Source organism: Ambystoma mexicanum, chromosome 4p, assembly GCF_040938575.1.
Source record: "Ambystoma mexicanum isolate Mex_15411 chromosome 4p, UKY_AmexF1_1, whole genome shotgun sequence".
Lineage (NCBI taxonomy): Eukaryota > Metazoa > Chordata > Amphibia > Caudata > Ambystomatidae > Ambystoma > Ambystoma mexicanum.
The window spans coordinates 1081394989-1081467077 of record NC_090927.1 but is presented as its reverse complement, the minus strand read 5'-3'; positions in this window follow the sequence as shown (position 1 = coordinate 1081467077).

Genomic DNA, 72089 nt, shown 5'->3' with positions numbered 1-72089 from the left:
GCCATAACAATAACGAGAAAGTAATGTAAACTGAACCAAGCCTAAATGAAGAAAAGAAACATAACTAAATCTGTTCCTTGTTTTTTTTTTTTTCACAAAGAAAAGGAAATTCAGTCCAAATATATGCATTTTTTAAAAACGTTTGTTTACGTATTCATTTACTAGTACAAGGGTTGACCACCCCAACACACGCATCTGCTGTCATGAACCGTCGTCGTACATGCCCCTTTTGGACCTCCTGGTCCTTGACACATCGGGGCTTACACTCTGCTGTACTTCCAACATGGCCATTAAACACAGAACGCTGCCTACCAGCTTTCACGTACGACGTAGCACGCTCTATAAAGAAGCCACACCCCCGCAGCCCCGCGCGTCTCAGCGCTACTGATTGCTGTGGCTAGACGTGAGCTCCGTAGTTCGCCTTCACTGAACACTGTTGTTTACTGGTTCCCGGACCCCCCGCTTCCTCCTACTATCCTCCTTCCTCCTTATCCTGTCTTGTTTCCCGGACTCCGTGTACCCGCCTCCGAGTACACCTTCGAATCCTGGACTTCCTGGAGTTTCCAAATGACCCTTGATGTAGAAGCTGAACGAACGCTGGAACCCGAAGGCGGTCGTACGGGGTTGTACAAAACCCGAACCGTACGGAAGAAGACTCCTCCCAAGAACTCAAGCAAGCAGCGAACTCAGGTGAGAAAGTGGGAAACATGTGACATCTGCTCAATGCGGCACCCCCTCACTTGCACTCACCTATTTCCATCCATGAAGGTGCCTCTTCATCAGCCCTATATGCAAGCATCTTTCCCCACTCTCCCCAACCTTTTTTTTACTGCTCTGCACCTCATTGCCCACCATCAAAAGGTATTTTTTTTGTACTTTGTTCTGTTTTATGATTGCTGTTAAATCATAAAGTCGGGTCATTTCTGATTACCCATTTTAGCTCAGTTATTTACAGTAAAAATAAGAAGGGATGTAAGGAGAAAAACAATTATTCAACTGTCAAAAACACGCCATCTTTGTATTCCATCGAATTTTGAATCCGTCTAAAAACTATGGAAGGCTTTCCAGTAGTGTTTTGCAAGCCTTCAGCCAGTGATCAACACGAACAAGCCTACGACCAATGACCACTTTGGTATATGTGAAATAGGCGGTTATTGCCAATGTGACCGACAGGTGAGCTGAAGTGCCCGTCAAGAGGCACATACAGTATTCAAGGATGCACGCGCATGCGCACAGTGCTTTGGCCATGTTACCTTCCTCTCCAACCTCAAAGTCACAACGCGACACGGGCGGCCTTGACCTTGGGCCCTACAGGCTGGCATTCAGCATCTCACATTGTGTCCCTGGGGAGAGCCCAGAAAACTACTCTTGTGATAGAGCAGACGATGACATCCAGAAACGTCTGGAAAACCTGAAGGCCATGCACGATTATAATTGTTCTGCAGAGCTTCAATAAAAGGTCTCTTAAAGCTGTACGTAAATGGATGGATTTCCTAATTAAGAAAGCCCCCCTATTCACTGACTCCCTATCTAGTGGTGAATGCTGAATGCCTTGACTCCTTGCATAGCCACTCGCTTGCCTGCGCCAGCCGCCCCAGTGATCCCTGGCGTATGACTGCCCGCTGGCTCAGTACTTCGTTCTACAAAAATTAAGGTGGCCTGTGTGTCCCAGTCTGCGCCACCATTTTCAAACAGGCTGGACTTCTGCATGGTGCTTTGCGAGTTGGCCACTTTGGAAGGGGTGTGCAGCGCTCGTAATGAATAATAATCACCGCTGAGAAAAAGAAGTCCTGTAGCAATGAATAACATGCCCCATCGTGGGATTTATGCTCATGCTTTAATTTGGGCCTTGATGGGAGTGCACAGCCTGGCTTACCTTAAGCCTCCACTCTGTTGCACCGGCTCTTGCTTGCAGCTCACAAGGCGGCGTATCTTCTCTCATCTGCCTGAACCCCATCATATACAATACAATCATATCTGCATATTCACAGCATGCACACATTAACGCTGATATTGCAGTACTTACACATTGGTACACTGCACATGGTGACGATTCACCTACTCTTGTCACTTCTCGCCAGAGGGGAGTCCCTTTCTATAAGGCTAGGGAGGTGAGGCCACTACCCAATAGTCCTCCTTAGGGTGGTAACATGAGGCAGGTCCTCATAGGAAGGATATCCTCTGGGGAGAAGGACATTGATCTGGAGAAAGGCATCTCTAAAACCCAAACCAGCAGGGTATCGATAACATCAAATGCCTCTGGGGTTAAGGGCTTTTTCCCATGTGTGAACTCCCTCACCTTCTCATCATTGAGGCCCTGAAACCTTTAAGATCAATGGAGAGTTATGCTAAAAATGCCATTGTATGCTATTGTGACCTCCAGTTCTCTTATGTAGCAATTCCTAACAACAGGGCTTACGCAGACCTAGTAACTGATGCTGACACTCCTTTCAACACGTCTAGGAAGAGAAAGATTAGAGGACTCACACCAACCACTCCTCGATTAAATGGAGAAGATACCAGGATGAAGAACATCACCAGAGACAAGACGATTTCATACTCTTCAAGCACTGGTACGAGTTGGCCTCAAAGAGGTGGGAAGATTGTACCATTAACAAAGACAAAGGACTTCTACAAATGCATGGGAGGAACTGGATAAAATTCATAAAAAGGAACTAATGTGTCAACCCTGGCCGTCAGAGGAAGCAGGTGTAGCAGATCTCTGATGCAGGAAATTCAAATCCTGTTGGCGGACCAGCAAGAGGATGACATGGAGAACACTGGCAATCAGCTGAGGGAGTTATCCATTGGGTCTGGCGGTGCAGATCCTGCCACACGACTGAGGGAAGAGACGCTGTGTTGAATATCCTGATGAGGAGGGGAGCCTGAAGAGCCAACAAAGCCGCTCCTGCTACCCGGAAGCACTGATGACGTTCGAAAACCCCTGAGAAGGTATGGGGAGGCACGGGAGACCCAGAGGAGATGCAAGAGCAGGCAGGAAAGATGCTCAAACAATTTACCCTCAGCCCAGTGGGAGTGGACATACTATTGAGCTTAGCCGGTGTCAGTTGTACATCCTGCTTAATCTTCCTCATGTCAGCCTGTTCAGTTCCGTGTGATAATGACACTGCAAGAAAGTCACCAGGTATGCAACTTTTTTTTCCTGACCCCTAAAATTCTTTCCTCAAATATTCTTGCATGGGTATAATTGTAAATTATTACCTCCAATCAGAGAATATTTGAGGAAAGTGTTTGATTGTATGGAGGGTGCATATTTAGGGAAATGTCACCACCCGACGGCCATTTCCCAGTGACATTATCACTGGACACCCCGCTCACCACCTTATCATGCGTCACCCTCATGCATGAATTGTCTCACAGCAAGTGATAATTTCCATGGAAATCAACACCCTCTCTATGATTAACAAGTGAACATCATTCTTTTAAAGCAATGGCTATTAGAAAAAGTTGTGTTGCAATATCGCTGATTGCAAACAAGTTTATTTTCGACTTTCTCTATTCTGTGTTATAATATCGCAGGAATAATATCCCGATCCGAACATGAAGTGATAATAACGAAGAGGTAAAAAGAGCTGAAAGCAAAGTAAGCAGCAAAAATAAAGACATTTTAAATGAAGAAAGTAAAAATAACAATGTATTATTTTACATTTTATTTCCTAAAAAAACAAATTCTCTGTGATATGTATTAGTTTTAAAAACGTGTTTTTGATTTCTTAAGTATCCGCCATTCCAACCCAGCTAAACCCATCACCCCCTTATTTGCACGTAGACATTTCCAGCTTCAAAGGTACATTTCAGAAGGGGGCGGGTGGACCCCGGACACCATTTTAAACCTTCTCTGCTCTCCTCACCTGACCTTAACCATACAGATCCCAGCCAGATGTAATTTCCTTTTCGTTTTGATATATGTTATGATTTTATTAAAATAAATATTCAAGTTGAGATATTTGTTCTTTCTTCATTTTTACCTTAGTTGGTTTCAGTAAATGTTGTTTATACCTCTTCATTTTGAGAAAGCTTCTTTTTTCCATGGTTACTGTGTGCTGCTTTCTCTGGATGCAGCTTTCCTATGATCCCCTTGTAATTGTTCTTTTCATGGTTGCTCTTCTCTCCCTGTATGAATGTGAATAAACTACCTGGCATCTCCTGCTGTTGGCGCAGCTTCTGCGGGGCAGTGTGCAAGGGATACCTCTATACATTGAAACCTTTACGAACGCCCAGGTGCACACCATTAAGCTTCCTCTCATTTGGAGTATGCCACCCAACAAGGACTCTTGTTTGCCCCATCTTAGCAAGCCCAAATCGTCGAGGGCACTTGACTAGGCCCAGCCTTGCAGCAGGCCTCCCTCTTTCCATCCAACATTACCCATTCCTAATTTGAAACTCAACAAGATCAGAGGCCTGTAAAACGGCGAATGTTTACAGGTTGACTTGCATTGGGGTAAGTATATTTTGAGAGGAGAAAGTAAAAAAACATAAAAAGATCAAGTTATTGTTGAAAAACAGAGGTGTGCAGTCAAAACTCCAACTTTATACATAAATGTAAGCATACAACCACACTTATCTAATTCATCAAACTCAAAACACTAATGTTGACACACAAACACACATTGCAACTACACAGCTCTCCACTAACACATCCAAATATGCACTATTTTATGCATATACACATGGAATTAAAACATTTTAGACCTTTCGTTTTTACTGAAGGCTGTTTTTGTTGCCACAGCGCATCAACTCTGGCTGTGCATTGCACAGTCCACATGCCTACGTTCTTTCTATTTCTTGGTAGTGGCGTGGATTGATATGTACGAATAGGTTTGCACCAGAAAAGAGTACTATTTGAAAATATGCATTTAACTGAGGGCTGTTTTTAAGAGGGCTGCAAGGAGGAGTTTATAACCCTGTCATCCAACGAACACCGTTTAAAAAAGTCAGCATACTGACATACACAGTCTCTATGGCTGGCATTCAAACACACGATGGAAGCAGTATACATGCTTGTTAACTTAACACAACGAAACATAGCATAACAGTGTTTGACAATGAGAAGAACTGTGAGCTATTTAGCTCCTGCTTGTAGCCTAGAAGAGCCTGGTTAGCTTGATACAAACAGCTACCAGGAGCTACTCTGGGCTCCCCAGGCTAACTGATGCTGAACAAACACACCTACGTGAATTTAACTCTGTGCACAATTTAAAGCAACAAGGGCCATAAATAATGGACAACATGATAAGTTTGCATCTTATGAGGAATCTGGATTTGTGCAACACTATGTACTATACCCGTTCCCCACTGATAGCTCCTGGTCACTGGTCAACCAATTCCAATATTGATCCCTGCATGACATAACTCATCATTGCCTGATTCAGCTAAAACGGCTATCAGCACCCTATGTGAAGGTTTCCGTGCCAGCCTCCATTCATTTTCTTTGGAGTCAGCAGCTGCTTTTGTTCCCACGTGATTCCTGACCTCAATCAAAGGACGGGATTACCATGCTAATCAATTAACGCTGCCTTTCATCACGTTAATTAGTGTTCGTTATCACCTTCCAGAAACAATCCAAACGATGCACACAGAAGACGGGTAAAGGCCCAGAATCATCTACTTAGCCCATAAATGACATGCACCTCGTCACAAAGTGTGATATAATGTGATGCTAATTGGACTCCATTTGTCAACTGATGAAATTAAACAATCACCTCGCCCTGCAGTGTCTATGAGCACGAGGGAACCAGTCCTAGCTGGTGTGTGGCTGCATGTCACGTGTGTATCGTGGAGCCAGTTTCTGTATTTTACATAACAGTAGTATACCAGAGCTCTCAAGTTCTCGTGGCCATGCTTAAGAAGGCAATCACTCAATCAATCAATCAATCAATCAAAGTTTATTTCGGAAATTAATTCCATAAAACCAAAAAACATACAATAAAGTGGCAAAATACGCCAACGTATGAGAATAAAAAACATTGTACAGCCATAAAATAAGTGAATCATCAGCTCCAGTGAGCAAATCAAGCACATTGTGTCCTCATTTAGTGGAAAATGGGCCATGAAGTAAAAATATTACATCAAATTACTGCTAATAAAAACGACAATGCCTTCATTGACGTGCCATCCAATAATACAATATTAAATAATAAAGTTAGGAGGCACAATTTCAAGTTGCAAGCTACTAGCCAGCTACAAATAATTCACTAGCCAATGGCTAGTGGCAAGTGCACATTTTTCAACCTAATAAAGTGCAGGTTTATATTGATTAAAATGTAATGGCTTTAGTACAGGCACTAAGTATACGCAGGGGGAAAAACATAGATGCAACAGGTCTTCCGTCGAAGTGCCACAAAGTAAGTAGTTACAACTGTGCACATTTGCGGGTGAGTGTGTTTCCCCTTGGATTCTGAGACATGGTTTTTTTCTTTCTGATTTGAAAGTTAGGAAAAGTGCAAGTCCCAAAATTCCAAGCATGACGAGGACTGGGCGGCATTCAGACGTATTTACACGCTGGGATTTGAAGGCCCATGCGTACAGCAGGGAGCCAAAACTGCATGCAAAGAGCAGCTGGCTAAAGGTTCACTCTTAGGGCCACTTGTCAGCTAAGACTATGAGTGGGGGCTGGGAGGTTCATCAAATTATTGTCCTGGAGGATAGCTCAGGGGCAATGTGCTCACCTTGGAAACAAGACAACACGAAGCAATACAGGCTCGATCCCCGTGTCCGCGCTTAGAAACCTCTGGGTATTAAGAGCGTTAGAAATACGCAACTAAGACATATTCCTGTAACAGCGCCTCGATGCCCCCGGGCTGTGTGAGTGCTTTAAAAATGCAAATAAATAAATAAATAGCGTAATTTTCTTGGAAAAATGCACCTTGATATTACACTATGCACATGTGATGGCGGAAAATTTGAAAAAACGAACAGAATTGAAAGAGATTTATAGAATTGCGCTGTGTCAGTTAAGCCTAGGTTAAAGTAGAAACATTTTTTAACCCAACTTTATTTTATGTAAACTATCTCGCTATGCAGCCATCTCAACATATTATAACACCAAAAAAAATATATAGACAAACGCCAGCCTTATAAAATGTGTTAAACGTCTTGGGTAATGAGAGATAAAAACACTTTTCTCGTGGGTGATGGTAAAATGGTGTGATGTTTTTCTACGTATGGCGGTGGCCCAGGCATAGACAGTCACTGTTAATGTGCTGTCCATGCGATAGGCCGACGAACTCCCTTGCCATTTATTTGCCAGGTTCGTGTTATCACAGGCCTGACAATGTGGGTTTGATTGTTGGGCACAAAAAACGGTATAACTGTATAGAAATGTGAGAGTCGGCCCGCAGTTGACACTGATCTTTTTAACTATGTATTGGCATGTGAGGCTTCATTGAAGAGGAGGGAGAAGAATGCATGATGGGTATCTGTGCTACTGTGAACTCAGCCTGTTTGGCTTTTTCTTACGTTATCCTTGGGGCCTCTCCGCAGCATTTTTCAGTGTAAACCAAACCACCCGGCTCAAGCCGCTTGCAGAATCTATTTCCAAGTCCATGCTTTGAAATGGCCACATCAATCCTTCAAAACAGAGAATCGCATCTAAAATGTGGGACTTTTCTTTTGCAACCCTGATGTTCCCCAAGGCTCTGTCCTTTCACCTTCGTTAACAATAAGAAGCAGTCACTGCCAGACCTCATTGCCTCTTTAACCTTCTTATTTTTCACACATGCCAATGACCCCCAGTTAGAATACAGACTGGGGGATTCAAATACATCTCAACCTGCCCCTCACACAACCAGGACACATCAACAGACTTTGGCACATTGCTTCCAAAACGAAGGTCATCTTTAAAGGCTCTTTGATCTTATGTGGATTCTGCACAGTTGCCTTTTGAAGATACAAGAATTTTATGAACTTCATCTTTTCTCCCCTTACCTTTCCCAAAGCACTTTCAGTCTGTAACCCTTGGCTCTTCAGATGACTTTCACTACAACTCCCATGAATCTTCACCATTGACTATGCTGGGAAGTGCTGATGGGAGTTTTAGTCCAAAACAACTGGACAGCCAAAGGTTGCCTGCCCCTAACGTAACTGATCTAGAACTAGAATGCACCAACGACTGTGATTAAGCAGATGATTCTGTTCCCATCCCCAACCTCTCCTGTCCCTTCCCCATGGTTCCTCTTCTTCTGCCAATTTCTCTGGGTGTGGCACCACAAAGCCAATGTCTAAAAGTGGACACCTTATAAGTTAACGATAATAAATAAAAAAAATCATCTTTGATTCACAGAGAAGAGCACTTTCAGCTATGACAGCTCAGCTGTGAGGAACCTGAGGGTATCCTTCCCTCTACTCCCCATGAGTCTTCCACTCAGGTGGCCAGGCAAGGGCCATCACTTTTGTATCCCAACACTGGGGGTGGATATATGAGGGAGGATCACCTGGGTGGAGGGCCCTTGGGGAGAGAAAGGAGAATGTTATCAGGTTAGAAACGGTATCCCCAATTTCCATTCCATGATAAACCATCAATTCCAGCAGCATTTATGGGATCTTGCTACCCTTTTCCCTCTTCCATGGATAATTCCAGAAGAACTCTTCGATACAGAAATACTAAGAAGAGAGCAAAGAGGAAGAGGTCCACATATGAAACATAGTATCCCCCCTTTTCTAGTGAGAACCAAATTCTCCCTCCCACTAACTTCACAGGCTGTGGTAGATCATCTCCCATCATTTATCCCCATTTAAACCACGATAGTACTGGGACGAGTAAGAGACAACTAAAAGGAGTGAACACTAACAACTCATTTCACCACTCCAGTACTGAAACAATGAAGAGGCCTGAGAAGTATTGTGAGGGTCAAGAATCTCCCAATAACTATGGTCAGGCAAGTGAAACTGAGTGTTCAAACCTGTGACCTAGTAAATGGTTGCAGGTGTATAAATGGAGGCAGAAACAGCAGAGAGGGAGAGCAACTAAGGTGCAGAGCGTGGCCATTCAAGGCAGAGCAGGCAACACATGGTCCAATTAAAGGGACCCAGAAAGAAGGAAATCCAGGAAGATGCTGAGGCCACTGTGGGCCCCAAGATGGTCTGGAGCTGAGTGAAGCCCATTGCCGTGTGTTCCCGATTGGGAGTGGGGAACAATGAGAAGCCGTCGAGTGCCACAGGAGAGATGGGAGAGAGCACACACTGTTTGTCTGAGCCCTTTGAATTAAAGGAGGAGCAAGGGAGAACCCACAAAAGAGACCAGAGGAATGGCCACACACCGATGAGTGATGGCTAAGGTTCACTCGGGCCTGGGTGCTCCAGGGGCATGGTGTGGGTGACGGCAAAGGCCGAACAAACCAGAATGCAAGCTAAATGGGTCTGCATACCAAAAAAGTAAACTATTGAGTACCAAACAATTTGCAAAGCACAAAGTGAGTTTGAAAAATAATGAATGGATCTGAAGACCAAAGATGAACTGTTGAATATCAAACAAGGAGACAAGCATGAATACATTTGAATGCTAAATTATAGAAAAGATATAAGAATATTGGATGAATGAAACAGAATGTGAAGAGCATTTGTAAACGAAACAAAGTTAAGGAAACAGCATTTACAAATCAAGTGAAAAGTACACAAAGTAAAACAATTTTGGTTAGTGTGAAAGCAATGTGGTAACCAGAAGAAATACCACGAAGGAAAGTGTGTGAGAGTCACATGTTGATAAAGGCAAGAGGTCATTAAAGTGCATCAGAAGAAGAAGTGGATTTATAACACAGATGCAGAAAGGAACCCTGTGTTCTTAAGGAAGTCCTATGAGAAAGTAGTACTGTTGTAAAGTGCCATGGGTTATTGGTTGCGCAACCTTTGATGGGTGGACTGTGTGGTCTAACAACTGCGCCTAGGCCGAGGAACCCTTCCTTGGAGTGAACCGAGCGGAGTCAAGAAACTGAGGCTGGGCGTCCTAAGAGTTGTGCAAGCAATGGAAATAAAAGGCAAACCAAACAAGTGGATTTAGCTGTGAATTTGAAGCCTTGTAGAATTGTGTTGAACTTGGGTAAGAGAACCCTGAGACCATCTTGTGGAACTGTGTTTAACTTTGGGAAGGGAACCTCGAGACCATCTTGTGGAACTGTGTTGAACTTTGGGAAGGGAACCCCGAGACCATCTTGTGGAACTGTTTTGAACTTTGGGAAGGGAACCCCGAGACCATCTTGTGGAACTGTGTTGAACTTCGGGGAAGGTAACCCCAATACCATTTTGCTGGACCTGTTTGAACTTGGGGAAGGGAGCTAAGAACACGCCTTGAGTTGGAAGAAGCTCAGAACTTTAATTTGAACACTGTTATGTTGGTTGCTGACATTTCAACACATTGTTTAGCTTTAGTTGTGAGGGCAAGGTTAGGTTTTGGACACAGACAGACTTTTAAGTTGAACTTACTGGCTCAGACTATCCTTAGATTATTTAGGTAGAGAAATCAGACCTTGGTATAGGACAAGTTAGGCATTACATCATCCTGACATTTGAGTTAATAAAGACTTTTTGTTTGAATGTTGAATCTGTTGTCTGTGTCTTGCGTCCTGATGCCTTCACACAGCCCAGGCACTCATTCCACTGCACCTGTTCTCACCGGTCAGGAGGTCGGGAACCAGATACATGAGAATGTGCGATTATTCGACGGGTCCTTTATAGACCCCTGGCAGCATGAACCTGCCCCAAATAGAAATGCTCATGCTTATGTTATTCTGCGCTATAAGGCACTTATATAAGAGGGTGGGGGCACAGAGCAATGTTTTTGTAATAAAATCCTAGTGCAAAATGTCCACATTAGAAATCCTTTTGACAGCTTATTTTGCAAGAGATTATTTTTATTTTATTTCTGAATAGACTTTGATATAATTTGATACCGTTATTACTTATGCACTCTCTTAATGAAGACCTGGGTCACATAAAAATAAAAATGCTCCAGACCTGAACTGGGAGCGGGTCAAGTGGTAGTGAGCCAGCTCCAAAATTCTGCTTTTTTTTCATGGCATCTGGGAACCTCAAGTGGCACATTAATATTCACGGGTACACCTGAATTTTATGGGATGCCTGTGACTATTCAGAGGTTGAATTTAGATAATTTTTCCCAGGACTACATACTGTGAAGAAAGAAACATGCTATTGTACTGCCACTATGGGCATCTCAGAGGCACCTATTTTCTCCTGCAACAAGGACCGATCAGCCAGTGTGGGAAATACACTTATTCCACATTAAGGGCCCCATTAATGGAATTTTTTGCACGGTGCAAAGTTACTTTGCCCAGTGTAAAGTCACTTTGCACTGCCAACACAAACCCTGATTCATGGAACTGTGCAAAGTGCATTTTTGCAGGGCAAAATGAACTTTGCACTGACTTTGCCCTTAAAAAATACACGTTGCACAGTTCCATGAATCAGGGTTTGTGTTGGCAGTGCAAAGTGACTTTGCAGCGGGCAAAGTAACTTTGCACCGGGCATAAAATTCCATGAATCGGGCCCTAAGTATGTTCACCCTCTGTATGGTTTAGGGCTCCACAGTATTTATGTTCTCAGCTAACAATGTGCTCCACAAGTGCCTTTAATTACACAAATGCACTCTGCCCCAGGGGCTGCTGGGGAGAAAGCTACAATCCCATTAACGAGTCAATCACAGCTTCCATGATTAATTAAAAAAGACAACAACAGTATGTGTAACAGAGTATAATCCACCTCCGCTGTGCACAGAGAGGCTCAAATCCAGGCCTTCAAACCCAATCCTTGGTGTGTAATTATGCTACCCACGCGGCCCACATCCACACATTGCTAATTAAACAGTTCCCTTTGGTTGGTTTGTCGACGCTAAGTAAAGCTGTCATCCAATCAGCTTGAAAATCCTTCTGGTTCGAGCTCAGCTTAAAACAGGAATTCCAAGAACAACATTTTCGTCAGAGGTGGGTGAGATTTCCTGCTTTTCTTCCAAATGCTTTTACGGTGATGGCGGCAACTGCTATGCAATCATTATGGGTGAGACAGCAGATGCTCTCAGGTTCAAGACCATAAAAGACCCGCGATAACTAGGCTACTGCTTCAGCTGAAGAGCAATAGGACTCAACACATATGCACACAACTCAGCAAACGTGTTCATGTGGCATCCGTGCTGTGGCTGTGCATTGCGCATGCCTGAGCTAGGGTCACAGGGGCTTACATGTATTCCCTTTGTTTCCTGCACCAAAGCGCAGAAGTACCTAGAGAGATTTTAAGTAAGTAACCCATTATTTATCTGGTTCCATCCTGTTACTGACGTGTCTTATTTTTATATCCCAAATCGATTTTGAGCATAACGGGACATTTATTCCAAGGAAGCATGCATGAAAGGCTTGGCTAGAAGGATCAAAGACACGAGCCTGGTGGGCCTGAAATAAGGGTGGCGGTAGCAACGTACCAGCACCCTTTCCAGACCACCAGAATACGAGTATGCCTGCATGATCCGTTGCTCCCGGCAGGTCTGACCTGCCGGGGGCAACGACCCCTGCTGTCACTGTGTTCACGGAAAGCACCGGCACCGTTCTGTGTCCCCATTCTCATACAGTGGGTACCAACAGTTTCTGCCGCCTGATATCCCGCGCAGCCGGGACACAATGTCCCGGTCGCGCTGGGATATCAGGCAGCAGAACGCTGTTACAAGTTTGGCGGCAAACTCACAATGAGGCCTACAGGCTTTTTACGAAAGCAGGTGGCAACAGATATTCTGCTATCTCACTAGGAATGGTACTAGTGTAACATTGCACTCTTTGGCTTAAATTATTTTTTGCCCTTCTAATTATTAGTATTGTTTATTCTGGACATTGCGTTTCGAAAAGAAACATACACAAAGTAACATAGTGTCGCCATGACAATCACGCAAGCAGGTGCCTTACAACAGATCTTGTGCACTTCAAAAAGAACACGGGGGGAGTCAGTGGTGAACATGACCTGGGACTAAGCAGGGAATATTTACAGGGTGGCCCCACTGAAATTGCAGTGATGGTACGGAAAGTGAGTTAAAGGAATGCCTAAAAGGGCAGATAGTATGCTGGGATATGGTGAGGGCCTTTTCAATGTGAAGGAGATGGCGCTTGAGGACCATTTGGAATGCAAATTGTTAGTAGTATTTATGATTTTGAGGGTTGTGGGTACCAGTGGTACGGTGCACGGAAGGAGAAAGAGGATAATTGAGATGATGGGCATGAGACAGTATGATTGGTAAGGGTGCTACAAGTGGGCAATATTGCATCTTAGAAGCAGTCAGTTAGAATGAGCATCGCCTATGAATAGAGTAGAAGATAAGTAGCAGGAATATGAAGAGGGCTCTGCTGTTCATAAAGCGCCTGCCAGCGTGGTGGCAGTGTCAGAGATGTGGGTGAAGATTGAGGTAGCATGTGGATGGTGCGAGTTACAACATGTCGAATTTTTGGTGGGGTGAAAAAGAAATGAGGTGCCTGGGCTCTAGACAAGTTCACTGTGTACCAGAGTGTAGATGATAGCTTTTGTGGAATGCTAAGTGAGAAGAGTGCAGCTTTCATTTTAAGGATAAGGACGCAAGCTTTGAAACTACTGCAGCAGTGATTTGGGATGATATAAAAGCATATTAACATAACAGGACATATTCAACAAGTTGATGCTATCAAGGGGTGGGTGGGAGAAGTAAAGGCGATGAGTTAATTGAATTTCACGTTGCTGTTGAAGAAGGCCCAAAGACTGTGAGCCTGGTGCATGGTGGCGAGAAAGGCTGGGAGAAAAGGTATATGTTAGAGAATGGAGGTCTGGGCTGCCTGGGTTGAGAGACAGATAACTTGAGTCTTAGAGGAGTACAACATAAAGCAACAAAGTGGCATCACAGGATGGATGGATGAAGGTCATTCAGAGATCTTCTATGAGAGGTCCAGGGTGAAAACAAGAACGGAAATGGTGATCTGGGTATAATCTTCAAAGATGTGCTGAGAAAACCCAAGCGAAGTTGTGGTGTATCAAAGTGGGGCGGTGTAGATCTTGAAGTGTAGTGGCATGAGGATAGGTCCTTGATGAAAAGTAGAGAGTAAAGCCATTATTAAAGAGAGGAGAAACTATACAAGGTAGTGAGCATCATGACTTGGAGGGCAGAGGTGAATGTGCCGCCATGGGAGCAGATGGAGCAAATGAGGTTGGTGAATTTACAAGCACTCAGAGTCTTAATGGGTGTTGAATTGGCATTTTTGTTTGCCAGTAGGAGTGAAAGGGAGCGAGATTTGGGGAAATGGACCAAGTAAAGGGGCATGTTGGCCTTTAGCTGGTGAATCAGTGGGAGAGTGGGGGCTGCAGCGAGTAGAAGTGTAGTCTTTGCAGTGTTTCTCAAATAGGGAGCTGAGAGTCAGGTTATAGTCATTAAAGACATGTTCAGTGAAGGAGACCTCAGATCGAGATAGAGGAGGCAAATTTGACCTCGGGCAGCTAGGGAGCCAGCATGTCCTGTGTACATTTTCATTTGGAAATAGAAAAGGTGGAGGGCGAGGAGGAGAAGGATCCAAGACATTGGTGTGTATAATGGAGCAGTCGGAGGGGCAAGGATCAATAGTAAGGTTAGTTGTGGTAATTGTGGATTATAGGAAGAGGAGACAAAGAAAGTTTCCTTGTGCATGGAAAGGAAGGTTGTGGAGAAAGTTCAGGGAGTGGTCAGTGTAATGGTTTATTCAGAGGGAACCCTCAATACAGGGAGTTCCTTCCTTTCCCAAAACAGGTGTCATATAATAAATGGTTTAGTTGCAGTTCTTTATTCAGCCCTATTTCTGATGCATCTCATACCCCTTGGTTCTCTCCCCTTGAGCTACCAATGAGCCAAGAACTAGGCCGGTGGACAGGATATATATATGTATTTATTTGGATAATAGGTATAAGAAAATCACACTAAAATGCCACACACCACTTTATCCATGGCACAACACAATAGACTTCGCTCAATATAAATAACACACACAGTTTGGTTGGGGGAACTTAAATCACAATATTTTACTTTATACAAATTTCAAAATAAATGATCATCAACACTGGACCCTGAATAACATTTCTTTACATTTGCAATGCTGGATAATTTTGGTTTTCCTGCATGCTTAAAGGGCAACCAGTTTAGTTTTCATAAAGGTGTGCACATGGATATGGCAAGTATTATTTCACCAACAATTTTCTTTAAAATATACACAGGGTGATTTAGCAGTTTGTTTTTCAGGCCCCCACGCCTCCAACTTTGCTCGGTGTTGGGGAAGCTGCACTGAATACATTGGGATGATTTGAGAATTGTGGATTTTAGACCGCCTCCACTTAATGGCCTGTGTTAGGGGAAGTTGGACACATAGGATTACCCAATTAAATTACAGTCTATTGTTTTCAACACACACTGGGAATGAGTTTTGTTAATTTCAAATGTTAACAAAAATCACCCTGTGGTGTTCTGCTAAGAGGAATTAATTAAATTAATATGTTTAGTTATATAGGCTAAGGATATGCACAGTTTTGCCCCCTCCCACCCACTGAAAAGGAAAAGGTGTTAATGCAATGAGACTCCCCCACGTAATTGCATTGAAAGTCTCTGTTTAAAGTTTAGGAAAGACAACTGCATATCAGGACCCTCTTGGAGAACAGGCCAGGAGTCTGGTCACTCCACTCTCAAGGATGGCCCCAGCTCTTCAGCATAGCACTCATGCAGCTTGTTTTAGGCTTCCCCTGCAATAGACAGCTTCGCCCAGATATAATAATCAGCAATCTCCTCTGGTATTTCCTTATGGCTGTCAAATGGTAAATTTCAGCAGCTCTGTTCATTCTCCCATAGTGCATCCACTTTATATAGCAGTGATGACACCATCAAGAATTCAACTGTCTGACACAGTTGGTCTGTGGAAACAGGTAGGGAAAGATCTCTAAATAGAAGAATGAGAGTGTGAAGATGCATGGTGAAAGGGGTGTGATGATGGGATATGTTCCATTAAGCGCACTCTCAACCACAGTACACTGTCCTGCAAGAGTTCTCCCAAATAGGATTGGACAGTTACCCTTCTCTCTCCTCCCAAGCCCAGGCTCTCTCTAAGGATTGGTTTAGGAGTCTGGAGCAGACATATGGCAATTCCCATTTGCAATCCTCTTTTGTTTTCATATCAATTTTTGGCGAAAATCTAGTTACGTGTCAAACACTTTGTGATTTACTAGTAACTGCCATAATGCATATATTTTCTGACTCAGCTAATCATGGGGAATTAAATAAACGACAGCCAGGTCTGCACCATATTGCATGGCCGTTTGGCAATTTCCCACCATTTTTACAAAAACCATAATAGTTAGGAACATGTAATGTATTACCATATTCTGAATTTCACCCTATGCCCGTTCGCCAACTCTCAAATTCCGAACATGTTCAAAGCAGCCAGGAACTCCTTTTAGCTGATCATTACAATTCCCTAAGTCACAGGTGGAGGAATTTTATATCACCAAAATCTCCTTGGAATTATCTAAAAAATAAAACATACATGGATACAATGTTATTTGTAGTTTATGAGAAACAGCAACAATTGTGACCATCCATTCAACCTAACGGAAATGTTCATATGTGCCAATATGAGCTTTGCTTCCTCTGTGCCATTTGCCACCCTTGACCAGCCTGTGACAAGGTTTTTTTTTTTACTTCGTTGTTTGAAGTTGATAGCTGCAAGTCATAAATAATTGGGGCCTTGGCAACACAGAGATCCCCCTTTCCACATTCCTTTCATGCACTAGCTACAGCCATTTGCTCTGCACATAAATGAGCTTTCAGAGACACCAAGTCTGGGAAAAGTCTGTTTTCATCACCTCTTAGCAGCCACACTTTATTGCAGTGGTAAACAGTTGGGATGCACAAACCAGGCTGGCAGTGGGGGAAGCCATTTGTGAATTTTTCCCATTGTCCTTGGCTGAAATTAACTCACATAGCATTTAATAACATCATTTACTAACATCAGCCTTTATTCTTTGACACACAGTGTGTTTTACTGATCAGAGTTCACTTTGCTTTTGTGCTGAAAGTGCACGGCTGTTTCAGTAATTAACAAAATACACTTTTAATTACTTGCTGTTGGTCTTTCTGCTGAAATGTGGTTCTGAATGGTCACAGTGCACCCTCTTTTGATGGGTGACAGAATTAGTGAAAAATCTTGCTGCATTTTTTTCTCAACCTGCAATGTAATGTGCTTTGCAATCTTCACTCGGATTACATTTTTGTTTTAGTCTTCTCTGGATTTCCCTTGTAGAAAGACACATGCATAGTCTGCTTAAAAAGGGCCAATTTTTCAGTGTGCGGGTTTCTGAATCTTGGCAGGTCGGTTTCCCAATGGGCCCTTCAGTTCCTTTGCTTTGGAGCCTTTGATTACACCCCACATGCGAGACAAGAGAGTTGACCCAAAGTTGATGGGAGAAAGATATTTTTGTGAAGTTTAAGTCTCCCATGGCAGAAATAGGAACACTACACGGAATACGGCCAATGATGAGGTTGAGGTCTGGAGGGAAAGAGTTGCAAGTGGGCAGGGGGCCTCTAGATCAGGAGGATAGTGATGGACGTAGGCACACATTTTGGCTGGCAGTTTGTTCAAATGAGGGTGAAATAAAGTCAGATATTGTAAGGGGTTAGAAGTGTTGCTTTGTGATCATTAAGCCAATACCACCTCAGTTCCTGGACACCTGGGGAAAGTGAATGAAGGTAGCAGAATCGGTGGGACGGGCAGTGAGCTTTGCAGTATTATGGGGATAACACAGGTTCCTGCAATGCCCATGACTGCAAGCTGGGGGATGTTGGAGACAAAGTTATCAGAAAGGAGGAATGTCTTTCTGCAAAGGGATTGTGCATTCCATGACCCAAGAGTAAGATCGCTGAAGGAAGAATTGGAAAGGGGACAGTGCAGAGGTTGGCATGAGAGGTTTATATGATACATGAAGCTGAAACACGGTTAATTGAACAAGTGAGCTTTCATTGGTGATCCAAAGCACAACGATCGAAAAGGAGGGGATGATGGAGTGGTTACAGAGTAGTGGGGTGTCTGACACAGTTGGTCTGTGGAAACAGATAGGGAAAGATCTCTAAATAGAAGAATGAGAGTGTGAAGATACATGGTGAACGGGGTATGGTGATAGGATATGTTCCATTAAGGGCACTAGCGACCACAGTACACTGTAAAATGTATGGCATAGGTGCATGTGTGTGTACATGTGTGCAGGTGTGTGCGTGTGTGCGTGTGTGCGTGTGTGTGTGTGTGTGTGTGTGTGTGTGTGTGTTGTTAGTTCATTGTTTTAAGGGATGTACTCATTTTGGGTGGAGTTATGCACTATGCTTATCTAGCCAGTGAGAGAGTTGACTCAGGAGGTACCTGGAAACCCTGATCTGGGGGAACACTAATTATTTAATTGTAATGTTAGCATGCCTCTGGCAGCAAGGGTGGTAGGTGTCAACTTTGGGAGCTGTCCGTCCCTTTTAAGTGGTAGAAGCTCAGCCTAATTTGGATGATTTCGGAAGAGTTTGCCAAGTGTTTACTCACTTACAGGGTTCTTTCTCCCTCTAGGTTATTCCAAGACCCTGGGCAGAAGGGGAAGGGAATCTCTGGTTTCAGTGTTTGAAGGAGTCTTTGTTCAAGTTGCTGAAATGCTGGGGGTAAGACAGAACATTTGCCACAAATGGACTCCATATATGGTGCAGAATTGCCAGCCTTGACAGCATTAATAAAACAAATCACCATGTGGAAGTTTCATTAATACTATGGACCTATCAGCAGTGTTGGCTATGTACTATAATAGAGTATAGTGGTGGAGTGAGTGCACACCCAAATAGAGGAGATGTTTGAAAATATTATTTTGAAAACCACAAGGAGTAGTGTCGATACTTTTATGAGGTGCAGAGGAGGAAAAGAGGGTTTTGGCACAAAAACCCTATAGCAAATAACAGCAAGGGAAGAGGACCCAAAGTTCGAGTCCTCCCGTCCCCTGCACACTCTTGGACTACGCAACAAGGGCGTAGATTCTTAAGGATATAGTTAGCCATATTCGTTTTTAAGCACTGAGAAACGAGGATATCCTCAGGACATTCTATAAGAAGCCAACGATAGATCGCACCATCTAACACAGAAAGACCTGTTAGCACCTGAGTCCAGAACTAATTCTACTCCATTGATGTATATTTCCAAATATTCACGTCAAAGTTTCCAGATTGGCAAATCTATAAGAAAGCAATGGTCTTTACTACAAAGTGATGAACACCTGAAAGAACTCTTCCCAAGAGACCCAATGATAGCATTTAGAAGGGACCGCAACCTTAGGGACAGACTCGTGAAAGCTGAAAGACCAAATAAGGATAAACAGATGCTTTTACAGACTAAAAAAATGGGCACTTTTCCATGTCTTAATTGTACCAACTGCAACAATGTAATTAAGGGTAATACCATCTCTCACCCATCAATAGGCAAAAAGATAAAGATCAGAAGCTTCGCCACCTGTATAACAGCAGGCGTCATATACGCTCTGAAATGCCCTTGTTGCAAATTATACATTGGACAGACTACGAGGTCTTTGAAAGAACGAATATCAGAGCACAAGTCCACCATCCGGTGCCAAAACCAGAAATCACCAGTAGCCAGACATTTTATGGAAGCAAAACATAACATCAGTCAATTAAGATTCCAGGTCGTTGAAGTTGTAAGCAAACCACAGCGAGGTGGCAACTACATAAGACTATTGGCACAAAGAGAAAAATATTGGATATACCTTTTAGACACCAAATACCCAAGGGGTCTCAACGAGGAGACATCCTTGAACTGCTTCATTTAGATACTTTTTACTTTTTAGATATTTCTGTCCTGTAGACCCTGCACTCTCTACCATGCACCAATAATTCACTATGCTTTTGGATATGGGAAGGCAGCAACGTCCCCACAACTGACTGTCTAGTGAATGGGATAATTAATATCACAAGGGCACCCTATTGAAATAACTAGACATTTGATAGATCAGCAGCACTAATCAAGTGGTGATAGCCATTGAAGAACAGTCTTCACGCCACGGTACATATTATACATATTTTAATGCATTATTGCATGCTAGGACTTAGTATTGTTAGTCCTAGTATATATTGGAATTTACAGCAATGTACATTCGCCACTTGTAATATTGAACAAGTAAACAGTGTGCATAACCAAGAATGTGAGGACATCTGGTACCATGTATCAGATTGTCCAGCAAATTAGATAAAGGGATGTAAATGGACATATTGTGATGTTTGAATACACTCGAACGATACAGAAGTGCCATACGCATAAATAGCACCACGTGTAGAAAATGTTTGGTAAAATAACTTTGTCTTTCGACCGTTGCTGTTATCATCATATTGTTCAAACTTATGCTACTCTTAATAGAATTTTGATTATGTTGTCAGAAGATGACTTGCAGAATTTTACACACGTAACCACCTTTACTAACAGGGTCCTTTTACATAGCTAAAGATGGCCGCCACATTCCTCGAACATCGGGTTAGTCCGTTGTTGATCTCTACCCCCCGAATCTAGCCCGCCAAATACTAGGCTGTTTGAACACGGTCCCTCGTTTCCATGGGCACCGTGCAAACAACGAGCAGAGAGAAGCACAACTGGATGTACTTAGAGGCTGTACAGGTATGCGCTATGTATAAAATACTATACATGTTTTTGACCGTGTGATCAATGATCCATATGATCTTGAATACTCACTAGCACCACACTGTCCTCCACAGAAAGCATTCGCACTTACGAGTTCCCGGATCTATCTGCACCCGTTCTTCCTGCAACGTTAGATGCAACACAGAGGAATCCTGCACGCCCGCCGTACATTGAACCCTGCCGCAACATACCCGCGTGCTCTGCCGCACGAATTATAGCAGGTATATGGTCATTTCCTCACTAACGAACGCATTATTGTACTTGTGAATAGATATTTAGTCACACACAGTGACCCGTACATTAACATTGCTATCCACAGAGATTACCGGAAGTATTGAAGTACCTTTCTGTACCAAGAAAACACCTAAATCGAGGTCTTGGCACTGCAAGCATGTCCACTTTGACTTATTTTTCGCCATAGATGGCTTTTCTGCTACAACATTAAACCTTAATAGGTTAGTACTTTTTTTATGTAAAATATCCTCTTTGTGAAAAAAACCCTTCTTTGGTGCGTAGTTTCTATTTACCATGCTTAACAGTAAACCTACACTGGTTGAATATGCCCTTAAAATCGAATATGTTTCATTTGTTGAATTGAATTTTAGAAGCCTTCATTATAGCTTCCATTTTTAGATTACTAATGATATTCTATTTGGTTGGATTCCCATGAGAGGTGCACGGGATTATACTAGACAGTGTTTTGAATTTTTTAAAAAACATGGGCAGATAGTTACTCTGGTCAAACTAAATTGAATGTTTGCACTGTTTAGCACATTACATGTAGATACTTAATTTAAATGAAGTAATGCTGCTTGTTGTTTATTTGGTTGACGAACTTACAAGTATACCTTCTGTTGATTTTTTTCCCTAAATGTATTTTGATTAGACAGTAGATCCACAGAGGCTTCTGAAGAAGAGGTATCACCTCGAAACGCGTCAAGCCATTGAGAGTGGAATTTCCATCAACTTTTGATTATGTTGACATTATAATGTTGTTATGCAATTTCTCCTGTCTTCACTACATTTTTTTATGTATAAATAAATAGGTGCTCACTTCATCCCTGTACACCTAAAATGCAGAAACCATTGTTCCTCTGTTTGATGTTATAAATTTTGTCGAATCAATTCTCTAAAGAGTGCTTAAAAACGAATATTGCTAACTATATCCTTAAGAATCTACGCCCTTGTTGCGTAGTCCAAGAGTGTGCAGGGGACGGGAAGACTCGAACTTTGGGTCCTCTTCCCTTGCTCTTATGTACTATAATAGATGCAGGATTATGTATCGGAAGCATTGTGATAGTGTGGTATTGAAGAGAACTCCATTTCTGTTTTCTATGTTATATTGGGATGCGGCACAAGACAGGATGCCACTTATCACACTTTCTTTCTTGCCACCCCTTATTATGACCCCTTATAGTATTACACCTGCAGGTTCCCGTGCCGTGGCCGTGCACGAATGGAAGCATCAGCACTGTGATGGTCGCATGTCTAAATCATTTGGAAATCTTCATAATCTGCAGCCTAAAATGACCTGTGGAGATTGGCAACACCCTAAATTGAGCAACTGGCCTTGCTCCAGCAGTGGGCCACACTCTGGCCAATTCATTACTAGTTAAATTGAGCCCTGTTGTTAGCCTGCTAGGGTTAGCAGACTCCTCAGGGCCCTCCATTTCTCCTAATGAGTGCCAATCCCCCAAACCTATTCTAATACAGCCTGAGGGAGAGTTAGCTGATTGGGGTTATTTGTCATATGCACAGCAGGCAGCAAGAAATTAGGCAACAGAAGACAGGATCGATGAGGTACATTGGAATTAGGTTGTGCATTATTCTCATAAAACAGTTCAATTTTGGGGTCACTACATCAATATAATTTTAGTAGACAGAGGGAAAGTACAGGTGAGGAAAACTCTGGGTAGTATTAGGGAAGCGGGAAAGCAAGGGCATCTGTGCTGCAGCATCTCAGGAACAGCTGTGTGCCCAAGCAGTCGCCTTGCTGATTACGGATTATTGGAAGCGCGACAGACGCGGGCTTGTCAATGCGTATTATTGGGGGCATGCAGATAAGCATAGAGAATATCGATAGAAGCCAACGGGTGAGGTTGACAAGAGAACAGAAAAGAGGCACAGATGGAGAGGTAGAAGGAGACAAGCGAAGACATGAGCACTGACGCGTACATAAACCTCTTCCTCAAAGGAAGTAAAGAGAAGGCCAGGATACTACCAAATGCCGGTGGACGATTTATTATAACCTAATGTGATTTTTTCATGGCTGTATTAAATTGCGTTCTTGAGGCAGCACGATCCCAAGTCACTTCCAGAATAATGTACACAAAGAGTCTGAACACATAAACGGCGCCTTGGCGCTCTGTGTGTGATTCATTGCAGTTATCGTAGAGACGTGTGTGGGTTCTCTGTATGTTAAATAGTTGCTTATTCATGTCCTTCAGACTCATTCCTATTTTCTGCCCAATGTTTCCTTTAACTGATGTAGCCCATTAGGTGGCCGCCGCCTGGCGCTGCAATGGCCCTACAAGGAATTCTAGGCCTGCAGAAACTGAACGGGATTTCGTCGTCGGCGCAGGATTTGGCGCCGGCCTCTGCAGCTTTGCAAAATGTGAATTTACTGTGAGTGTTCCTCAACGCGGACAGCTTTGACCCCCATTTTCAAGAGCTATGATCCCAGTACGACTGCACTTAAGTTGCGTTTTCCGTGCCTATCAGTCAAACTGGAGTTTCTGGGAAATGTGCAAATTCACTGTAGCCATTACTACTGTAGTTCCGACTGTACCTACAGAAATGCATGGGAGGAATAGTGAAAAGAGCACCGGCTTCCGTACAAAGTCACATGCATGTGACTGATGGAACCGCAGCAGAAAACGGGGCATTCCTTTCATTCTGACTTCTTCTGAATAAAGCTACAGGGATATGAGTGGGTTGTTATTGTGAATTTAAGAAGGTTTATGTTGGGTGAGAAGCTCACGAGCCCAGTGAGCCAGCTCTAAGAATGTAGTCATGTGAAGGCACAAATCGTGTTAACGCCAGTTTAGCCAGTGCTTATTCCAGCAGGGCTAAACTAATGGCCATCTGGCAACCTCGAAAAGTGCACTCAAGTCCTACTAGAAATTACAATATACTATGGTCGAGCAGCTTCACTTCTTTGAGACTTGCCCAGATCCCAGCAGATCTTGGCACTATTGCCTTTGGCCGAGATCAGGAAATGGCAGTATGGCAAGTTTGACCACATTGGGCAGTACTCTGGGTTCTGACACAACTGTCAGTCGGCTCGGCTTGACACGGCCAGAGTATTGTTGTGTTGGGGGTAAAACTTTATCTAGTGAAGACGCGCCTACTTTTCAAGGGGATGCATGAGCACATCTCGAGGCGAATCACACAACCACGTGTCGACTAATTCTAGTGTCGCGTAACGATGCACTAGAAATGGCTTCACACAAAAAGCTTGGCATTACGGGCAGGATTTATTCCCAATTGTTCTGGCCCGCGGCTCTCTTTGAGCCATTACTAAAGAATACATATGCACTCCTACAACCCAAATTATACACCACCCCCATCAAAGCACTCTTTATCTCCCCAATTGTGTGCTTCTTTCTATCCCACTGCATCCATCCTCCTACGTTTTGTACTTTACAGTCCACAACAGAAAGCAGTCGGCTTACTTCTGGTGGGGACACAATAGGCCACTATTCGGTCAAGCCTCATTGCTATTATTAACCTAACATAAATCCCCAGCGAGTTTAGAAAGTGTAAAATCATCGTGAGGCTCAAAGGGAGAATGTCTTCTCTGCACTGCACTATACTAAGGTAGGAATCAGGGCGCCCCAATGAATCTCAGTCATCACCTGGGATGGGAATGAGGGACACGAAAGAAACATGAACACTGAAACAAACTTATAATGGTGCGAAAACATCAAATATGAACTTTGGAACATCATAATATGTTGGTTTACATTAAACTAAGTGACGCCAAGGTCAGCTATGAGGGCTTGCATAAATAACCTTTTAGATCTGACCAATTGGACTCCAAACTACTAGCTCCAGGTTATGTTCCTTGTGATGTAAGAGCGTCAATGACATTAGTCAATAGTGTAATGCACAAGAGAAAAAAGGAACAAGTTCTTGGCCTCTAGAGTGTGGATCTTCATTTACGCAAGTGACTGACCTCTCAGTGATCCACAGTGTGGAAAACGAGACCCATTTGAGCGGTTTGCTAAGCAACTAAACAAATAAATACTTGGGGCATTTTTTGCCAAATAGGCCAAGTGTACATCCCCATTAAATGGAGATTCGAACCCAGTGACAGAGGCCTTGCTTTTGATTTGAGTGGTGACATGTGAAATATTGCAATGTCTCCCATTTTCGGAGAAGTAGAGACCCGGGCAAAACTCTAGTACTGAAATTGGCAGCCAAAAATGGCAGCCAAATTGCAAATTCACCCACGTTGCTGTCATTGTGTGGCAGCATTGAGAAACCACAGAACTCCACCTCCCCGATGTTGGAGACATTATGTTCCCCTTCACTGGCATGTGGAAATCTCAGGGAGTCCTCTTGCGGGAGTCCTCCGTGCAGGTCTGGTTGAAGGATTGACACCACTGAAAAATGCCTTTCAGATTCCCCTTTCCTGGCAGTGGTGCCAGATTTGCTTTTTCTAGCTGCAGATCAGCACTCCCCCAAGTGCCACCTGCTGCTCACGCCCTATGCAGTTGCCCAGTGTTGCCTAGCTACAGACCCGGCCTTGTCTCCAAATCTGTGAATGGGGTAACGGGGCGTTTTCTGCCACCGCCATCTCTTTCACTTTCACCACCCCTGTCTGACATGGCGGAATACGCCAATGTTTATTACCACCCAGTTTAACACCGGGGACGTTGGCAGACCATGTGACTGCAACACCTGTCGAAATTCCAGCAGAAGGTGCCAAGCTTCTGACATAGAGAATTTACAATTGAGGACTTGCAGAAATGATGCATTGAGAGTGTTTGCAGATATTTCATTCAATGAGCATCCATCAGTCAAACTTATAAAGGAGACTAAGGAGGCAGATAGGATGTGTTGTCCAAAAACGTGCCCACTTACACTACAAAGCATGCAAGGCTTGTGCAGCTGCATTTTATATATTTCTTTCCATTTCAAAAACAGGAAAGTCTAAGTGCCGGTCTGTGAATGGGTTTAGGGCATAACATTTGATAAATAATTTGATACATTGAAAGTTATTTCTTTCCATGTTTGCCAGGTAAATATATGTGTTACATTAAATAAACTGGGTTGAAACGGTTTGGGAATTTAATATGAAATGTGCACTTTTTGGAAAGGTATACTACATGGTAATGTAAATGTGAGCATCACAGGTCGGATATGCTTCTATTGTGAACTATAGGTGACCTTAAAATTCCAACAGCCATCACATATCTCCTCAATAATAGGAAACATGTATTGTGAGATCCTCTGCCCCCTCCCACTTCTAACTGTTCATGGCAGGGTCAAGGCCTGCAAAGGCCTTCTTTCCTGCAAAGGCCTTCTTTGTTGAGATCCAGTGAATGTTGGATGATGGTGGCCAGCACACTGAAAACACTGGGCCAGTGCACTGTGCCAAGTGGTACACTGGCATGCATTGTCGATCGGTAGTCAGCTCTTTTCAGGGCTAATTGACTTGTTTTATAATGTTGGTTTTTGTAACTCTACCGACAAACTGTACCGTCCTGTATCCTGTGCCTCCCATAAGTCAGACGTCTGCAACCGTTGGCTCTCCGGATGTTTTAGGCTGCAACTCCGATCAGTCCCAGCCAGCAGGGTCAACGGTGAGAGATCATGGGTGCTATAGTCCAAAACACCTGTAGAGCCACAGGTTGCAGACCCTTGCCATAAGTCTTCAAAACAGGACAGGCGAATTTATTACACTTCTGAACCAAGAGGTCTGAAAGAAATCCCAACCAAGCAACAACCTTTCCCTGTGAGGAAAGACCAAAGAAAAGGCAATGGAGTCATGAACTACCCAGCTCCATCTCCAATGACAACAGAGCTAGCAGCCTCCTAGCCTCCCTACTGGCTGACAGGAAACCAGCCTTTGGACTGAACACTCCACTGGCTGGTCTTGATTTTAGACCTCTACTGCTCTAACATCTATCCACAGAACACTCCCACGTTTTAGGGACTCAGTCCTGGACTGGTCTGTGTCTCTCCTGACCAGAAGGAACTAACTCTTTAGTCTGAGGAGAGCAGGCACTCATGGTTTAGTCTTCGCTCGCCGTGCATTTGAAGCAAGGACAGACGAACGGTCTACCGTGATCGACTCCAGGATGCGTTAGAATCCAGTGGGCGTGATCGACTCCAGGATGCATTTGAATCCAGTGGGCTTGATTCTCTGTACACTGATACAACGATACACCCAGCTAGGGCTGTGAGCCATTGAAGTAATTGCTCTGATCACAGTGAAACACGACCGATACACTCGGTGAATTAATTTAAGGTTGCTTTATTTTAATTTAAGAGTGACCCCAGCGACTGAACGTGAACTAACTGAAAGCCTTCGTTACATGGGACCAATCAATCCAGACATCTGATGTACACCTTCATATCGAGTGGCATTGGAGGCGTCATGTTTGGTGTTTGATGTCCTTCCCTTGCTGGAGGAATTTTGAAGCTTACCACAGTCGCAGGAAATAGCTGTTGGTTTGGTGCTTCGAAGCAGTTCACTGGAGTAATTTGGAAACCCACCATAGTAGCAGGAACTAGCTATGATATGGTGCTCTTCATAAGTCTACCCCCAAGCGACATTATTAGTGTGGGATTTGGCTGAGCATGGTTTGCGAGTACTGCATGTCCTGAGTTTAACTAATCAGGCCATGTGGCGTTGAAATCTATCCGCCATTCTTATTGACAACCTTGGCACATTTTGTTTTTAAGCGCATGCCCCTGATGAATTTCCCCTGACTGTGTGTGTATGGAATGCGTGAGGAATGAAACATGTTGGGATGAATGGGCGTGAAGGAGTGTGAGATCGAGTGGTTAATGCAGCCTTGTCATTTTTCTATATGATTTAACCTATTTTTTGGGTTGGGCTTATAAGGAGACAGATGATTTAGACACATATGTTTGTGTTACTGTTTCTTTAACCGTATATTTTTCTATGGTTTTGTGTACACTTCTGTTCCCGGTGTACTTAAGTTGTGATAATTGTGTTTTGGTTGTTTTTTTCTCTCTTTTTTTGTGTGCACCTTCTTATGGATTGTGCCAAAGATTTGTATGAATTAAAATGAATTATGCCATTTTGGCATTTTTATTATGAATTTGAACTATTTTTGAATGTTTAATAAAATTGATATGTGAATATTTCGCTAAATGTGCATTTTTGTATACCTACTCCTCACTGTGCAATCCTCGTAGTGGCCAGTAAATGCGTAGAGGTATGAGAAATTGATCCCTCCCTCCCCTCAGGTTTTCCGAAAGTGAGGTTGGATATCTTACCCTGTGACAACACACTGTTGAGCAAATCTTTAGTTTATAAAATTTAGGTGTGCCTAAAGTTAGCGGGTAGTTTGGTCAAACAGTTAAATCCCCCCACCTCTTTTGGTATTTGGTTACTCATGGTTTAGGCACCCACATGTGACCTTGAGTGTTTGAATGTCCTGGGACATCAGTGCCATTGCGCACTGGAGTTCCTGGTAGATGTGGGTGACACACCATTCCAGTGCCTGGAAATGTTTTTTGCCCTACTGCTGGGGTACCGTGGCAGAACTTTAATGGCAACAGGCCAGGATATATAGGCCATGCTTCATACATAGGTTACAGAGCATCCTGGCATAGCCTTCATGATAACATCCCAACTATTGTGCATGCCCCCCGCTCTCTGTACCATGGTCCACCTTGCAAGTTCACGTAGGCGAAGATGTTGAGTGGATTTATAATTTATTTAATTGTACTTTTATTTCAGAATGTCTTCACTGACTGATCTTAGCTTCTCTGATATTGTTTTTCCTTTGCTCTGTTATGTGTGCCCCTAAAGTTATGCTACATATGGTCACTTAGCTGAAATCTGCTCCCAAACACAGTAGCATTTAATCACCAATCATGTCCCTATATCTGCGTGCCATCTGAACACACAACTACAGCACATACATTCCTATTGCATGAAGTTTTCTTCATTAAAAAAACACCTACATGCGCAGTTGCTTTTGTGGGAACGGTTTGGCTCCCGTGTAAAATGTACCCGTCGTTGGATGCGCTCAAGGATGCATGTTTTCCGCTGCATTTTTCCCTTTGCCTGTTTGTCGCTGTTGCAAGACATTTGCAGGGAAAAGCGTAACTCAGACAGGAGTCTTCTAAGACCCCCGTGTGTATAGTAGAGTCTGAAACAGAAAATTCGATGTGCACCGTGCACTCTTGTGGGTCGAAGGTCTCACGCCAGTGAAAAACCATGAACCATTTAGAGGCTGTGGGAAACAAACGTGACATCTAGGTTTCTGGCATACACCTGACACTTACCTATGCCAGCCCCTACCAAAAAAACAATGGAGCGCCCAACCAGGGGCCTTCAACTACTGCTCAACTGAACTGAAATTGAGCACTGGTTGAGACATGCAAATTAGATTGCTCAACTCCATGCACTCCTCGTAAGTGCTCAATCAAAGCTCAACAACACTTCAACAAGCCCTCAACTTAACAAATTGAGGGTTTGTTGAGAATTGATTTAGTGAAAGTGCTCAACTCTGAGTGCCCAGCTTGTTTGACAATTTCAATGGGACTAACGGTGGTGTTCAAACTGCCTTAAATGGATGCTTAGTGAACGCTCATTTAACATGTTTGTATGGGAGAGTGGAGAGGCTGCGAGGCGCATGCGCGACAGCCCTCGCTCTGCATGCATGAACCACAGGGCCTTGGCGCAGTCCCTGCTGGTCGCAGTTTGAGACAAGCAATCTGCCTGTCAAATGCTGCTTGCAGCAGGAATCACGAGCCAGGCGCCTGATCTTATTCACTCTCTTAGACGCTGGCACGTGCCTTGCTGTCTTGTCGTATGGCAGAGCTATGCCACTTTGGCCCAATATGCCGTCCACCAGGGACATGCTGTCAAGGCATCCTAATAAAATAAACTGTCTCATCTAATCTGCTTGTCTGTTTCATTGCTCAGCTCGCTCGGTGTTCCTGAGTTTATTAACTTAACGCTCCTACCTGCTATGCAAGCACTCGCGCTGGCTATCCCTCTATCATGTAAATTGGGTTTGGTGTACAAGTGACAAGAGCAGGCCCAACACGTGCTACAATGCGCTCATGCTTAGTGCACACGCAGTTTAGGAGCAGGGTCCCATAACAGAGTGACTGGTCAACGCAGGCACAGTCTTGCCACCTTATAGGGTTACTGCTTTTTATGAGAAGAAGAGAGAAGTGCCCTTTGCACGAATATACTGTACATGGTGGGGGAAGGAAGGAAGGAAGGAAGGAAAGAAGGAAGGAAGGAAGGAAGGAAGGAAGGAAGGAAGGAAGGAAGGAAGGAAGGAAGGAAGGAAGGAAGGAAGGAAGGAAGGAAGGAAGGAAGGAAGGAAGGAAGGAAGGAAGGAAGGAAGGAAGGAAGGAAGGAAGGAAGGAAGGAAGGAAGGAAGGAAGGAAGGAAGGAAGGAAGGAAGGAAGGAAGGAAGGAAGGAAGGAAGGAAGGAAGGAAGGAAGGAAGGAAGGAAGGAAGGAAGGAAGGAAGGAAGGAAGGAAGGAAGGAAGGAAGGAAGGAAGGAAGGAAGGAAGGAGACTTAAATAAGATTCAGAACAGTATTTCACATATAATATTTAGTTCGATTTGGATCAAAACCTGTCTGCACAGATTCTGAAAAATTAGTGTTACTGATTAAAAACACACTGTATTTTTGCCCATTGCAAACCCTAGTGTAAAAACGCAAACAGATCATCTTTTTTCATCTAATCTCTGGTCCTTTAATGTCATTATCTTCTATCCAACTACACAACCCCACAATCAGAGTAGTCAGTCTTACAATCAACTGAGCGAACAGCCACTGCTTCAGATCGTCTTCCTTCTGCTTCATTCCATCTTCCACTATCTGCTGTGTTCTGCTGTGTTTATACTACTCATGTAATACTTGCAAAAACATGAATGTACGTTTAATCATTGTTATCCCGCCGACTCTTGTTAGGTCAACTTATATCCACACTATCAACCTCACCCACTGGCTGCCATATTGGCAAGCGCCAATTCTTGCGTGTATGTGGTGTGGTTTTACAGTGTCTGTGCCACCACACATTCATGATGACACTACTACTGATATCTGAATCTGGGGTGTGTGCAGGAATTTCCTCTGGTACTACGTAGCTGGCTAGGCTCACAGACGCAGGATGAGTGGTCGCACAAATCTGGCAAGGAGGAGATGGGCTAAGGGAACACAGCCAATGTCCACTGTATCTCTTCCCCATGCACGCGTTGTGCCTGATGGAGAGAAAACGCCCAAACCTCTTTCTGTATCCATATCATAGCTACCCCAAGTCAAATCTGCTGGAAAAAGCATGGACACAGATGCAGAAGTGGCTGGGCTATTCCAGGCAGATTCTTCTGATGTTCTGTTATGGGAGATTTGTGCAGTGCACTTCAGCCTTTTCCATGATCTTGTGGCAGTGACGGTCCTGGTAGGGAGTCGGAAACGTGACGACCATCCACGTCAGCATTCGGTCCACTGCTTTTGCAGTGGTAGTCCTGTCAGGGGTCAGAAACACAATTCGCCCTCTAACTTCAAATTGTGCTTTTTTTAGGTGATGCGTGTGCAGCCGATTGATTTTTGTCTGGACTGCCAGTAGGAGCCCATCTCGTTTTAGGAGTGTGATGGTGGTATGTGTCTGTGTGGTGCATGTTGGTGCACTGTCAGTGGCGGGAGGAGGCAGTAGGCTTCCCACTTACGAGCATCTCTGATGAGCTGCTCATATGATGCCTAACTTTTGTTGGGAATTTCTGGTGTATATTTGAGGAGTAGGGTTTGGAGCAATCCTGATGTAAACCTTCCTCAATTACCCTGTGGATGGACAGTTCTTCTCAGAATGTTGTGCATTTGGCCTTGTGGATTAGCCTGCAGTATTAGCGTTGAAAATGCCCCAGTGGATCCAATGAACCCAATGGGGAATGGGGATTTACTGTTAACGCCCAACCTGTGATCCGGTGGTAATACCGTGGGACCGGTCGGTGCTAAGGCTATTACAGTCAGGCAGTATTACAGCCGGGATACAGCCCAACTCGTGATGAGGCCATTTGTGTGTATTGACAAGATGTAATGTATATTATGCTTCACATGCAAATTACCAGCAACAATTGAAAAGAAAAGACCACTTTGTTTCCATGGGTTTCATGTAAATTTCATTTAGGCCCAAGGCAGATCCTTTTGCTTTTGTTGGGCAGACTTCACAACAGACTCCCCCCCACAGGCTGGTTGGCCGTCTGGTCTGGAAAAATAATTCTTTTGAAACTTGTACATTCCACGTATTTACAACCTGCAGCCTACCAACTTCAAACAACAGAATGACAAATGACCTAGCCAGTGCATGACTGGAATGATGGGGGGGGAGCTGTGCAATCAAGGTAAGCTGAGCTCTGAGAAATAAATACAAGAAAATAGAAGGTTTGCAGACCGAAATGGTTGTCAACTTCCGATAACAGGTCACATGCTGGTCAGGAATGGCAAATGGCCTAGAGACATTAGAGCATCAATTTGCATACACATGAAGATTTCCCATTATTTTAAAAGGACTAATATAACTTATGCATTTTTCTCAGCAACCACCTCGTACTGCATTATGTGTCACTTTTAAGATAAATTCCAGGTGATTTTGTAGAAATAAAATTCATCCACCTGCGACTTAGGGAATTGTAATGGCAAGCTAAAATGTGTTTCTGACTGCTCTGAACATGTCCCGAATGTAGGAATTGACATGCTGGTGGATGGTAAAATTAGGTATTTGGGGGAATAAAGGCATGTTCTTAACTATTATGCTTTTTTATATAAATGGTGGGAAAATGCCACATACCAGTGCAACATGGTGTGGATCTGGCTGTCATTTTATTTAATAATTAGCTGAAGCGGAATATATATACGTATGGTAGTTACTAGTAAATTACACAGTTTTGCCATATAGCTACTTTCAGGCTAAAGTTGACATAAGAAAAAAAGGGGAATTTCAAATGGACGTTGCCATATTTCTGTTCTAGACTGCTGAATCAATCCTTAGACAGTGGATGGGCTTGGGGGTTCAAGAGAAATGGGAAGGACCAATCAAAGGTGCAAGAATTTTCTGTATGGCATTACCCATATTGAAATCTAGATGGTGTCATCACTGGCATATAAAGTGGATGCACTCTGAGGGAAGGGGAGAGCTGATCGAAATTGCCAATGGAAGAGCTGCTAAAACCACCAATAGGGGAGCTGCAATAAGATTACCACAGGGGACAGCTGCCCAAAATTATTAAAGGAGGTCTACTGACAATGCCATCGGGGGGAAACATTGGAAGACTGAAGATTTCTATTGCTGGCGAGACTAGAAAGCAGGGAATGTGATTCTTCACTGGAACCAGCGAGAGAGAAGTGCTGTGGCATCTAATTGACTGAACTGCGGACTAGAATCCTGTTTTCGCCTACAATTGAAGCTGCTCAGTCCCTGAGGGCCAGGCCCAGAGATTTCCAAAAGTAGATTGTCTAAACAAAAGGTCAGCGGGGTGATCTATTTAATTAATCCATTCCCTTTCATTGGTGGGTTATTTTCCATTAGTGGGTGGAGGCAAACTGTGTAGACCCTTAGCCTATTTGACTGAATATAATGTAATTCATTCACATTTAGCAAAACTCTCTGGGGTGATTTTTCGTTAACATTCTAAATTAACAAAGCTAATTCCCTGTGAACACTGAAAACTATAGCCTGTAAATTAATTGTGTAATCGTATTTGTCATGTTAACAGCCACTTCTTTAAGGAAGAGGGCTGTCCTTGTCACTAAACTAGAACAATCCCTAAACTGCCAACTTCCCCAACATAGGCCTTTAAGTGGAGGGGTGTCTGAAAATCCCAAATCCTAAATCATGCCAGTTTTTACTGTCCAACTTCCCCAACAAAGGCCTTTAAGTGTAAGTGGTCTCTAAAAATCCAAAATTCCTAAATCATCACACTTTATACTGTTTAACGTATCCAACACAAGCATGCAATTGATGCTTGGGTGTTTGGGGCTGGGGGGAGAAGTGTCTGCAAAAGTGAGACCTCATGTATCCAACATTGAAAACTAAACTGCTAGCCTTTTTAAGCACGCAGGAAAAGCAAAATTGCACAGCACTGAATATGTAAACTGATTTTGTTCATTGACCAGTGTTGATTATTCCTTGAATTGAAGTCTGTATAAATGAAAGTATTGTGATTTGGGTTTCCCCACCAACTTGTGTGATTTATTTCTGTAAAAAGAAGTTTAATTGTGAGCCACAGAAAAGGTGGCATGTGTAGTTGTGGTGCAATCTCCATTAGCTGTGATTCAAATAAATATAAAATGACTTTCTGTACAGCGGCCTGGTGCTTGTCTCATTGCTGGCACAGGGGGAAGGATCCAAGAGGTATGAAATGAATCTGAAATAGGGCTGAAAAAAGAATCTACTAAATATTTGTTGTGGGACACCTTGATTGGGGAGGGAAGGAACTCCCCGTGTTGAGGGTGGCCTCTCACGTTACAGAGTGTAGCCATTGAGGCAAGTGCAGCATGACAGTCCTGCACATCTCCCAGGATCTGGAGTTCACAATGTTACCCTATCATTGCACTGATTTTCTTCGTTATCCTTTTTTCATTTGTGTTCATTTAAAAAAAATGTACAGATCACCTTATCCCTGCAGGTGACCTGTGCATTTCAGAGGAGATGTTCGGAAGTGCTAATGATTGCTTGCCAACCCCGTGTAATTATTAGTTTTCGGAGTGCATCCCAACACCAATGTATGATAGGGTGCTGGGAGCACATCTAACTGAATTGGACCTACTTGGTAAGTGTTTAAAAACATTTCTATCCCTGTTTCAGGGATAGAAATACATGTGGGGCAGCAGTGGTGTATGCCTCTGCTGTTTCATTTAATTGGAAATGCATGACAAAGCCAGCGAATGACCTTGTCATTTATTGTGCATCCCCTTGCAAGGGAATGTAACTGTTTTCTCCGCATTTCAAAGAGCATTCCCTTTGTGTGTTCCGCCTGAACTTTGAAATGCACAGAAATCCCCCCTTATTTGCGCAAATGTGCAAACGCAGTGAAAAATTCCATCTGAATGTGCGCATTTCTGAGGCACGTATTCAGACTCCCTTTGAGTATAGGGTACAAGCTCGTTTGGCACAAGCAATGAGATGCACACATGCACCAAGAAAAATATCACCTTATCCACAAAGGTGACCTTTATATTCCAGAGGAGTTGTGCGACAGCACAAATAATGTGCTGGCCAGTCCCCTTGCATGCATTAGTGTTGGGAACACAATCCTGACACTAATGAATGGCAGGCTCCCTGCACCTGCATGGGTACTGGGTGGGCATTTCACAGTGATGGGCCCTTAAAGTGTATTCTTATTTCTGGGATAGAAATGCAAGTGAGACAGCAATGGTTCACACTACTTTAGTTCCGTTTGAAAGAAAATGCATGACTGGGTCAGCATGGCCCCCCGTCAAGCATTGCACGTTCCCTTGCGGCTATTCCAAATATGTTCAGCGTAATTGAATATTTTCTTTGCATTTCCAAGAGCATTACAATCATGGATTCGAAATGCACTGTGAAATATGCAGAAACACGCATTATTGGAGCAAATGAACAAAGGAGGTGAAAAAGGGCAGCTGAATGTGTGCACTTGTGATCAGCACATTCAGACGCTCTTTGAGAAGTGGCTTGAGAGATTAGATGGGCAAGCACATTCCATCACTTGTGCTCTAAAATATTTGGGAATCTGGCTCATTCTATCTTCACATCTATATGGATTTAATTTTTTTTTTGTATCCAATTACAGCCATAGTGATTAAATTGGACATAGTAACTTGTCTCGAAGCAACTCGCAAGATATCCCTATGGAGGCTCGAATGGTTCGAGAAGATACAACCTTTTTCTTCAAATGTTCGAACCAGCATTCGAGTCAGGCCCTTTAAGGATCACCTATCCTAATATAGACTCAATAAAATGTTGATCATGCGGCTGTTCCTTTATTGCATATTATTAATGCGGAAATGACGCTGGTGATGGATAGAAGAAGACTAAGTCACTGGGACACTTGGATACTTCTTTTTATTTTTATGATTGGTTTTGCGAGGTCCAAGTTACCTGCAAATGTAGTTACCTGTCCATCAGCATAAGCATGCTGTTAAGTCTTTCCACACTGGCATCAGTTGAGCCTCTGGATACACATGTAGATTGCCTGGACAAATCTTTTTGACTGTATGGTACATTATCCCAACTTCTCCTCCTCATGACGACTTCTGTCTTCATCGAGCAAAAGATATGCCCGTGGGGATCACTGGCGTAACGGGCCCCCCGCACCTGCTGTGGTGCAGGTCAGGTGGCCCTGCCACCAGACGTCCTGGCAGGGAGGCTTCTTGGACTAAGTCACTCTGCCTTTATAAAGTCATGTTTTCTGTTATAGCGTAACAGAAATAATTTCTTTAAGAAGGCAGAGTGACTACAAAAACAAACGATTTATTTTTTAAGTCTGAGGGCTCCCCTTACACCATGGCATGACGCCTCTAGGCTGGAGGACTCCATTTCATGGGGTGGGGGAGCTCTATGACTTCAAAAAGAAATTGCTTCTTTTTGAAGTCACTGTGACTTCATTAAGACATTATTTCCATTATGATTTAGTCTTTAATGGAAAAAATGTATTTATGAAGTCGGAGTGACTTAAAAATTAAACCATTTCTTTTTGAAGTAACAGGGCTCCCCTAACCCCATGATACGTGTGTGTGTGAGTGTATGGTGAAAGGGTGCACACCCCTGCATGGGTGGCTGACTGGGTGTGCCTGTATGGTGAACGGGTGCACACTTAAATGTATAGTCAGCTGCCTGTGTGAGTGTATGGTGAAAGGGTACACAATTAAATGTAGAGATGGCTACCTGTGTGAGTGTATGGTGAAAGGGTGCACACTTAAATGTATAGGTGGCTGCCTGTGTGAGTGTATGGTGAGAGGCTGCAAACTTAAATGTATATAGGTGGCTGCCTGTGTGAGTGTATGGTGAAAGGGTGCACACTTAAATGTATGGGTGGCTGACTGGGTGTGTATGCTGGTATGTGAAAGAATGCACGCTTACATGTATGGGTGGCTGCCTGGGTGTGCCTGTATGGTGAAAGGGTGCACACTCAAATGTATGGGTGGCTGCCTAGGTGTGCCTTTATAGTGAAAGGGAAACACTTAAAGGTATGGGTGGATGGGTGTGCATGTGTGTTTACAGTGAATGGTGTGTGTGCTTGTGTTCAGGGGCACAATGAAACCTAAATTTCAGGCAAGGGGTGCTAACCCTTCAAATGTTGGGAGAGGTGCTAACTTCGGGGGTGGTGGGGGAGGGGCAAACTTATTTGTGTGGGGCAACTAACTTCTTTATGCATTCAAATTAGACTATTCTAGTGCAGCTTCAATGTTACAAGGAGTTAACTCTCTCCTTTAAGTCTGAAAGCATCCACTCATGGGCTGCTGTGAGACTAAGCGGTCCCCTATCCCCTCTCTACCCTTCCAATCACTTCCCTGGAATGCAAGTACTAAACCCACATCAAGATTTTAATTGCCTAAATAATTATGCATTTGAATGCAGGTACTAACAGTGAAATGCTTTACGTTAGTAATTGCTGGGCCTTTGTTAACAGGGAAACCCAGGTGCCCTTTAACATCTGTGTCCTGTTCTGTCCGGCATTTAGGTCAGCCAGGTTGGGTCAACATAGCCCAAAATTTCAAGGGGGTGGAGGAGGGCTGAAGCCAAGTCAGCTCAATGGTGTTGGGCCACTACTTGTGTTTAATCCCTTGGTTACTTATTGGTAATCTTCATTACTCATAGGCCTATTCTTCCTCGTCCCATTACTTGTGTAGGAGGCACTTTGACGGATAAAGTACTGGGATAAGGTAGAGGGACATGAAGGTAATACCTGGCTTAGTTACCTGTAATCATCCCAGTACTTACCTATGAGGCAAGGACCTCATACGTAAGCACTGCGACAAGGAAAGGGGATGTGAAGGTCATTCTGCGTTGAGAAACTGATTTGGGAGTTGGGGCAGGTGGTGGGAGGGACAGGAGATGTATGGGGTGAGATGGGATTGTACGATAAATCGTAATAGTCACCCATGCCCAGGCTAAGCAGGCATGATATGTGGTATTAGTGGCAAGAGAGGCATTTTGGTGCAGACAATCTAGTCATTTCTTAGTTTGGCTTGACGTTTTTAGCGATTATAGTTAAATCTAGTCTACCAATGAGAACAGTAGCCCCTTTGCACATCAATTCATGCAAATCCCTCACAGCCAAACTGCCCATATCTAACTCCCAAAGAATCACCCTCCACCTAATATATAGACCTCCAGGCCCCATTGGCTCATTCGAGGAGGACCTATCTACGATCCTTTTGGATAATCTAAAAAACACATCACAGACACTCCTAATGGGAGACATGAACTTGGGTTTCAACGACCCCAAAGACTCACAAGTAACATCTATAGCTAATGTCCTCTCTGAGCTTGGCTTCATACAGAAAGTGACACAGCCAACCCATGAGAAGGGTAGAACGCTTGACTAGGTGGCTAACTATAACTGTGACACCACTATCACGGCCATTAGTCCCCAGATATGGACTGATCATTTACTTATAGCCTTCACATTAGATGCCAAAACCAACTTAACCCAAAATAACTCTATAGCACCTCCCACCCTAACAAGGAACAAAAGAAATATAACCTCTGACAAATTTTTACGACTGATACTCCCTACCCTAAACTCACTACCAGACACTCTTGATCCATTGATCCTAGTTAATGAATTTAACAAAGTCATGACAGAGCCCTCAACTCTATTGCCCCCTTAAAAATGAGGACTAGCAAACCTAGAGCACATGTAAATGCCTGGTTTACTCTGTGCTTAAAAACACCAAGAAAAGAAAAAAACATAAAAGTAAATCTATTTGGAGACTAGAGCCATCTGAGATAAACAAAGCCAATCTTACCACTATCTCCAGTAATTACAAAACAGAAATACGGCGATCCAAAAAGGAAAGTTATGATAACAGAATCGCACAAGCAAACTCAAGTACAAAGGAACTGTTTGCTATACTAAAAGAACTTGAGAATCCGATCACGGTACCGGACAATTGTGTTAAAGATAAAGCTTGGTGTTCTGGCATACAAAAGGCCCTCACAGATAAAATCGCTACTCTCCAAGTCAAAATCTCGAATAAAAGACAAAGGGCCTCATTACACGGACGGCAGTAAGGGTTAACGGTCACCGTTAATGGCAACGGTGACCGTTAACCCTTACCGCCGTACTACGAGGTCCCTTTTCGGGTTGGAGGATTTAACGCCTGCTTCTTGCAGGCGTTAAAATCCAACCCACTAAGGGACCTCAGAGCTAATTACGGCACCGCAAAATTGCGGTGCCGTAATTAGCGCCTTCCCCAGTCCCATAGAGCCCTATGGGGCAGAAATGGGAATGGGGAAGGGCAATGGCGGAAAGGGGATTTACCGCCCCTCCAACCTTGGAATGGGGCGGTAAATCCCCTTTCCGCCAAGGAGGTGCCGGTATTTTACCGGCATGAGCCATGGCGCTAATAGCGCCATGGCTCACCGCCTACCGTGTAATGAGGCCCATAGTATACCGCCCACTAACCCTCAAATTAGCATTTCACCCATTGTACCTAAACCAGCGCTTTGCTTCAACTTCTCAAAAGTCACTGTACTAGAGGTTGAAAAAATCATACTCTCGCTCAAACCTTCTAATTGTCGTGGAGATAAATGCCCTGCCCAAATTCTAAAAGACGCAGCCAGAGAGTTAGCACCCTTTATCGCTAAACTCATGAACGCGTCATTTACGTCTGCAACCATACCAAGTAACCTCAAGGAATCCTGGGTCCTCCCACTTCTGAAGAAACAACCACTTGACCCATCCATACCCACAAATTATAGGCCCATCACAAGGGTACCTTTCCTCCTAATAATACTAGATAGGGTGGCCTACCTACAAATTAAAACATTCTTGGATCAGAATCAACTTCTGGGCACCCGGCAATCTGGATTCAGGCCACAGCATGGTACCGAAACCGCGCTTATTGACCGAACAGCCCAGGTCGATGAGCTAAGAGATAAAGGCAAATCTGCACTACTACTTCTTCTGGACCTCTTGGCAGCGTTCGACCTGGTGGACCATAAGGTCCTCTGTAATCATCTAGAGTCAGCAGCGCTTTTCTCACAACAAGCCATAGCTTGCATCCAATCCTTTTTAAGTAGCGGGACAATGAGAGTCTTCTCTGCCACAGCAGCAGCGGACCCTATCCCTATCATCTGCGGTGTTCCTCAGGGATCCTGTGTGTCCTCCACCATGTATAATATATTTACCAACCCCCTTTTTGAAGATCTGGATTGTCTCGGTGTCACCTACACTAACTACGCAGATGACACCCAGATTCTCATTCCGCTTACAGGGGATTACAATAAGGATTTGGCCTTGGTGAATAGAATATACCTCATCATCCATGCATGGATGGCACTTCATGGTCTATGCCTGAATGATGACAAAACAGAACTGTTGATTATGTGCTCTGGCGACCTCTGAAAGATGCTCTTGGGAAGCTGTATACTTCATTAGGGCTTGTGGATTATTTCACCTTCTTATGTACTAGTGAGGAGGGGAGGCTCTAACAGACTATGATTTTGATTTGATTAGATTTTTAGATGTATACCGTGCATATCCCAAGGGAACCAAGCGGCAAGCCACATTTAGGTGCAGATGTTAATGATAATAACATAGTAGACAGTGAGAGCTACTCATAGCGCAATTTACTTGAAAACGTATGTTTTAAGCTGTTTCCTGAAGAAGGCAAAAGATTCGATTTTCCATAAGTGAATTGGCAAATCATTCCAAGCCTGTGGGCTGGCCACTGAGAACATTCTTTCTCTCCAGCAAACAGATTTAGAGGGCCGATTCACCAAAAGTTCTTGATTTGAAGACTGTAAAGGTCTTATCGTATTATAATTCTTAATCTTTGCGATTAGATATGTTGGTTCCAAACCCAGCAGGCATTTAAAAACAAGACACAGTCACTTAAACCTGATACGTTGATGGACCGGCACCAGTGGAGCTTCCTACGGGTCTCTGAAACTGATGCCTTCCATCGTAATTAAAAAATTAGATGAACTGCAGAATTTTGGGCTACTGCAAGGTGCTGCAACTGGTATTTTGGACTGGCTACCAGAAACCCATTGCAGTAATCTAGCCGAGCATTAACAAGAGTGCCTACCACAATTGATCATTCCCCCCCTGAAATAAGGGGGAGGAGGGGTTTCAGCGTTTTCAATTGGAAGTACACCGATTTAATTATCTGGTTAACATGCAAGTTATAGCCCAGATTTGATTGCCAAATGCAGCCTAAATTTTTCACGCAATCCGAATACTTAGATGCGATTCCAAACAGTCGGAGACATGGAACCAATGTGAAGAACGTTTGCAATTTTGTTTTGACCCAAAAACAATAAATTCTGTCTTTTTTTCGGGTTTTAATTGGAGCTTGTTATCAAGCATCCAGATACACATTTCTTCTGCACATTTCAGAATAGCTTGGCTGTCTTAAGCTAACATAAATCTGCGTGTCATCCGCATATGAATGGAACTGAAGATGAAACCATGACGCTGTGGGGAAAGGTGGCATTGAACAAACAAGGTGCTTTTTTGTTGTCCTTATGTCTTCTGCCCTCACCCAATGGTCACTGTGGTCGCCACCTTTATAGATTGAGCATTCAGATCATAAAAGTATAGTGGGCATTCCTAAAAAGAGCATGGGACCCACCCCCCCATCCCACATTCGTAGTCCATGGAAACATTGTGGGCGTTCTCGAGCAAGGACTGCATTCAGGACGGAAAGGCACACAGATTGTCTTTTCATTTTGTTCCATTGTGAATTCGCTCAGCTGTGGTGTGTCAGATTGTAGATAGACCAATTTCTAAGTTTTTCTTTTTTTCAATTAATATTTACTTTGGATTGCGAACTCAAATCTCAGAGACACAGAATAAACTCTAGCACAGCTGGCACATGTCAGAGGATTAGAGACCTTTAGAAAATGTCATTATCCGGTCTGGAAATAACAAAATAAAAAGAGTAGGAGCGGGCATGGACGCAGCAGACTATGAAGAACTCATTCTTAAATGGTGTTATCGGGATGTGTGCTCTTGGTATTCAGACGGATCACCTGCCCTTCACCCATTCTAGGAGTGTGCTCACTAACCGTGAGCTTAAGCAACATTCTGACCATGAACACGGTTGGACGGGGAACCGAAACAGGCCCTGGAAATAATTTTCAAAGTGGCCTCTTGTTACACATTTTTAGCAAATTCCTACGAGAAAACGTGGAAATAAAATAAGTTGCCAAACAAAAGAGGCCCAGGACGCAGAGACCTACTGGAAAATCTCCCTATAGGCCAGTCCACCCCTGAACATGACACCAGAGTGTGTCGAGTTTATCAACAATAGCTGCAAGCCAACAACATAGATGCATCAAATGGAGATGCTGCTTAACACTGCTAAATGTCATAGAACGACTTCATGGGGACCCACATGTAGTGCTATGCTTTGACATGTGATGTTGTGTTACACTGCACAAAATCACCAAAGTAGAGGTCTGAGAGCACCTGACTTGTCTAGAGGTTGGTGTTTTGTGTCTCCTGCCCGGCGCGCCCAGACTTTAGACTGTGGAGGAAAAAGCCTAGAGATAAGCTAGCAAGACGGGATAGCAGGTGACGCAGCACAGACGCAGCAAAGCATTGATGGAGAAAGGGAAAATAATGTTTTGTGATTACTTGGGTTCATGTGGATCCATTATGGCGGACCATACATCGGGACTGCCAAAAGCAAGGCATGTTCTCAACGTGTTTCGCGTCAAACCGTTTTTTTACGTGGAGAAGTTTAAACAAGCAATGGGTGGTTTATAGCACAGGGTGGTCAGATGCGTGTTGTGATTCAGAAGTGCTTCAGACACACTGTTAAGATGTGGCTTTTGGACCCGAGATTCTCTATTTAAATGTTCCACAGTGAACACTACAGAGTAGAAATTGGGGACTGCCAAGTCTGGGGGCCTGGTGTGGCCAGTCGACAACAGAGTGTGTGGAAGGTGCATGCAGTTGGCAGGAGGGTCTGCTGTAGAAGCGCTGGGAACATTCTAAGATCTGTTGCAAGCCTGGCACTCGGACAGATCGAGGGAATAAGGTGATTTTCTGAAACTATATTGTCTGGAAGGGCAGTCACTGCATAGCTCAGGGATCCTGTGCTTGGGGCTGTGCGTTTGCTACACGACTGTTGCCACAGTAGGGTATTACACTTGTGTTGCTGATATATTCGTGTTGCTGATATACTGAGATGATCCCTCATCTCAGCTTACCCCTCTTAAATCTATTTACCACTCTGCTATTCGTACACTCTGTCTCCTTACCTCCCGTGACTCCATCTCTGCTTCGCTCTCTCACCTTGGATGGCTACCTTTCCACCTACAACTTAAATTCCACTTTCCCTGCCTTGTTTTCAAAACCTTCCATGGTCTTGCTCCTCCCTATCTCTCCTCCCTTCTCTCTTTCTACTCCCCCTCTTGCTCCCTCCATTCTGAGGACCACTTCCTTCTCACTGTACCTCCTTCCCCCTGTGCTTCCTCCCAGTACCGCTCCTTTCAACGTCTTGCTCCTCTGCATTGGAACTCTCTCCCCCTCTCAATCTGCTCTTCCACTACCCTCACCTCATTTCGCACTTCCCTTAAATCCCTCCTCCTCCATCCCCCACCTTGAAGCACCCCCTGCCCTCTCTACTCCCCCCTCTGTTTTTCCCCTCTTTTAATTCCTCTCTCCCTCTCCCTTTACATTCTTCCTCCCTTCCTGTTTCACTTATTCAATCCTTCCGCTGCCCCTCCCTCAACACTCCTGTTACCACTCCACTCCCCCACCCCTCTCAGTCAATTGCTCTTTGCACTGTTTTGCTGAATGATTCAAGTTGTAATTTTGCTCACAATGTTATTTGTTATTTCTTTGTATTTGTTGTTCCAATGTAAAGCGCCTTGGTGTAAAGCGCTCTATAAATAAACAAATCAATCAATCAATCAATCAATCAATACTACTTTATGCCACAGAAAGACCAACCCTCACAGCAGTGGGGAGGGAGTCCTTTAGGCTGCAAGTCAACCCATAAGCACTAGAACTCCCATAGATCAACGCTGATGTACCTGTGAGCAACGAAGGGCCAGTTCTACACAAGGGATGCGTGCGTGACCCTGAATGCACTTCCAGGTTAGGGTGGCTTTCAGTAAGTAGGTTTCCTGGCAGTAAACCTTTCATGATTCCTGAGGCATTCTGCGACTGGACTACTCTTAGGCAGTTGCTGGGCTCCTCTGAGGTAGTTTGCACATAAACCACCCCATTCCAAACACCCCAATGAGCTGCTGGTGCCTAGTTAGGATAACAGGTGGCAATAGGGTGACCCAAGATAGCTCTGGGAAAACACACTGCACCAGCCACTACTGTATTGATCCAACAGCGCCAAGATTCCACTAAGCAAAGATATGTCTTCATTCTTGTGAAGCACAGGCTGGGCGTGTCCAGTCATTCCATGGTGAAACACAGTCTTTTTTTCAGAATGTCCCAAAAATCTGCAAATATTTCAGTTAAAATCATGACAAGCACATTGTCCTCATTCATATTTGGTAAGAGGGTTAAGTGCTCGTTGCTGTGATCTGTGTTTGAACGGCAGGCCTCAGGCTCAAATCCTAGCAAGCTCGACTCCGCCTTTCATCCTTCCGAGGTCAATAAAGTAAATACCAATTTCGATTGGGTGGTAATAATAATGGATTTAAATATGTCCTATGTAAAGCACTTTGGATAAAAGCGCTACATAAATAAAACATTATATTTCTGCCACATATCCAGACAACCTGACTTGCGTTTGAAAGATGTTCTGAATTAAAACGTGTTCTTTATTGCACTGCCTCTGGTACTTGACTGGAGATGTGGGAGGGGAAGTAACAAGGTAGTAGCCTAAATAGCCGTGTACACGCCAGGTGAGTCAAGGTTCAGTGAGTGTACCGAGCATAAACAAACGGAAGACAAGGAGGTGATCAGTTCCAGACTTTACATCAAAATAAGAGCGTGCTCAACTAGATAGCCAGAAAGCAATGCGTAAAGAAAATGTTTAGCAACACAGGCAAATGCATTATAGGTTTCCTCGATAAGGGACATGAGTCTGGAAAGCAGCAGTGGATGCCTTTGTTCCCATTGGTTGGTTGGTGAATTATCTAATTCTTCGCAAGGCACCCCACTATTCTCACACAACTAAAGGACATTCAAACTCGTTGTCTTCTCAGCGGATTACCCTTACTCCTCCTTTAACTTAAGTGCCAGGCTATTATGCAATTCTATGCAAAAAGGACAAGCATACTGCTCCTTGGCACTTATGGGGTTTAGTATGTCTATGCAATGTAGTTCAGCATGTATATAAACACATTGTGGCAAGACAAGACCACGTTTTAGGGTGTATTCGTATATAATGAAGGCACACATAGTGAAAAAGGCATGCCGCATGCATACTCGATCCCCATCAACACCCCAGCCTCACTCCCATCTGCGTAGTATGCTCAATTACCCCCCAAAGATTCTTCCCCCAAAGATTCTTCCCAGACAATCTCCTTTGACTTAACATGCCCACTTGCTCAATCTCGTTCCACTGACCCTTTACATGCTGTATCTTCCTCTATGCCTTCCTGATGGGTGTGCAGACTTTTCCCATACATACATGCAGCTAATTATTTCTCTCTCTTTGGCAACACAACCAAAATAGGCAATGCAAGGCTAGTTAAAATTGAAATAAATCTATAACAGCATGTACACTCAATATATACTGTTATATAGGGCTCTCATTCCCATATCTATGAATGGAGAGGCAGTACGAAGGGAGCATATCCTCCCTTCTTTACAAACCCATTTGGGAAAAGCCATTCAGATTTTGATGTGGCACTGGCATCTACAATCTCAAATATTTGCAACTAATCAGAGGTAGGAACTGGGGACAGAGGGTGTGGGGCCTCGAAGGGTCGAAGGGTCTCGAAAGCCCCACTTTAATGATCACCACATGTACAGAGAACTTTTTTTTTTTACTTGCAGAAGACTCTTGTGAAGAGGCCAGCCTGGAGAGAGTGAGACTTGTGGATTAACAGACAATATTTTGAGAGAGAACCAGAGAAAAGAACCAGCACCACATATTTGCTATACATTCCATAACGTTCCAGATCCCCCAGAGATGAAGCAGCGACCAGGAAGTAGAGTTTCCAATCCGAGGCAAATGTGTACACGGTGCAAGGGCTACTGATGTCACGGGATTTACCTTAGATAATGAAGGACTCAATAGCATTGATGGAGTGGCAGGATGTAAGGATTTTCGGAAGGAAGAGCAACAACTGATGTGGACCATTGCCTTTATGTCTCTTTACCATATTATCTTTCTGTTTCGACAGGGAAAAGGGATTACCTTTGGAATCATTTGGCCTGGGTCGCATCAACTTCAGTGAAACAAGTTCCAAGGAAGAATGTAATATTTTCAATGGGATTTGAGAAAAGTCCTTCCAACTTTAGGATCAGCTGGTACCATGGAGTTGTCTGCTCTCTTATTTAGACATGTATTAGGTGCCCATATCACTTAAGGGATTCTACTGTTGGAAAATCAAGTTCCTGAAGAAGTGTTTGCATTAGATCCTCATTGACATATTGATAGTTGTGCGATGTATTGACCCACTCTGCTATACTATGTGGCCTCACTCTGCTAACTATGGTGCGAGAAACAGCAAAATGGCGGCAAAACTCTTGTGCGTGCCAAAACCTCCAAAACCGCGTTTTTCACCACACAAAAATATGGCTGACAACCTGCCACCCACGGTGCATGTGTGGTGGAACAGAGCACACGATGCAGAAAAAGTGCCAGTGGGCTCCATGACAAATAAACATATAGGCCGATTCATGGAATAATTAGCGCGGCGCAAGTGGGCAAAAACGTGCGAATCGCAGTGGAATAGCGAAAATCGCAGTGAACGTGCGAAAATCGCACGAAAAGCAGCGCACGTCGATTCATGGAAGTCCGTGCGCGAGAAAACCAGCGGATGTGCGATAAAAAGTGCGCGGCGCACGTTAGCGCACAGGCCATCTAACAGCGTGCGCCAGGTCACAGCGAAAATCGCACAGGCCACAGCGAAAATCGCACATAGCGCGGCGCACGCAATAAAAGTAGGCGGAACACGGGCGTAACACTCGGAATGGGGAACAACTTGCCAAAACGTGGGCGTCACGGGGGAAGTACAGGGCACAAGTGCGCGGAACGCCCACACGCTCGCCTACAACACGTATTCATGGAATAGAATAGGGGAAAAAAGCGCACGCTCAAACCAGCGCACAGGCACAAACACGACCGCCACAAGAAAGGAGGCGGTAGCGTCTCTGCGGCTGTAAGAAATGTGCGCCAAAAGGTGCGCCAACAAATAGCACCTATATACTGCCATGATGAATGTCCCATACTGTGGCCCTCCAGGAAAAATGACGTGCAAAGGGGTACCCACAAACACGGACACCCGCTGACAAAAAATACGTGTGCATGTATACCGGGGTGCGCGGGAAGTGTCACACGCGATTTGCAGGGTACGTGTATTACAGGGGTTCGCGTGAAGTTCCTCACGCGATCGGGCCTGGGGGAGCGGGCTTCGTGTATTACAGGGGTTCGCGTGAAGTTCCACACGCGATCGGGCCTGGGGGAGCGTGCTACGTATATTTCAGGGGTTCGCGTGAAGTTTCACACGCGAATAGCCTGGGCGCGTGAATTTGAGGGGTGCGCGGGAAGTTCCTCACGCGATCGGGCCTGGGGGAGCGGGCTACGTGTATTACAGGGGTTCGCGGGAAGTTCCTCACGCGATCGGGCCTGGGGGAGCGGGCTACGTGTATTACAGGGGTTCGCGTGAAGTTCCTCACGCGATCGGGCCTGGGGGAGCGGGCTTCGTGTATTACAGGGGTTCGCGTGAAGTTCCACACGCGATCGGGCCTGGGGGAGCGTGCTACGTATATTTCAGGGGTTCGCGTGAAGTTTCACACGCGAATAGCCTGGGCGCGTGAATTTGAGGGGTGCGCGGGAAGTTCCTCACGCGATCGGGCCTGGGGGAGCGGGCTACGTGTATTACAGGGGTTCGCGGGAAGTTCCTCACGCGATCGGGCCTGGGGGAGCGGGCTACGTGTATTACAGGGGTTCGCGTGAAGTTCCTCACGCGATCGGGCCTGGGGGAGCGGGCTTCGTGTATTACAGGGGTTCGCGTGAAGTTCCACACGCGATCGGGCCTGGGGGAGCGTGCTACGTATATTTCAGGGGTTCGCGTGAAGTTTCACACGCGAATAGCCTGGGCGCGTGAATTTGAGGGGTGCGCGGGAAGTTCCTCACGCGATCGGGCCTGGGGGAGCGGGCTACGTGTATTACAGGGGTTCGCGGGAAGTTCCTCACGCGATCGGGCCTGGGGGAGCGGGCTACGTGTATTACAGGGGTTCGCGTGAAGTTCCTCACGCGATCGGGCCTGGGGGAGCGGGCTTCGTGTATTACAGGGGTTCGCGTGAAGTTCCACACGCGATCGGGCCTGGGGGAGCGTGCTACGTATATTTCAGGGGTTCGCGTGAAGTTTCACACGCGAATAGCCTGGGCGCGTGAATTTGAGGGGTGCGCGGGAAGTTCCTCACGCGATCGGGCCTGGGGGAGCGGGCTACGTGTATTACAGGGGTTCGCGGGAAGTTCCACACGCGATCGGGCCTGGGGGAGCGTGCTACGTATATTTCAGGGGTTCGCGTGAAGTTTCACACGCGAATAGCCTGGGCGCGTGAATTTGAGGGGTGCGCGGGAAGTTCCTCACGCGATCGGGCCTGGGGGAGCGGGCTACGTGTATTACAGGGGTTCGCGGGAAGTTCCTCACGCGATCGGGCCTGGGGGAGCGGGCTACGTGTATTACAGGGGTTCGCGGGAAGTTCCTCACGCGATCGGGCCTGGGGGAGCGGGCTTCGTGTATTACAGGGGTTCGCGGGAAGTTCCACACGCGATCGGGCCTGGGGGAGCGTGCTACGTATATTTCAGGGGTTCGCGTGAAGTTTCACACGCGAATAGCCTGGGCGCGTGAATTTGAGGGGTGCGCGGGAAGTTCCTCACGCGATCGGGCCTGGGGGAGCGGGCTACGTGTATTACAGGGGTTCGCGGGAAGTTCCTCACGCGATCGGGCCTGGGGGAGCGGGCTACGTGTATTACAGGGGTTCGCGTGAAGTTCCTCACGCGATCGGGCCTGGGGGAGCGGGCTTCGTGTATTACAGGGGTTCGCGGGAAGTTCCACACGCGATCGGGCCTGGGGGAGCGTGCTACGTATATTTCAGGGGTTCGCGTGAAGTTTCACACGCGAATAGCCTGGGCGCGTGAATTTGAGGGGTGCGCGGGAAGTTCCACACGCGAATAGCCTGGGCGCGTGAATTTGAGGGGTGCGCGGGAAGTTCCACACGCGAATAGCCTGGGCGCGTGTATTTCAGGGGTTCGCGGGAAGTTCCACACGCGAATAGCCTGGGCGCGTGTATTTAAGGGGTTCGCGGGAAGTTCCACACGCGAATAGCCTGGGCGCGTGTATTTCAGGGGTGCGCGGGAAGTTCCACACGCGAATAGCCTGGCCGCGTGTATTTCAGGGGTGCGCGGGAAGATCCACACGCGAATAGCCTGGGCGCGTGTATTTCAGGGGTGCGCGGGAAGTCCCACACGCGAATAGCCTGGGCGCGTGAATTTCAGGGGTGCGCGGGAAGTCCCACACGCGAATAGCCTGGGCGCGTGAATTTCAGGGGTGCGCGGGAAGTTCCACACGCGAATAGCCTGGGCGCGTGTATTTCAGGGGTGCGCGGGAAGTTCCACATGTGATTTGACAGTGTGGCTCCTCCCAGGTGTACCCTGTACACCCTCCCCGGCCCCTGCAGGCAGCCCACACCACAGGGGACTACCCTGCATCCCTGGTCATGTCCCGCAGGCAGCCCACCCAACATGGGCATGCCCCCCAGCAAAGGCACATGTCTCCTTGAACTAATGAACACCAACACATGTCCCCTTGCACCCCCACCCCCCAGCACTGTGGGGCACCTGCCAGCAGGCCCCCACCCATGTCCAACTCATGTCTCCCACCACCCCCAAACCCCAGCCACCAGGGTCACCCTCCACCAGGGCCCCACTCATGTCTCCCACCACCCCCACCCCCCAGCACTGTGGGGCACCTGCCAGCAGGCCCCCACCCATGTCCAACTCATGTCACCCACCACCCCCAAACCCCAGCCACCAGGGTCACCCTCCACCAGGGCCCCACTCATGTCTCCCACCACCCCCACCCCCCAGCACTGTGGGGCACCTGCCAGCAGGCCCCCACCCATGTCCAACTCATGTCACCCACCACCCCCAAACCCCAGCCACCAGGGTCACCCTCCACCAGGGCCCCACTCATGTCTCCCACCACCCCCACCCCCCAGCACTGTGGGGCACCTGCCAGCAGGCCCCCACCCATGTCCAACTCATGTCTCTCACCACCCCCACCCCCCAGCACTGTGGGGCACCTGCCAGCAGGCCCCCACCCATGTCCAATCCATGCCCCCCTGCACCTGGGTCCCAACATTCCCCAATCATGTCCGTAATGCCCATCCTCCCCTGCCAAAAGGCCCAACCAACTATCACACCCACCCACATATCAAAGGCAATTACATGTTACACCCCCAATGTAAATAATGCAATTTAACACATGTCTGTCACACACAATGGCTGCAAGTGAATGACAAAACACCCAACATGACATGCCTGAAAGCAATGAGATGATACGACACATTGAAGATTAAAAAAATAATATGTATTGAACAGCAAATAAGAAAAAACACAAAGCAAATCAAACAAAACAAGATGAATGTCCATGAAAAAATTATGAAAAAATAAAATAAGCCAATCAAGAAGATAATCCTGGGTCCATGAGCCCTACCAAATTAAACCTAACTGACTACTAACTAAAAAGGGAACTATATACAAAAAAGTGGTGCATTGTCCAATCGCAACCCAAAAAAAATTCAAAAAAACAAAGGAAACCTAACCCTAACTATACAACTATATACAAAGGCAGCGGGCTATTCGGACGGCTCACTGGTTGTTGTCATGGGCCAGGGCATCCTCGAACTCCTGCTCAATGGCTTGGAGGCGGGCATGTTCCCTGGCCCCGAGGTCCCGCAGGGATAACGCAGTGTCAAGCTCAAACTCCCTGCGAAGACCCTCGAGGCACTCAGCCCGCCTCAGCGCCCTCCGCATGGAGTCCTCCGCCCTGACCATCGTGAGCCGTTCCTCCTCTGCCCGCTGCCGCTCCGCACCTATCCGCTGGCACAACCTCTCCCACACGGAAGCCACTCCCATTCCAGGGTTCTCCTGCCCTCCGGCCGATGCCTGCACCCCTGATGTTGATGGCCCCGAGCCATGATGCCTCCCACGTTGAGCCTGCTGCTGCCTCCGACGCAACTGCCTGTGCCAGCACGACGGCATCCAGGCTGATGGAAACCACCGACGCCGTCGTGCACGTGCCCTGCCCGATGATGCCGTCACATCCTCCATCTGCTGGGGTCCAGTTGCTCTGGTGTCCACCCCTGCTGGATCTCTGACTCCCGACTGTGGCAGGGATGGGATCCCCACCGAGCTGGCTGCATTGGTCGGGGCAGGTCCACAGGGGGCCCTGGTGGCATCTGGGCTGGAAGACGGCAAGGAGAACGACTGGTGGATAGCCTGCACAGAGGAGGAGAGGGCCGCCACATTGGCCAACACATGCAGGAAACCCCCGAACATGGCCGATCCCAATTGGGCCACGTCGGCACGGTGCACTTCGTGATGACGTGCGTGCTCCTCCCGGGAAGCACGCACGGCATCACGAATCGCAGCCGTGCGCAACGCGACCCCAATCAGGACCTTCTCCGCACGGCCAGGGGTTCCCACGTCCGCAGGTGCAGGGGAGTCAGGTGACATGGACATCCCCTCTACCTGCGGACAGGCCTGGGACGGGGCATCCCTGCTGGTGCATGGTGGTGCACTCACAGGGTCAGGGACAGCGACATGCACAGGCCCCTCCACGGTGACCTGTGCTGCCTCCTGCCCCTGGCCCTGGACTGCACCACTTGCACCAGCAGGGATGCCCCCACCAGGCCCCATGTGTGCCCCAGTGGCGGCCTCCTCCTCCTCTGTGCAAACCACCAACCTGGATGGCTCCTCACCGTCTCCCACCGTAGCAGGCCCCTGTGGGGGCTCACCCACCCCTTCCGCTGCAGCCGTGGGGGCATCCCCGCCGCCTTGCTCCACAGCGCCGTCTCCGCCCTCTTCTTCACTAGCCGCTGCGTAGAGGGAGACAAAGAACACAAGCATCAGGGCACTGTACAATGGTCCCCTAGACAGGAAGCAATAGCAGATGAGCACCACTGTCAAAGTACACTTCCATCATGTCCCTCCACAACACATGGGCCAGTCCAGGCAAAACACACACAGTAACAGGCATGGTGCATGCCATGGACATTTCCATGCATGTCCAATGGACTCTTGAAACATTCAATGATATGTAACTCACATGCATCATGGCTCATGCCCATCACATGCACACACATCACCTCAGTCACATCCATCTGGCCCCAAACACACCAAACACAGCGGATACAAGGGTCATTTTGCTGCTTTACTGAATCTCTGCATTGTCACACACATGTGTCATGCATCCATGGCATGCACAAGTCACAGACACGCAGGTCAGGCACACAGACATGGCTACCATATATGTACCTGGCATCAGCACCCATCCCTCACCCCCACCCATGTTCAGGTACAGAGACTGGCATGCTCTCATGTTCATAATCTGATTAGGGCTCCCCATGCGGCATTTCAACACATGCAACAACCATGTGCATCACACATCACTGGTCGCACATGCATTACCATGATGTCCCTGCACACATACATGCATACATGGGCTATGGCACACATACAGGCATGTATCATAGAACCAGCACACCGCAACATGCCCTGTCTCACACAGTAATGCATGGACACTTACCGCTCAACTCCAGACGGGCCTCCCTCTCAAGGATCTGGGCGTGGAGCGCTGGGCGTACGCGTTCCAGGACCCTCATCTGGATGGTACTCATGCGGCCCCGGCCCCCCTCCACGAGGCGCCGGGCCTTCACAAGGGTCCTGGACCTCAAGTCCTCCCAGCGCTTCTTGATCTTCAGGACGTCGCGGGTTGCCACCCCCTCCGCGTTGATGGCAACCACACAGTCGGCCCAGATCCTCTGCCGTCCTTCCTTGCTGGCGCGGGACGATCCAAAGAGGGCATCATACTGCCCCAGGACATGCTCCACCAGGACACCAACTTCGGTGACAGTGAAGCTGGTGCCCCTCTGCCCCTCTGGCCTGGGGTTGCCACTGGTGTCAGATGTGGAAGTGCCCGACATGGCAACCCCAGAGGCAGGTGTGGGTGGGCAACTGGGTCCTGGGGCTGGGCTGTGGAGCGATGTAATACCAGTCGGGAGTCTTCAGTTCCAGCAGGGGTGGACACAGCAACTGGACCCCTGCAGATGGCTGATGTGCAGGCACCAAATGGCAGGGCACGGTGGCAGCAGGCAGGCAGGCAGGCAGGCAGCAGCAGATGGCACGTGGGAGGCTGCTCGGGGCACTGGGGGGCAGTAACTCGGCCTTCTGGGCAGGAGCGTGGGCTTCCGTGTGTTTTCACGTGGCCAGCTTGATACGGAGTGATTTGGCACGTGAAAATCCTGCACGTCAGCGTGAAATCCGAGGAAAGGCCCTTAGCGCGTAAGCGCGTCAGCACGCATACGCGATTCTATTGGACCAGAGTCCCTCAGCGCGTAAGCGCGTCTGTGACGTGACCCGCACGGGTGTTCCCCACTCAGGACGTGATGACGGGGCACACGTGGAGATACTGCACGTCAGAGTGTCATCGCGTGTAATTGGACAAAAGTGCGCGTACACGCGATTGGCCTATGTACGTGTATTTAATGGGTGCGCGGCCACTTACACACGCAAGTACGTCAGCGAACCTGTATCCCGTGGTGCGTGTGAATTTCCACACGCTATTGGACTGGGAACTGGATTCCAGGGCTGCGCGGGTCACACGCTGTATCCCGTGGTGCGTGTGAATTTCCACACGCTATTGGACTGGCAACAGGATTCCAGGGCTGCGCGGGTCACACGCTCGCCTAGAACACGCGCTAAGCATAAATTGCGGACTTTAACAATAACAAGCTCAGACGCCAGGATGAACATACCGTTCCTAGCAGCAGTGGCAGTGGGCTACCAAAGGAGGAGGAGGAGGATAGTCAGGGCCAGAATATTCACACCCAGAACCAGCCTTTTCGGGATGCCTGATGACCAGGTGTATGGGAGGTACAGGTTTCCACCACACATCATACTGGACCTGGTGACTGAGTGGGAGGATGACCTCACATCACCCACCCTGTGCTCCCAAGCACTCAGCCCCCTGGAGAAGGTCCTCAATGTACTGCACTTCTTAGCCACTGGATCATTTCAGCGGACAAGTGCCATAGTGGGTGGGGTGTCACAGGCCACCCAGTCACGCTGCCTACACCAGGTCTTGAACATCATGACTGCACGCCCATCAGTCCGCAGGCACATATACCTGCCCAGAACACCTGCAGAAAGGCATGCTGCCGCCCTGGATTTTTACGCAGTGGCACGATTCCCCAAAGTGCTAGGTGCCATCGACTGCACCCATGTGGCTCTACGTCCCCCCAGGGCATCTGAGCACATCTATAGGAACCGCAAGCACTGGCATTCCATCAACGTGCAGGTAGCATGTAATGCCAAGGGAATCATCACCTCAGTATATGCCAACTATCCCGGCTCCACCCACGACAGCTTCATTTACCGAATGTCCACCCTAAGCCGGGACCTAGAAGCTGGGCGGCATGGCGATACATGGCTGCTTGGTGAGTATGTATGCCACTGCACATGCATGCATGTTGGATACTGAGCAAGGTCACAACCTCACCAATGATACCAATCCCCACCTCCACAGGGGACAGTGCCTACCCTCTCAGCCCCCACATGATGACGCCAATTCGGAACCCCACCACGCCACCCCAGGTAAGATTTAACACAGCCCACATTACAACCAGGGGCATAGTGGAGCGCACATTCGGAGTGCTGAAGTCACGCTTTCGCTCCCTTGACCGTTCTGGCGGGCAGCTGTTATACGCTCCCCCAGTAGTGTGCAGGATCATAGTGGCAGCATGTGTCCTGCACAACGTTGCAACACGCCGGGGCCTGGCCGTGGACATGGTGGTGGCCCCACATCCCCAACCACATGCACAGCCGCTGCGCATGGGAGGGGAAAGGGCACGGGGGGAGGCAGCCCGTACACAGCTAGTGGCTAATTACTTCACATAGAAATCACACCCCTGTGGAGTGCACACTGCCCTGGCACATTCCATCTGACAATCAATGATGACTCAACCTGACACTGATCCTGAATGTGTGGAGAATGAACGGGGAATTCCATGTCAGCCTGAGATAGTTCACCTGGAAGTGTCACAATGTGTGCATCCCTACCCACACAGACACCACCAATGCAGTTTTGTGAAGTTACACATTGAAGCAGCTAAAATGAATACCCACTTGCAAAATGCAACAAGAGGACAGTGCCATGTCAGCCAACCCAACCCCAGCACTGCCACACGACACACCGTGCCATGTCATGCTAATTGCAGGTAAACAAAGTAATCCCCACAACATGACATCACTCTCACTATGTACAGTGGCACTATTAGAAACCTGCAACATCTGAAATGCTCACAGCAATGCCGGACCAACAACATACTTGAGCACGTAGTACCATTAACATGACATCAAAAATGTAACATATTAGTAGTCTCACCACCTGGAAATGCCTGCACTCCCACCACTACCAACTGTGCAGTGTTGGCGCCATGTAGAGTTGTAGGTGCACTGCTGCCAACATGGTCCCCATCGCCAGACTAGAGGTCCTTGTGTGGACTTGAGGAAGGGACCTGCAAATTGGGAGGTAGACACAGAAGAAGAGTTACACATCAATGCAACATGCAGTGTACAACACAACAGCAATATGCACTAGGAATGTATACACAGTATTGACTACAGACTGGCCACACAGGTCATGGGAGTCCAACGTCACTGTGTAATTCACTGTCACTTGGGCACACCCTTTGCAAGCCCATGGAAACGGGAAGCAGGAGGGGTGTGTGTGACTCAAACCCAAGCATCTGAACCAAATACATTACAAGCCTGCATGTGCCCAGCCACAATGCAGCGTATGCCCACAGGAACCACGGAAGCCAACAGATCGGAGCCAACAGATCGGAGCCAACAGATCGGAGCCAAGATCGGAGCCAACAGATCGGAGCCAACAGATCGGAGCCAACAGATCGGAGCCAACAGATCGGAGCCAACAGATCGGAGCCAACAGATCGGAGCCAACAGATCCTCCCAAAAAAATTGGGAATAAAAGAAATCAAAATAAAAATAAAAATAAGAAAAAATCAAAAATGGCCATTGATGGGCCCGGGGGGGTTGGGGAGGCCACCCAGGAGGTCCGAGGACAGGATGCACACCAGAACCCACCTGCGTGGATCCTGGGAAAATAAAACACCTCCATGGGCTCATGGCCCACACGGCTACCCTATTGTGGGAGTGTCACTGCTGTCGCTATTATCACCCTGTGCAGCTGCATCCGGAGGTGGTTGCACTATGGGAGGCAGCCCACGCAAGGCCCTAGTCTGCTCCTCCATGGCTGCAAGCATGCGGGTGTGGTAGGTCTGGTTCTGGAGGATGAGTGTGCGGAGGTCCCCATGCAACAACTCACGGGATGCCCGGACCTCCGCCCTCGTTGCCTGCATCTCAGCTGAGAGCGTACGGGTGAGACGCTCCAGCTGATGTTCTGTCCTTTGGTGTGTTGAAGCCTCAAGCTCAACAAGAGTCGTCCTGAGGTGTAGGAGCTCCTGCCTCAGGGCTTCCCTGTGGCCCTGGGACTCAATGGAGATGGCCTCCTGCAGAGTCGCCAGTGCCGCCCGCCTGTCCCTGTTGGACCCCAACATGTCCTCCCTGTGTGACTGGCAGATGGAGTCAGTTGCCTGCTCTAGTCGCTCCATCAGCCTTTCTGGGGGGACAATGGAAGTGGCCACCCTATCCATGGCCTGAGCCATCATCTCGGATGATGCAGCCTGTTGGGTAGCCATACCGTAAATGGATTGCTCCCATGCGGTATTGCCAGGTGGCGTACGGCCACCACGTCGGCGGGCACCACACCTGTCTGGGGCAAGGCGAACTGCGCCTTGCTGTGCCGGCACTGCCTGAGGCTGCAGGACTGCATTCCCCCTCTGATCTGCTGGCCCAGGAACAGGATCAGATGTCGCGGAGTGTGACCCTGCATCCGTAACCACCAAAGGCGTAGCTGCCAACACTGACATCCCCATGGAGGGTACTGACCCTGGTGCAGGTGGGTGAGACAGAACAGAATCCCTCCCTGGAACACTCACCAGCGACGGCACGTAGGTCTCATCCGAATCAACACCTGAGTACAGCTCGGGGGAGGTGCAGCCAGAGACACCCCTTGAGAGCACGACCTGCAGCACTTGTGGGTTCTCCCCCACCACCACACCACGTCCCTCACTGGTGGTTGGTCGGCCCTGGGACACCTCCTGGGTCTGCACCATCTCCACAACCCCAGCAGTATCAGGTGCGTCTTCCCCTGCAAAGACATGAAAACAAAGTAATGGAAACAGGCATTAGCACCATGGCACACATTGAGGGCTGAGAAGCAAGAGAACCAGTACTTGATTGACATGTCCCACATGACTAGAACCCTCCCATGCATGCACCCTCACTGCGTATGAAGTGCAGGCAAACGGCACACACTGATGACACCAAGATGGAAGATGAACAAATTTTCTGCATGCTGCCTGGCAGTGGCATCACACATTGGCCTGTGATTGGCAGGTGAAACACACATGCCATCACACAGATGGCATGTACCATTGCTATTGAGTGAAGATGGAGAGGAGGGCAGCACCTATTCATTCAGTCCAGTTCCCGCATGTAATAGCTTTTCTGATTCTAACAGGTCAGATTTTTCACCTGGAGCTGCCAGTCTGTAATGGTCAAATTGCACAGGGACATGTGTGTACAAATGATATCCAGGTAACAAAGTCACTCCCCTTTACCATACCCATGTCAGACATGTGACTAGTGGACAGCGACATGCCTAGTGAAAGTGGTGGAATGCAAACAAACTGACTGAATGAACAGTGAAAAATAAGCAAATCTGTTGTGTCAAGGTGACACTTCAAGGGCAACTGGCGTGCAGTTGTGCTAGATGTCTACTGTTGGCAGAAGGGATACTGCTATGGCCAAATGCAGCTGCGCAGGAAGTATTGCATGAAGCACATGGCTGACCCATACGACTGAGGCGCACACACTCTCTCCTGGCACCCAAACAGAAGCCCTCACACACACACCATGCACATGTATGACACACACATGCATGTGCACTCACCGGACAATGCCTCGTAATCAGCCAGATCTCCCACGCCTTGGATCTGTTCCTCCGTGACGTAGGTCCCAGCGACTGACTCATGTGGAGTGAGTTCCATGTCTACTACTGGAGACCCACCTCCAGTCACTAGAGTTGCGGCATGACTTGAGGCCAGCTTACTCTTTGCCCTGCGCTTTAGGTCATTCCAGCGCTTATAGCAATCATTGGCTGTGCGCCTCACGATTCCAAGGGCACTTACGATGTCCGCAACGGTCTGCCAGTGTGCCTGGCGTTGTGCAGGTGTGGTCTTGGATCCTGCAACAATGACCATCTCGTTGTCATGTCCGGACACATACTCGACAAGTGCATTCAGTTCGTCATCCGTGAAGCTGGGCTTCCTGGACGGGCCGGACTGTGTAGCCGTGTCTGGGGCATCAGCCTGTGCCGGACGAGCACTCTTCCTCTTCCGCTTGGAAGGTGGTGGTGATCCTGAGTGTCCTGCGCCGCTCTGGACACTAGGGGCAGGAGCCCTGGTGGACTCTGTATCAGGAGTGTGGGATTGCACACTCAGCATGGGAGTTGGTGCAGGCATTGGCTCGAGTGTGATGGTGTCAGGGGGAATCTCAGCAGCATGGACTAGGACCGACACTGTCCTGGCTGGGTGTGTGAGGGCTGGGGTGGATGGAGCCGCAGCTGCCCCTGCAGCCACTCCGCCCTGCCTCCTTGGTGCAGTAGATGACCTTGCTGCCCCAGATCCACGTGGCATGATGGCATCAACGTGCACCAGCGCACGTGTCGTAGCCCTGCTGACCTGGAAGTCAGCCATGGAGTCAGCCAGGTCTGGTGCCACAATGGGCTGGTCCAACAAGGGCTGAGCATGGATGGTGTCAGCCACTTCAGCCTCAACGGGAGGGGGGGAGGGGGGGGAAGGGGGGGGGGATGATGGGTGCCCTTGACTGGTCCTCCACACATGGGGGGACAGGCTCACCCTGCAAGTTACGACCACGTCCCCTACCGGATCCACCACGGCCACCACTTGTGGCTCTTCCACCTTTGCCACCCTTACGGAATCCTCGCCTCCCAGCCATGGCACTGATATTAATGTGCGTATGGGAGTGGCTGTAGACAATTGTCCTGGGCAATTGGGGGTCAAAGGGGTTGGGTACCAGATGGTAATTGTACCCTAGTGCTCTAGCACGGCTGATTGTAACCCCTGGGGAAAGATGACGGGTCACGCAACGCACAGGAGGCCCAAAAAAGGGAGATGACGTGCACGCAACCCCTCCTAGACCGCGTGTGCAGAAAGAAAAACCTGCACTACGCTGTGGCACCCAGTAACACAAGAATGAACGTATGCGTGTCACACGCAGCCTAGAATGACCTCTGAAGGGGTAGGCAACACACGGGGCAAGCACAGAAGTTGGATACGTGCGTGACTCACCGTCTGCCAGGTAAAAGAGCGTGAAGAATGAGCGCGTTTGGCTGGCTAAACCCCCGCCAAAAGAAGATGTGTACGCTGTCTGAGAAGACAGGACAACAGTAGAAGGGGACACTGTTTGAGGGAACAGGCCCAGGTAAACCAGTAAAAGAGAAAAAAGAGAAAAAGCTGTCAGAGGTAACAGGGAATACGAACTGGAAACGCCGTGAAGTAAATCGCGTGTGAAACGACAAGAAGTACAGATTTCACCCACTCGCTCTCCACGAAAAGCACGTACAAGGAAATGGTGTTCTACATGTACCTTATATACAGGCCCACACGTACAGCGTCACTTACGCGGCGTGTACGTTCACCAATCACACGCTTTGTCACTCCTGCGTGTAGATCCATTTTCACCAATCACACGCTTTGTCACTTCTACGTGTACATCCATTTTCACCAATCACACGCTTTGACACTGGGACGTGTCACGCAACAATTTCCTGCACGTGCAGGTGACTATAGGCGCGCATATGCTGTTGACGGGTTTACGCGCTAAGGGCCTTTGCTGACGTGTGGGATTTCACTACCTATCAGGCTGTCCACGCGTTCACACACGAGAGACCACGCTCCTGGCCAGGAGGCGAAATTACTGCCCCCCAGAGCCCTGAGCACGCTCCCACCTGCCATCTGCTGCTGCCTGACTGCCTGCTGGCCACGTGCCCCACAGTGCTGGTGGGTGGGGGTGTTGGGAGACATGGGTGGGGGCCTGGTGGAGGGTGCCCCTGCACTGGTGGGGGTGGTGGGAGACATGGGTGGGGGCTTGGTGGAGAGTGCCCCTGGTGGCGGGGGGTGGTGGGAGACATGGGTGGGGGCCTGGTGGAGGCTGCCCCTGGTGGCGGGAGGGTGGGGGTGGTGGGAGACATGAGTGGGGGCCTGGTGGAGGCTGCCCCTGCACTGCTGGGGGGGTGGGGGTGCAGGGGGACATGAGCAGGTGTGCAGGGTAGTCCCCTGTTTTGTAGACTGCCTGCAGGGGCCGTGGAGGGTGTACAGGGAACACCTGTGAGGACCCACCCAGCCTAATCGCGTGTGATGATTCCCACGCACCCCTGTAATACACGTACCCTGGCTAATCGCGTGTATAACTTCCCGCGTACCCCTGTAATACACGTACCCTGGCTAATCGCGTGTTAAACTTCCCGCGTACCCCTGTAATACACGTACCCTGGCCAATCGCGTTTTAAACTTCCCGCGTACCCCTGTAATACACGTACCCTGGCTAATCGCCTGTTAAACTTCCCGCATACCCCTGTAATACACGTACCCTGGCCAATCGCGTGTTGAACTTCCCGCGTACCCATGTAATACACGTACCCTGGCTAATCGCGTGTATGACTTCACGCGTACCCCTGTAATACACGTACCCTGGCTAATTGCGTGTTGAACTTCCCGCGTACCCCTGTAATACACTTACCCTGGCTAATCGCGTGTTAAAGTTCCCGCGTACCCCTGTAATACACGTACCCTGGCTAATCGCGTGTTAAACTTCCCGCGTACCCCTGTAATACACGTACCCTGGCCAATCGCGTGTTGAACTTCCCGCGTACCCCTGTAATACACGTACCCTGGCCAATCGCGTGTTAAACTTCCCGCGTACCCATGTAATACACGTACCCTGGCTAATCGCGTGTATGACTTCACGCGTACCCCTGTAATACACGTACCCTGGCCAATCGCGTGTTAAACTTCCCGCGTACCCATGTAATACACGTACCCTGGCTAATCGCGTGTATGACTTCACGCGTACCCCTGTAATACACTTACCCTGGCTAATCGCGTGTTGAACTTCCCGCGTACCCCTGTAATACACGTACCGTACCCTGGCCAATCGCGTGTTAAACTTCCCGCGTACCCCTGTAATACACGTACCCTGGCTAATCGCGTGTATGACTTCACGTGTACCCCTGATATGCACGTTACCCGCTTTGCGTTCCTTGTTTGGCTGCCCTGTAAACTGGTCCAGAGTTAGCGCAGCCCTTTGCGATGATTTAGCGATTTTGCTGGCTTTTCCTTGCGAGAGGGCGTTCTTGGGGGCGTTACTGGCGCTGCTGCAGGGTCGCTGCGATACTCTGCGCCACGGCTGGTTTGGGAGCATGTAATCCATGAATACGCTGTGCGCGGAAATCGGTTTTATCGCACGTGCCTGGCGCAGTCAATCGCACGCGGACACTCTGCGCCAGCCGATTGCGACACTTTTCTGCGAAATTCTATGAATTACCCTGATAGAGTACAGAGGGAGCAACAGCGCTTTGCAAGTGAAACTCCAAAATTCGCCTGTAAATGACATTTACTTTGTTGCTGAAACTACGAAATACCTGTAAATAACACTGTACTACACTCAAAATCTTGCTTGGCGCTATAATCCATTTAATCTAATGAAGCACTGTGAATGTACAAGGTCCTGAAATGTTAAAAGCAAAACATTTTCTCAGCAAAACCGGATTGCCTGGGAATGACAGTTCCTGTCAAAAATCTGTCTGCAGCCACACTGGGCTACCTGTGAGTGACAGCCCCTTTCAAATGGGCTCTCCTGATTAAACTTAAAGTTTCTAGAACTAAAGATCTGCCGGATTAGCAAAAAGGACTGTTGCTGAAAGGAACACTGATCTCAGTGGTTTTGATCCCACAGGTTTAAATCTAAGAATATCATGTATCTATGTCATCTGATGCAACAAGTTGGTTTTATGCTGGATTTCAAGTCAAGAAATTAAAGATGAACTGAGGCTGGCTGGGCCTGCAAGAAGTTGAAAAACAGGTTTCCACCCAAGGTGAGGGCATTCCTCTCAGCACATGCTCACTGACATATGATAATTGTGGGGTAGGATAGACTTTTTTCTGCAGCCAGGGAATGAATAATGGCAGATTCTGCAGGCCAGGAAATGGACGTGTGAAAAGGTCTTAAACTAGGCTTGCAGAAGGAAATCCCAAAGGTGGGGTGCTGCTCCTTGCCTCCAGTGACAGACAAAAGGCGGACCATTTGCTGCTAAGAATATGTAATGAACATTTGTTTAGAGACTTATAACTCACTATCAGAAATGGTGAAAAATATAAAAAAGGGCAGATTTGTTACTCTAATTTTAGGCCCTACATTTCAAAACGTGGTGGAACTGTGTAGCATGTTCTGAACAGGAATGGCAATATATGTGGTTTTATGGGAACTGTATTTATGCTAGAATTGGTAAACTTTGTGCACACATTCCTATGGTAAACACACATATTTGTGTAAATTTGGAGAAAGTTTGGAAAATGTTTTCATGGAGAAATGTGTCAGGAATCAGGGGTGGAAGTTATGGAACCGCTGGCGGCACTAGCTGGGAGTTACCTCGCTCTAGTCCTCATCCAACATGGCGGCGGACTCTATAAGTTCTGACTCCGCCCCCTTGTGCAGTGCGTTGTATCTGTGTTTACTTCTCGCACGCTAACGCTCCGTTACCCTCTAGCTTTTACCTTCCATTGGGCTTTCTTAGCCGCTTTACCTCCAACGTTATCCTAATCTAGTACATCCTTTGTTCTAGCTGCATTTCCTTCTTTCCAATTCAACCGCGCTACAACCCTACCATCGAGTCTTTGGGTACACGGTGTGTACTCTGCGGTTTCACCATTTTCGGTGCCTTGCTGTTTTGCTTACCTGGGTACGAGGCTCCTCCTACTTTCCTGCTCGGCTTCTTGCCATTCCTTCCCTGCTGCCTGCAGCCTTCTCTGTGCGCGGCACTATTTTGCACTGTTTGCTACTTACATTTGCCTTGATACTTCCAACTTTTGTTCAGCTCCGCTCGGAAGGCGGTACACTCTTCCTTTATCTGATTTAGTTTCTACTCGGCGGTATCTTGCCATCTATTCTGGGTATACATTTCGGGTTTCCTGCTTATACCATTTATTCTCCTTTTCTTTCCTCTTGTTCGTCTGTATCCCGCTACTTACTTACGTATTCCTTGTTGCTATTGAAAGGTTCAACCTGCAAGTCTTATTCCGAGCTCTGTCTGGTAAACTGGTCGCTGATATCTGTTACTTTGAGTCAGCCCTCGCTATCCACCTGAAGGGTCTGCCCACAGCGGTTTCCGCTAGGAGAGGTTAATTCTTTCAACGGCCTGGGTGGTCAAGGACTGTCTACCTCATCTCCTACCATCAAGATCTACAGGGTTTTTTCTGCTTTGGCTTTTTCCCTGTAAGTGAGGCTGGCCCCACTAGAGGCACCCGAGGCAGGTTCCCACTACTGTCACGGTGGCCTCTGGAGGGGATAGACCTTATCTCCGCGAAAAGAAGGTCCGGATTTATAAGGATAAGTCGTCTAATAACAAGAAGAAGAAGCTTCCAAAGAAGAAGAATCCTCTCAAGGATCTATCCTCTGAAGAATCAGGTGAGGAGATAGGGGAGGTGGAACCGGAGCTTGACAGAATACAACGCCCAACTTTACCCATGGCGTCCTTGGAGCAGTACCAAGAGCTGGTCGCAGCCATACAGAATCTCACTACGGAAGTCCAGTCTTTGAGAACTGAGAATATCGCCCTTCGCCAGCAGGTCGTACTGCACCGAGATGATCATGGGGATTTACCTACTATGCCACTCTCTTTTGGCAAATATGATGGCCATCCGGGAGGACTTAAGGAATTTTTGGACGCCTGTAAGGTATACTTCACCTTCAGACCTCATGCCTATGGAACTGATCGATCCAGAGTTGGATTCATCATAGCCAATCTTCACGGAAACGCCTTGTCTTGGGCTACACCGTTAGTCTCTAACGAAGATCCTGCATTGAATAACTTCGACCAATTTATAGCTGCCTTTAAGGACAGGTTTGACAGACCCGAAGTTTTGTACTCTTCTTTGGAAGCTATCCTGGACGTCCGTCAGGGAAACACAGACGTCCAAACATACATTTCCAGATTCCTGAGACTTGCAGCCAAGGCGGATTGGCCGGACTCAGCACAGCAAACGATCTTTCGACTAGGTCTTCAGGACGAAATTAAAGACGAGCTAGCTCGAGTAGCTCGTCCTTCTTCTTTTCGAGACTTGATGACCTTAGTCCTCCAGATAGAATTCCGACTACATGAACGTCGTCAGGAAAGAAGACGGTTTCGCGGAAACCAGCAGGTGACTGGTTTACCCACCCAAACTCCGGTTCAGAGAACACCTCCCTTAACAGAGGAACCCATGCAGATTAGGGCTACTCGTGGTCCTCTTACTCCGGAAGAGAGAAGACGCCGTAAGGAGGCAGGGTTATGCATGTATTGCGGATCTTCGAAGCATTTATTACGGAATTGTCCAGAAGTTCCTCCCAGGCGGAAGGAAAACTACAACCCCCGAACTGTGGCAAGGGAAGTTTCGGGGGATTTGCCAAATACCCTTGCTACCATGCTGGAACAATAGAGGACTCCGAAGCGAATAGTCTGATGGTGTTCAAGGTCTCTCTATGGATATCAGATACTAAACAAGTCGAAGTGTTGGCGATGTTGGACTGCGGTGCCGCAGGAAACTTTATGGACCTACACTGGGCTAAGGAGAACCATGTTCCCACAAAACCGAAGTCAAGGGCCATTCCCGTAGAAGGTGTAGATGGGACACCCTTGTCCTCAGGACCCATTGTAAGTGAGACAATTCCCCTGCGAATGGCACTGGACCACCACCAAGAGGTTCTGGTTTTTGACCAGATCCGAGCGGCTCATTTTCCGTTGGTATTAGGCATTCCCTGGTTAAGGAAGCATAATCCTCATATAGATTGGACAGCAAATAGGGTCAGCTTTGACTCCCAGTTCTGCAAGACAAATTGTATGGACCCTTTTGCCATCAAGGAAGTAGCCAAAGAAGAGACTAGGGTCATCGGGCCTTTAATCGTGTCAACGGTCCCAACTCAGTATCAGGAATATTCTGAGTTGTTCCTAGATACCATTCCTAAAAGCCTACCTCCACACAGGGCCGAAGATTGTTGTATTGACCTGTTACCCGACTCTACGGTGCCCTTTGGTCGAATGTACCCTTTGTCTCTTCCCGAAAGAGGAGCTCTCAGAATCTATCTCGATGCCCATCTCCAAAACGGATTAATCCAAGAATCAAGATCATCTTGTGGAGCCTCTTTATTCTTTATACCAAAGAAGGACACTACTGAGCTACGTCCATGCATAGACTACAGAGGCCTCAACAAGATAACCATCCGAGACAGATACCCAATGCCCCTTATAAGTGACATTCTGGAGGCTGTGCAGGGTGCAAGGTATTTCACCAAACTCGATTTAAGGGGTGCCTATCACCTCCTGAGAATAAGACACGGAGACGAGTGGAAGACGGCATTCAGGACCCCTTTTGGGTTGTATGAATACAAGGTAATGCCGTTTGGCCTTGTGAACGCTCCAGCAGTTTTTCAAAGATATATGGACAAGATGTTTGCAGACAAGTTATTCTTGTCAGTAGTAGTCTATCTAGACGACATCCTGATTTATTCTGAAGAATTAGCCAATCATCGGCAGCAAGTCAAGGAGGTTTTGCACCGACTACAGTTCCATCAACTGTTGGTCAAACCAGAAAAATGCCAATTCGAAGTAACCTCAGTGTCTTATCTAGGATTCATCCTATCACAAGAAGGCATCAAGATGGATCCCAATAAGGTCAAGGCAATCATGGAATGGAGGGAACCAACTAACATTAAAGAACTACAGAGCTTCCTCGGATTAGCCAACTTTTACAGGAGATTTATTCCCAATTTTTCTAGAATGGTACTCCCACTAACTTCATTGCTTAAGAAGGGAGTTAACTTCGCCTTCGACAAGGAACCTCGAGAGGCTTTCCTTTTTCTCAAAAAGAAATTCTCCACCGCACCCATTTTAGCTCAACCAGATCAGTCAAGACAGTTCATCCTAGAAACTGACGCTTCAGTAGGAGCGGTAGGAGCAATTTTATTACAATGTTCGGACGATGGCTATGAACATCCCATAGCCTATTTTTCCAAGACACTGACCAGTAGTGAGAGGAACTACTCTGTCTTGGAAAGAGAGTTATTGGCCATCAAATTGGCTTGCCAAGAATGGCGTCATCTCCTACAAGGTGCCACTCACTGCTTTATCATCCGCACGGATCATCGCAATCTTAGGGTCATACAGCAGATGGAATGCTCCAACGCAAGACATGCCCGATGGGCCTTCTTCTTTTTGCAATATGATTTTGTAATTACTTACATTCCTGGGACAGAAAACAAGAGAGCAGATGCATTATCACGAAGTCTCGGAGAAGGATCGGAGCACTGTCAAGGACAAGACATGATGTTACCTGGAATTAAGATTCTGGCTTCCACCACCTCCTTTCTGGAAGAATTAATACCTAATTATCAAACCTGCACTGAGCTTCCTTCAACTGTGGTTCAAGGAGACGATGGATTGTTCTATCATGAGAAGGCATTATTCATCCCTACCAAGAAGCTCCAAAGCAAGGTTCTTTCCTGGTGCCATGACACCCCTTTGAGTGGCCATCCAGGAATCAGGAAGACTTGTGAACTACTGAAAAGGAACTTTTGGTGGCCAAGGCTTAGAGAAGATGTATACCAATACGTGTCGACTTGTGCGGTTTGTGCCTCCAGTAAATACCAGACGGGCAAACCATTCGGATTGTTGCAACAACCTTCTCTTCCGGAACGCCCTTGGGAACACATATCCATGGACTTTATTGTGGATCTCCCCCAGTCCTATGATATGACTGTAATCATGGTGACAGTGGATTCCTACAGTAAATTGGCACACTTCACTGCATTCAAACAAATCCCAACAGCCCCTGATACGGCAGTTGCCTTCCTTAGAGACATTGTCCGTTTACATGGATTGCCCAGGACTATAGTATCGGATCGAGGATCTCAATTCACCTCCCGACTCTGGGCTACCCTCTGCCATATTTTGAGCATACAAAGAGCTCTTTCCTCTGGTTACCATCCGGAAAGCAATGGCCAGACAGAAAGACTCAACGCCAGCCTAGAGCAATATTTAAGATGTTTCTGTAGTCATCAACAGAAGGAATGGTTTCAATTCCTCTCGCAAGCAGAGTTTGCTTATAACAACACTTTGCAAAGTTCGATTCAGATGAGTCCTTTTCTTTGTACTTATGGATTCCACCCACACCATCTACCCCCTGTGATTCCACCAACTACCAAGATTCCCGCCTTGGATGGTACATTTAAAGACTTGCATGAGGTACATGATCTAGCCAAGAAGGCCCTCCTGGCGAGCCGTCTTACACAAAAGAGATGGGCAGACAAAGGCAGACGGTCTAACCCAGGATGGAAGACGGGACAATTAGTCTGGTTGTCCACCAGATTTCTCCCAAAATGGGTCCATACTGGGAAGTTTTCCCCACGTTTTATTGGACCCTTCGCCATCATTCAACAGATTAACCCGGTGGCTTACAAAATAAAGCTCCCGATATCTCTCAAAATGGTACATCCTGTATTCCATGTCTCCTTACTCAAAGAGCATAAGGAGGACCCCTTTCAAAGACCAGCTCGTCGGAGACTTACTCAGGTGGAGGAGATTCCAGAGGAATACGAGGTGGCTCGGCTAATCGATTCCAGGTATCGCCAAGGCAGGTTACAATACCTGGTACATTGGAAAGGCTATCCGATAGCTGAGAGGTCTTGGGAACCTAAGAGCCATCTCCATGCTCCCAGTCTGGTAAGAAGATTCCATCAATTACACCCGAGCAAACCTGGGGGGTCCCCGAGAAAGAGGGGGTATACTGTCAGGAATCAGGGGTGGAAGTTATGGAACCGCTGGCGGCACTAGCTGGGAGTTACCTCGCTCTAGTCCTCATCCAACATGGCGGCGGACTCTATAAGTTCTGACTCCGCCCCCTTGTGCAGTGCGTTGTATCTGTGTTTACTTCTCGCACGCTAACGCTCCGTTACCCTCTAGCTTTTACCTTCCATTGGGCTTTCTTAGCCGCTTTACCTCCAACGTTATCCTAATCTAGTACATCCTTTGTTCTAGCTGCATTTCCTTCTTTCCAATTCAACCGCGCTACAACCCTACCATCGAGTCTTTGGGTACACGGTGTGTACTCTGCGGTTTCACCATTTTCGGTGCCTTGCTGTTTTGCTTACCTGGGTACGAGGCTCCTCCTACTTTCCTGCTCGGCTTCTTGCCATTCCTTCCCTGCTGCCTGCAGCCTTCTCTGTGCGCGGCACTATTTTGCACTGTTTGCTACTTACATTTGCCTTGATACTTCCAACTTTTGTTCGGCTCCGCTCGGAAGGCGGTACACTCTTCCTTTATCTGATTTAGTTTCTACTCGGCGGTATCTTGCCATCTATTCTGGGTATACATTTCGGGTTTCCTGCTTATACCATTTATTCTCCTTTTCTTTCCTCTTGTTCGTCTGTATCCCGCTACTTACTTACGTATTCCTTGTTGCTATTGAAAGGTTCAACCTGCAAGTCTTATTCCGAGCTCTGTCTGGTAAACTGGTCGCTGATATCTGTTACTTTGAGTCAGCCCTCGCTATCCACCTGAAGGGTCTGCCCACAGCGGTTTCCGCTAGGAGAGGTTAATTCTTTCAACGGCCTGGGTGGTCAAGGACTGTCTACCTCATCTCCTACCATCAAGATCTACAGGGTTTTTTCTGCTTTGGCTTTTTCCCTGTAAGTGAGGCTGGCCCCACTAGAGGCACCCGAGGCAGGTTCCCACTACTGTCACGGTGGCCTCTGGAGGGGATAGACCTTATCTCCGTGAAAAGAAGGTCCGGATTTATAAGGATAAGTCGTCTAATAACAAGAAGAAGAAGCTTCCAAAGAAGAAGAATCCTCTCAAGGATCTATCCTCTGAAGAATCAGGTGAGGAGATAGGGGAGGTGGAACCGGAGCTTGACAAAATGGACAAAATGCTGAAAAGGCAAAACAAGGTCTCACAACTGCAGGATTTTGATGAACAGATACTCCATAAAATATGTAATCCGTGTATGTGAATTTCATAGAGGTTACAAATGTATAAATATGTATTTAGGCCAAAATTCGATTTTGATACTAGTGGCTAGGGGAGGTTTCTAAGGATTGTAAAAACCAAACCATAAAACTTGACATCATCTGTCCTTGATCCAATCACTCGGGTGCCAGGCTGAGATGAGGCTCTGATCCAATCCAATTCACAGGGGAAAGCTTAGTGATGCCGGCCCATACACCCATTTTTGTGATGTCATTGGAAAGGATAAATAGAGACAGCTGACAACACACAGTCTCTCTTCTGATTCCAGCGAAGCACTCTGATCCAGCATTCAACATCCAGCCTTTAGCATCCTTCCAGATCCAGATGCCAATCACCAGGCCAAGCAGTAGCTGAACCATTTTCAGATAGGCCTCTATCCTCAACCAATCCGCAACTAATCCTTACAACCCAGTGGAGCGCTGTGGTGTGGGGAAGCATCCTAAAACTATCGGCCTGGCTACCATAATGCTTGCCAGATGAACTCGCCATCCCGCTGATCTGAAATATCCAGAAACAAGAAGGGCAGATCCTGTGCAGTTCCAGTGACCGGCCTAGCTGATCCAGTCCCGCGCCTGATGTGCTGTCTTTCCCTGTTAGAACCGATCCGTTGACTAGAATCTTGACAGGCCTAAAATCTTAAATCCCAGTGGACTGTGAGTATTAAAAGGATGCTAGAGAATTATTGTATACCTTGCTTTATCTTGTTCCACCCTAATCTCTGAACTATCCTCAATTTCATAACCAGTAACAGTGTCAAAATCTTTAGTGCTATTTTATTCTGTTTATTTGCTAAAGCGTTAATTCCATAGTCATTTTTATTTGTGTAACTCTGATCCAAAAATCCCACTTGGAGTGTTTGGACTGGTACCGCCGGGGAAGATGATAGGAATCTGTTACTGAAGTCAAGAATCAGTCTCAGAGCTTACTGCGGCCCAATCTGGTTGTCTAGCCTGAATGCTCTAGTCTTGAGTAAAAGCATAAGCCATATTTTCTGATTTTAAACTGAAGTTCTTGTCCAAATTTGTGTCTTTATTTCTGAAAAACACCTCTCACTAAAACCTCCATACAGTGCAAAACAGTGTCTTTGGCCCGTTTTTATCAAAAATCGCATAGTAAAATGTTGCTGTGAATTTACAAATTGCAAAGGTTTTACACGTGTGAATTGTCTTTAAATTATTTCCCACTTTGCCTTTGAGATTCCAAATGTTTTCTTTTGATTACATCATTGTTTTTGCTTGCTTGCATCTGTTCAAAGCAGCTGCCGTAGAAATGTATAATAATTTAAGCCTTTTTGGACACATTAAGTGTTTTTGCTCAGCCGGTTTCAAAGCCATCCTGACAGTTGAAAAGTCAAATCCGTTTTTCTCTTGTGTTTAAGGGGGAAGGTGGGACTGATATTCTGTTTGTTCTGTATTATTCCTGAGTACCTGCTCTCTCCTAACATCTATTTAAATTGCCTATTGGTGGGTTGAGGGGTGTTGCAGGGGGAACCTAACCATAGTGCTATCTGTTCCAAACCAACCCAAAAGTATTATTTTCTCTGCTGCATTCTTTTTGTGTTCATTACCTGATTGCCAGTGCATTAAATAGATTATTCATTGTCCTTGTCACCCCATTGGTGATTGTTGTACCTATTAAAAATATATTGTGATTTAAATTTTAAATACATAAATAAATATTTACCGTTGCAAACTAGCCTGATTCCTGTTTCAGGGTGACCGGGGGGGTATTTTGAGAAGGGTGTTATATGAGTGGTATATCATTCAGAATATTGAATTTACAGACAAAAATAAATAAGGGTTTCATTTGCGCACTACATGCTGGGTGAGACTTGGGTGTGTGCCTGATTGAAATCCCTTACATAGTCAAAGAATTGTCCAAAGCCTGGTCAGCCGTCAATAGCTATTTGGTTAAGGCCTGATACAGATTAGGGAGATGTGATTGTGGAAAGGCAAACACACTCCTTGCCTCAATGTAGAGACTTAAGAAAAGGCAATGCTTTTCTTGACAGTTTGTGTGATTCCACTGTGCCTTATTTTGATATTTATTCTTAACATGGCAGTCTCTTTATTATCGGCAGCAATCAAAAACACACACTTTATTATTGAGCAGCCTGGGGGA